This window comes from Salvelinus alpinus, chromosome 22, assembly GCF_045679555.1.
Source record: "Salvelinus alpinus chromosome 22, SLU_Salpinus.1, whole genome shotgun sequence".
Classification (NCBI taxonomy): Eukaryota; Metazoa; Chordata; class Actinopteri; order Salmoniformes; family Salmonidae; genus Salvelinus; species Salvelinus alpinus.
In genome coordinates, this window is record NC_092107.1 from 36,292,592 (window position 1) to 36,364,680 (window position 72,089).

Below are 72,089 nucleotides of genomic sequence, written 5' to 3' on the forward strand. Positions count from 1 at the left end.
GATTTGGGTGGGCATTCTATGTTCCCTTTTCTATGTTTTGTATTTCTTTGTGTTTGGCCGGGTGTGGTTCTCAATCAGAGGCAGCTGTCTATCGTTGTCTCTGATTGAGAACCATACTTAGGTAGCTTTTTCCCACATGGTTTTTGTGGGTAGTTGTTTTCTGTTTTGTGTTTCTGCACCTGTTCGTTGTCATTTTGCTCTTTTGTTATTTTGTTCAAGTGTTTGTTTGAAATAAATCATGAACACTTACCACGCTGCACTTTGGTCCACACCTTCTTCAACAGACCACCATTACATGTATTAGATTTGCTGCAAACATAACACTTTGTATTCAGGACAAAAGGTTTGCCACATTTGTTGCAGTTTCTCTTTAGTGAATGGTTGCAAACAGTATGCATGTTTTGTAATATTTGTATTCTGTACAAGCTTCCTTCTTTTCACTCTGTCAATTAGGTTAGTATTGTGGAGTAACTACAATGTTGTTGATCCATCCTCAGTTTTCTCCTGTCACAGCCATTACGTTAGCCCCATACTGGGGTGAATGTGACACGTCATGCATTTTTTATGAAGTCTATTGTTATTATGTTCTAGAAAGTTGATTTCTTGTTATTTAATCATCAAACCACTAATTTTTGAAGATTACGGTATAGGGAAGGTCTGTATTTTTTATTTTCCTCTGCCTGTAGCTCAGGCCCTGAAGCAAGGATATGCATATTCTTGGTACCATTTGATAAGAAAAACTTTGAAGTTTTTGGAAATGTGAAAGGAATGTAGGAGAATATAACACAATAGATCTGGTAAAAGATAATACAAAGAAAAAAACAACCGTTCTTTTGTATTTGTTTTGTACCATCATCTTTGAAATGCAAGAGAAAGGCCATAATGTATTATTTCAGCCCAGGTGCAATTTTGATTTTGGCCACTACATAGCAGCAGTGTATGTGCAATGTTTTAGACTGATCCTATGAACAATTGTATTTCTGTTCAAAATGTTGTATCAAGACTGCCCAAATGTGCCTAATTTGTTTATTAATAATTTTTCATGTTCAAAATTGTGCACTCTCCTCAAACAATAGAATGGTATTCTTTCACTGTAATAACTACTGTAAATTGGACAGTGCCATTAGATTAACAATAATTTAAGCTTTCTGCCAATATCAGATATGTTACAGATATCAGTTACTTACAACCTCATGCTAATCGCATTAACCTAAAATTGGATCAACCGTTCTGTGGAACTGACACCGATCCCGAAGAAGTTTTAAACTCTGTAACTGTTTTAAAGTCACCATTGGCCTCATGGTGAAATCCCAGTGAGGTTTCCTTCCTCTCCGACAACTGAGTTAGGAAGGACGCCTGTATCTTTGTAGTGACTGGGTGTATTAATACACCATCCAAAGTGTAATTAATAACTCCACCATGCTCAAAGGGATATTCAATGTCTGCATTTTGTATTTTTACCCATCTACCAATAGGTGCCCTTCTTTCAGAGGCATTGGAAAACTAATGTTAGCCAGCTAACATTAGCTAGCCTGTAGCTAGCTAACATTAGATAGCCTGTAGCTAGCTAACATTAGATAGCCTGTAGCTAGCTAACATTAGATAGCCTGTAGCTAGCTAGCCAGCTTTGCTAGCATTATCAAATGATAATGTTACATAACTAGCAGTATCTAGACAATACACAATAAACTGAGCTGAGGATGAATAAAGGAAGAGAGAGGAAGAGGATTACATATAGAACCCTGGTGGAGAGAGAGGGATGAGGTGTGGAGGAGAGGGGGCAAAAGGTTGATAAAGGAGAGAGGGAAAGGGGGAATCCAGCCGCAGGTGTCACACACAGACAGAGGGTCGGAGATACCCTATATTCCAAGCAGACAGCCAGGTGTCACACACAGACAGAGGGTCGGTGATACCCTATATTCCAAGCAGACAGTCAGGTGTCATACACAGACAGAGGGTCGGAGATACCCTATATTCCAAGCAGACAGCCAGGTGTCACACACAGACAGAGGGTCGGTGATACCCTATATTCCAAGCAGACAGCCAGGTGTCACACACAGACAGAGGGTCGGAGATACCCTATATTCCAAGCAGACAGCCAGGTGTCACACACAGACAGAGGGTCGGAGATACCCTATATTCCAAGCAGACAGCCAGGTGTCACATCTCGGTAGTGTTACATTCTGACCTGACGAGACAGGGGGATCTCCGCAACACACACACACACACACACACACACACACACACACACACACACACACACACACACACACACACACACACACACACACACACACACACACACACACACACACACACACACACACACACCACTAATAACCTTTTGATTATATTAAAACAAAAAACAAATGAGCCCTCTCTTCCTGAAGGCTTTAGCTAACAGACATATGAGAGTTCTGTTTGAGGGGAGGAGGTGTGGAGGTGGTGAGGGGAGGAGGTGTAGATGTGGTGAGGGGAGGAGGTGTGGAGGTGGTGAGGGGAGGAGGTGTAGAGGTGGTGAGGGGAGGAGGTGTGGAGGTGGTGAGGGGAGGAGGTGTGGAGGTGGGGAGGAGGTGTAGAGGTGGTGAGGGGAGGAGGTGTGGAGGTGGTGAGGGGAGGAGGTGTGGAGGTGGTGAGGGGAGGAGGTGTGGAGGTGGTGAGGGGAGGGTGTGGAGGTGGTGAGGGGAGGAGGTGTGGAGGTGGGGAGGAGGTGTAGAGGTGGTGAGGGGAGGAGGTGTGGAGGTGGTGAGGGGAGGAGGTGTGGAGGTGTGGAGGTGGTGAGGGAAGGAGGGAAGGAGGTGTAGAGGTGGTGAGGGGAGGAGGTGAGGAGGTGGTGAGGAGGAGTAGAGGTGGTGGAGGTGTGGAGGTGGTGAGGTGAAGTGAGGGAAGGAGGTGTAGAGGTGGTGAGGGGAAGAGGTGTGGAGGTGGGGAGGAGGTGTAGAGGTGGTGAGGGGAGGAGGTGTGGAGGTGGTGAGGGGAGGAGGTGTGGAGGTGGTGAGGGGAGGAGGTGTGGAGGTGGTGAGGAGGTGTGGAGGTGGTGAGGGGAGGAGGTGTAGAGGTGGTGAGGGGTGGAGGTGGTGAGGGGAGGAGGTGAGGAGGTGGTGAGGGGAGGAGGTGTGGAGGTGGTGAGGGGAGGAGGTGTAGAGGTGGTGAGGGGAGGAGGTGTGGAGGTGGTGAGGGGAAGAGGTGTGGAGGTGGTGAGGGGAGGAGGTGTGAGGGGAGGAGGGGAGGAGGTGTGAGGGGAGGAGGGGAGGGGGAGTATGTGAGGGGTGGATGTGTGTGAGGGGAGAGTGTGAGGAGAGTTCGTGTGTGGGGACAGTGTGAGGGGAGTGTCTGAGGGGAATGAGTGAGGGGAGGGTGTGTGAGGGGAGCATTATACGTTTCTACTGAAACTGATAACAGAAGTACGAATAAGGGTTCTGTTGGGACAGGAGACAACCAGCCCACTAGTCTCAGCTGGTCTCCCAACAGACAGCAGAAAAAAGAGAAGAAGAACAAGAAGAACAAGGACAAGAAGCTCCTCTGTGTTACTGACTCATTCCCATAATCCTGCTGCTGCCTCTCTGACCCACGTCCTGTTACATAACTGTCCATCAATGTATAATAGATTTTAAAGAAACTTGTAAAATTGTTAAAGTTCTTTGTTAAGCAGTAAAAGCACAATCAGAATTGTGTCGTACGCTTGTTGAGTTCTTCTTTCAGGTCAACAACGGGGTACCAATACGCTTTTGGGATTTTACTGAATGGAGAAAACCCTGGGTATGTCCAGTAGATTGAATATCATGGTTGACAAGGCAACGCTACATTTAGAAAGCAGTAGTAGCAGTGGGTATCGCCCTCTGTTGGTGAGAAGCATAGACTGGACAAAGGGTGCATCTCCTGACAATTTGACAGAACCTAACACAAGCCTACACACACACACACGCAGACACACACACACACACACACGCAGAAACACACACACACACACACACACACACACACACACACACACACACACACACACACACACACACACACACACACACACACACACACACACACACACACACACACACACACACACTAGCAGAACCGGAGGGCTAGCTCATTAGAGTTTAATTCCTTACGTAAGTCCTTGTGAAGGAGACAAAAATAGATAGAAAATCACAGACACGCAATCAAACACTTGCACACACACACACAGACATACATACACACACACACACAGACATACATACACACACCTGCTACAATGATTAATCACAAGGACGGAGCAATCAATCCCATTTTACAGATTACAGAGGCACCACTCTGCACCGCTTCAGAGTGTCTGTCACTACCGATTAAATGTTTATCAATTTCCCTCCTTTGTTCATTGGGGAGATGTCAGCAGCTCTCTGTAAACAAGGCTCTGTTTAAAAAACGTTGGGGGAAAAACCCAGGACATCGGCCTACTCAGTTCAAATTTGATCAATTTCTCTTACTTCACAATCCATCATCGTGAGATGAGTTTGACATCCGACTGAAGAGAGACTCCCAACTCTGGACAAGGACATTTGCATGTCACTGATTTGAGGGGTTTCACCTTCTCACATTCAGTACCAGTCAAAAGTCTTAGAACATCTACTCATTCAAGGGTTTTTCCTTATTTTACTATTTTCTACATTGTAGAATAATAGTGAAGACATCAAAACTATGAAATAACACATATGTAATCATGTAGTAACCAAAAAAGGGTTAATTAAACAAATCAAATATATTTGAGATATGAGATTGTTCAAAGTAGCCACCCTTTGCCTTGATGACAGCTTTGCACATTCTTGGAGGGGATGATGTAGGGATGGGGGGTGACATCTGCCCTCTATTTGTTTACCTGTCCTTGTTCCTTATATCTTATTTTTGTATTATTTATTTTGTACCTTAAACTCTAGGTCTTTTTGTTTCTGTCTGCTCTTTTTTATGTTTTTATAATAATTGCATACTTGTCCTTTCTACAAAGTACCTAAACGCAATTCTTGTGTTTGTTCAATAAAAAATATTTGAGCAAAAAATAAACTTAAACTACAGCAGCCCCCACAAACTACTACTACTACTACTCCTACTACTACTACTACTACTACTACTACTACTACTACTACTACTACTACTCCTACTACTACTACTACTACTACTACTACTACTACTACTACTACTACTACTACTACTACTACTACTACTACTACTACTCCTACTACTACTACTACTACTACTACTACTACTACTACTACTACTACTACTACTACTACTACTACTACTACTACTACTACTCCTACTACTACTACTACTACTACTACTACTACTACTACGTGCTTCTGGCACCACAGCTTTTTCAAGCACCAATTATGTATATTCTGAGTGTACAAAACATTAGGAACACCTTCCTAATATTGAGTTGCACCCCCTTTTGCCCTCAGAACAGCCTCAATTCGTCAGGACATGGACTCTACAAGGTGTCGAAAGCGTTCCACAGGGATGCTGGCCCATGTTGACTCCAATGCTTCCCACAGTTGTGTCAAGTTGGCTGGATGTCCTTTAGCTGCTGGACCATTCTTGATACACTTAAATATTTTGGTACTTAAATATTTTGTCTTGCCCATTCACCCTCTCAATGGCACACATACACAATCCATGTCTCAATTGTCTCAGAGATTAAAAATACTTCTTTAACCGGTCACCCCCCCCCCCCCTTCATCTACACTGACTGAAGTGATGGCGGGTGATGACATCAAAAAGGGATCATAGTTTTCACCTGGTCAGTCTATGCTATGGAAAGAGCAGGTGTTCCTAATGTTTGGTACAGTCAGTGTATAAAACCTGGATTGCTGATGCTGTGTATTGGCCATTGAGAGGCTTTGAAGCCACCGGTCGGCCATATTGGCTCTCCCCAGTATGATTCGTCCTCCATAGGAAGGAATGGAATTCTACAGTATTTCAATGTAATGTTTCAAGGTCAAAATTACTTGGATTTGATGCTGTATTGGGAAACAGTAACATTAGTAATCCCCCCAAAAATGTGTATGTTTAGCTCACATAATATAATTTATAAGTAGAATAAAAGTGGCAAAAATAAATGTAGACATTAACAAATGAATTTCAATAGCTTCCAAAATATATTTTACAACATTGGGGGGAGTGCCAAGATGGAGTTGCAGTGGCATCAAACCAGTCATCTAGTGTATATGTAAATCATTGATTACCACCTGTAGCCTACCTGCCTCTCGTTGGCTCATTGCCCACCACCGTAACAAGATCCCTACTTTTACAATCCACTTTCAGTAACGTAAAACAAGTAACTTCAAGTCAAAATAAAGGACAGGCAGGCAGTGTGAACAATACACCTTTACTTCCCTACGAAAACATTTACAATCAGTGTTGATGATCCATCCAGTCAGTGGGGATGTTCCAATGATCACAAGGCTACTTATGCAGATTCCTATACAGAAACATCAGACGTTAATGTGCCTATACAAATATGATATAAAGGCTAATTAAATGAAAATCCCTCTAAATGGTCTAAAAGGTGGTCTAAAATGTCACCTCTAAAAGGTGACATTTTGACAACAAATACATTTTTAATGCCCACCTTTCTGAGACATCTCAAATGATCTCTCAAATACAGTATATTTCTACCAACATAGCAAGCCAGCGCAGCAATGACTGTTTGTTTTTTTAAACTAAGGCTCAAACTAATTCATAATTTAACATTTAAAAAATCAGGACAGCATTAATAAAGTCAAATATATAGTTATCATAAGGACGGGACATATCCATCTACCATATATATATAACCACGTCAGCGTAGATATCTCTCTGTTGCAGCTCTGTGTTTGGTTGTAGTCCTATTCCCTGAGAACTCCATTGGTATACATTAGTCAAAAAACTACATAGAGTATAATGACATCACAGGAAACTAGTAACAGACTCCACAATGTGATGCTGAGTAGTCCCTAGTTAGTGCAACGTGTCCTGTATCACTGGCCCTAGTGTGCTTCCAGATGAGTGTTTGTGTCTGCCCATAGCGTGCGTTTGTGCGTCCCTCCCTAACCCTAATAATCAACATTGCCTGTCGTAGCTTGAACTTCAGTGGCCACCGTAGCTAGCGAGGCCGAGGTCCCTGTCCCAGTCCCGTCACGTGGCTTGGAACGCGGCCGCATCATATCCTCTGTGTTGAACTCGGGCTTGACCAGCAGGACGTAGCACTTGGGTAGGAAGATGCAGGCTAGCAGACCGAAGCTGGATGCCAGGATGGCAAAGATCTGCACGGCCACCATGAACTTACCACGTGTACTGAGATAGGCCGGGACGAAGGAGCTCCACACGATGAAGAACACCAGCATGCCGAAGGTCAAGCACTTTGCCTCACTGGAAATCAAGAAAACCCCAACAAGTTTATTAAAAGTGGTCTAAAGCAAGAAACAAAACCAAATTCAAATGAGCGCAACAACTCTCAGGGTGTTCTCACACTTGGTCCCTTTCAGACAATTTTTTTTTTTAATTTTGCGGTTCGCTTAATTCTTTGTGCAGTTTGAACACTCCAACGGGGAGACCCGTCAAAAGAACCCCAAAAGTGAATCGAACTGAGACGATCTCGAGAGGTGTTCTGAGTTCGGTTCGCTTGAATTTCGTTGTTCCGGTTCCCTTTTTTTAGGACAATGTGAACGCAAAGCTCCCCAGGATGACTTGTCAATATTCCAGCAACACACACTAGACTACTGCAACACCGTTTCCCCTGTCATAAACCCTCAGACTAGACTACTGCAACACCGTTTCCCCTGTCATAAACCCTCACACTAGACTACTGCCATAACCCCTCACACTAGACTACTGTCATAACCCCTCACACTAGACTACTGCCATAACCCCTCACACTAGACTACTGCCATAACCCCTCACACTAGACTACTGTTATAACCCCTCACACTAGACTACTGTTATAACCCCTCACACTAGACTACTGTTATAACCCCTCACTCTAGACTACTGTCATAACCCCTCACACTAGACTACTGCCATAACCCCTCACACTAGACTACTGTCATAACCCCTCACACTAGACTACTGTTATAACCCCTCACACTAGACTACTGTTATAACCCCTCACTCTAGACTACTGTTATAACCCCTCACACTAGACTACTGTTATAACCCCTCACACTAGACTACTGACATAACCCCTCACACTAGACTACTGTTATAACCCCTCACACTAGACTACTGTCATAACCCCTCACACTAGACTACTGTTATAACCCCTCACACTAGACTACTGTCATAACCCCTCACACTAGACTACTGTCATAACCCCTCACACTAGACTACTGCAACACCGTTTCCCCTTCCATAACCCCTCACACTAGACTACTGTTATAACCCCTCACACTAGACTACTGCAACACCGTTTCCCCGGCCATAACCCCTCACACTAGACTACTGTCATAACCCCTCACACTAGACTACTGCAACACCGTTTCCCCTTCCATAACCCCTCACACTAGACTACTGTCATAACCCCTCACACTAGACTACTGCAACACCGTTTCCCCTTCCATAACCCCTCACACTAGACTACTGTCATAACCCCTCACACTAGACTACTGTCATAACCCCTCACACTAGACTACTGCAACACCGTTTCCCCTTCCATAACCCCTCACACTAGACTACTGTCATAACCCCTCACACTAGACTACTGCAACACCGTTTCCCCTTCCATAACCCCTCACACTAGACTACTGTCATAACCCCTCACACTAGACTACTGCAACACCGTTTCCCCTTCCATAACCCCTCACACTAGACTACTGTTATAACCCCTCACACTAGACTACTGCCATAACCCCTCACACTAGACTACTGCCATAACCCCTCACACTAGACTACTGCCATAACCCCTCACACTAGACTACTGCCATAACCCCTCACACTAGACTACTGTTATAACCCCTCACACTAGACTACTGCCATAACCCCTCACACTAGACTACTGATATAACCCCACACTAGACTACTGTTATAACCCCTCACACTAGACTACTGTCATAACCCCTCACACTAGACTACTGATATAACCCCACACTAGACTACTGTTATAACCCCACACTAGACTACTGTTATAACCCCTCACACTAGACTACTGCCATAACCCCTCACACTAGACTACTGTTATAACCCCTCACACTAGACTACTGTTATAACCCCTCACACTAGACTACTGTTATAACCCCTCACACTAGACTACTGTTATAACCCCTCACACTAGACTACTGCAACACAACACCGTTTCCCCTGTCATAAACCCTCACACTAGACTACTGCAACACCGTTTCCCCGGCCATAACCCCTCACACTAGACTACTGCAACACCGTTTCCCCGGCCATAACCCCTCACACTAGACTACTGTTATAACCCCTCACACTAGACTACTGTTATAACCCCTCACACTAGACTACTGTTATAACCCCTCACACTAGACTACTGCAACACCGTTTCCCCTTCCATAACCCCTCACACTAGACTACTGCAACACCGTTTCCCCGGCCATAACCCCTCACACTAGACTACTGTAACACCGTTTCCCCTTCCATAACCCCTCACACTAGACTACTGCAACACCGTTTCCCCGGCCATAACCCCTCACACTAGACTACTGTAACACCGTTTCCCCTTCCATAACCCCTCACACTAGACTACTGCAACACCGTTTCCCCGGCCATAACCCCTCACACTAGACTACTGCCATAACCCCTCACACTAGACTACTGCCATAACCCCTCACACTAGACTACTGCCATAACCCCTCACACTAGACTACTGCCATAACCCCTCACACTAGACTACTGTTATAACCCCTCACACTAGACTACTGTCATAACCCCTCACACTAGACTACTGCCATAACCCCTCACACTAGACTACTGCCATAACCCCTCACACTAGACTACTGCCATAACCCCTCACACTAGACTACTGTTATAACCCCTCACACTAGACTACTGTCATAACCCCTCACACTAGACTACTGTTATAACCCCTCACACTAGACTACTGATATAACCCCACACTAGACTACTGTTATAACCCCTCACACTAGACTACTGTTATAACCCCTCACACTAGACTACTGTCATAACCCCTCACACTAGACTACTGTTATAACCCCTCACACTAGACTACTGCCATATCCCCTCACACTAGACTACTGACATAACCCCTCACACTAGACTACTGTTATAACCCCTCACACTAGACTACTGCAACACCGTTTCCCCGGCCATAACCCCTCACACTAGACTACTGCAACACCGTTTCCCCGGCCATAACCCCTCACACTAGACTACTGCAACACCGTTTCCCCGGCCATAACCCCTCACACTAGACTACTGTAACACCGTTTCCCCTTCCATAACCCCTCACACTAGACTACTGCAACACCGTTTCCCCGGCCATAACCCCTCACACTAGACTACTGCCATAACCCCTCACACTAGACTACTGCCATAACCCCTCACACTAGACTACTGCCATAACCCCTCACACTAGACTACTGCCATAACCCCTCACACTAGACTACTGTTATAACCCCTCACACTAGACTACTGTCATAACCCCTCACACTAGACTACTGCCATAACCCCTCACACTAGACTACTGCCATAACCCCTCACACTAGACTACTGCCATAACCCCTCACACTAGACTACTGTTATAACCCCTCACACTAGACTACTGTCATAACCCCTCACACTAGACTACTGTTATAACCCCTCACACTAGACTACTGATATAACCCCACACTAGACTACTGTTATAACCCCTCACACTAGACTACTGTTATAACCCCTCACACTAGACTACTGTCATAACCCCTCACACTAGACTACTGTTATAACCCCTCACACTAGACTACTGCCATAACCCCTCACACTAGACTACTGACATAACCCCTCACACTAGACTACTGTTATAACCCCTCACACTAGACTACTGCAACACCGTTTCCCCGGCCATAACCCCTCACACTAGACTACTGCAACACCGTTTCCCCGGCCATAACCCCTCACACTAGACTACTGCAACACCGTTTCCCCGGCCATAACCCCTCACACTAGACTACTGCAACACCGTTTCCCCGGCCATAAACCCTCACACTAGACTACTGTAACACCGTTTCCCCTTCCATAACCCCTCACACTAGACTACTGCAACACCGTTTCCCCGGCCATAACCCCTCACACTAGACTACTGCAACACCGTTTCCCCGGCCATAACCCCTCACACTAGACTACTGCAACACCGTTTCCCCGGCCATAACCCCTCACACTAGACTACTGCAACACCGTTTCCCCGGCCATAACCCCTCACACTAGACTACTGCAACACCGTTTCCCCGGCCATAACCCCTCACACTAGACTACTGCAACACCGTTTCCCCGGCCATAAACCCTCACAAAAATGTGTGCTGAATCACAACATAGGGTAGAACATCTAATCTAGCTCTTAAAGGGACAGTATACCATTGGGTATACCATTTTCAGTTACAGCATTATTTATTCTGCAGTTATTCTATTACTATTTATTCTGTTAGCAATACAACGTACATGTTAATAATATCTTCTGATTACAATGATTATGTGTCATATTTGAACTAAAAAAAAAATATTTTTTTTATTTCACCTTTATTTAACCAGGTAGGCTAGTTGAGAACAAGTTCTCATTTGCAACTGCGACCTGGCCAAGATAAAGCATAGCAGTGTGAACAGACAACACAGAGTTACACATGGAGTAAACAATAAACAAGTCAATAACATGGTAGAAAAAAAGAGAATCTATATACAATGTGTGCAAAAGGCATGAGGTAGGCAATAAATCGAATAATTACAATTTAGCAGATTAACACTGGAGTGATAAAACATCAGATGATCATGTGCAAGAAGAGATACTGGTGTGCAAAAGAGCAGAAAAGTAAATAAATAAAAGCAGTATGGGGGGTGAGGTAGGTAAATTGGGTGGGTAGTTTACAGATGGACTATGTACAGCTGCAATGCAATCTATTAGCTTCCAAAATGTACGTAGGTATATCTAGCTGTCCGACAACGTATTCTGATTGAATGGCTTGTCCTGCACTTTGTAAAAACCCAGAGTGAATGTTGGATAGAAATAACGATTCCTTCCTAAACAAAGCTCTGTGAATGTAAAGAGAAAATAGTTGAAGTGAACTGTCAGAAGAGTTGAGTCCTCATTCAAAGGCAAGGACAGTGTGAACACAAAGACATGAGTTTTTCTGCTTTTCTTTTTTTACCCCAGAGTTCACTTTAAAGAGGACTGAGATCCGTTCTATTAAAGAGGACTATATGAGAAAACACCCTTAGATATTCTATCATAAGTTACGCAATGGTAAGATATGTTATGTTAGATTCTGGGTGAAACTTGGAACCTTGTTATACTCATAAGGAGAGTGTCCAACTGAGAACGAGACTGTTTTTTACATCACAAGTTAATGGTTATCTGTAGGGAATGTGTAGGGGAGACGGGTGGAGAGCTTAGAACATAACAATGTCACTGAGGGAGAGAGGGAGAGAGGGGAATGTATAACGTTTACATTATGTCAGGATATGTTACTGTTAAGACATCAGGGAACCAATGGGAGGAGAAGAGACACAGTCTGGTATCAATAACCATGACAGCCTTGAGTTGGGGAGGAGTGAGCACTTTGGGGTAGAGGTCAGGTCAGATGAAGTGAGGAAGAACAGATAACACTAAGGTTCTGCCTAGCAACAGAGATGCATTGGCTGTTCGGCCGTGGAGGAGGAGCCTCAGCCTCGGGGGAAAGGGTCCAATATCAGTGCTTGTGTGAAATGTTGTTTGTCTGAATTACAGCTGTAACGACCCTCTGGGAAGAATTCAACTTGGGTAAGCTTCTCTAGTGTCCGTGAGTTATTTACTCTGAAAATTATAACCTGACAGTTATAATAAGTTAAGTTGCAAAGTTATGTTAGCTTAACTGCTATGTTAGCTCTTAGCCTACAGCTAGCCAAGTCTTTAAATTGCTGAGCTAAGTAACTTCCAGATCCACTAGCTACCTGAAGGAGTCCTCCAGTTTGTGTGCCATGAAGGTGACTAGCTACCTGAAGGAGTCCTCCAGTTTGTGTGCCATGAAGGTGACTAGCTACCTGAAGGGGTCCTCCAGTTTGCGTGCCATGAAGGTGACTAGCTACCTGAAGGGCTCCTCCAGTTTGTGTGCCATGAAGGTGACTAGCTACCTGAAGGAGTCCTCCAGTTTGTGTGCCATGAAGGTGACTAGCTACCTGAAGGAGTCCTCCAGTTTGTGTGCCATGAAGGTGACTAGCTACCTGAAGGAGTCCTCCAGTTTGTGTGCCATGAAGGTGACTAGCTACCTGAAGTTGTCTTCCAGTTTGCGTGCCATGAAGGAGAAGATGAAGGCGAACAGGGCCAGCAGGATGTCGTAGCCGAAGACACAGCAGATGAAGACCACAGAACCCTCGTCACACTCCAGGATGATCTTGATGTTCTGCGCCGCCGTGTTTTTGACCGGGTGCGGCGGCAGGATGATGAGCCACACCGTGCACGCCACGGCCTGGATCAGTGTTAATACGGCTGCCAGGGCCCTCTGGTGGGCGGGACGGAGAGAGTCCACATCGGGGTTGCCAGTGGTTACAGCATTGTTGTTGTTGTTGATGTTGCCATTGGTGACAATGACATCAGGGCTGGTGTCAGCGGCGGCGGCCTGAGCTGCAGCCTTAGCAGTGGCTTTGGCCTTGGACCTGGCAGCCTTCAGAACCCTGGCCCTGAGCATAAGGACTGCAGCCTTACCTAGAGCAACACATCATCATGGTTAAAGGGTAGGTTTGTGTGAGCAATGTGGTCAGAGCTGTACTCTACTGTAGCCCCTGAGTATCCATCATGTCACTTACAGCCAATGATTCCTTAAGGGCTAGACAAGCCACTAAAGGATTAGTCTGGATTTGGAGAGAGAAAGAGAGAGAGACAGAGACAGAGAGAGACAGAGACACAGAGAGAGAGACAGAGACAGAGAGACAGAGAGACAGAGAGACAGAGAGAGAGACAGAGACAGAGAGACACAGAGAGAGAGAGAGAGAGAGAGAGAGAGAGAGAGAGAGAGAGAGAGAGAGAGAGAGAGAGAGAGAGAGAGAGAGAGAGAGAGAGAGACTTCAACCCACCCATGATGGAGGAGAGGCAGAGGGAAAACCCCAAGGCCAGGCCCACCTGGCTGGTCATGCAGCTCCAGGGCTGGGGCTCTCCCAGGAAGACGATGGAGGAGAGGAACGTCACCACCAGGGAGAACAGCAGGGAGAAACTCAGTATGGGGTCGTTGGCCTTCACCAGTGGAGTACCCAGGTTGACCAGGAAGACCATCTGAAGTAGGACATTATACACACCGGGGTTGGGGTCAGTTCGAATTGAAGTCACCCAATTCAGGTAGTAAACTGAAATTCCAATTCCATTTTTTTTTTTACAAATTCCATATTCAATAATTTCTCAAAAATTGAAAAGGAGAAAATGTATTAAAAAAAAGTTCCTGAGTAACTTCAATACGAATTGACCCAAACCCTTATACACTTCAAGGTTGTCTATCATAAATGGCAGTGAATACTACCTGATTTACTGTAATTATGTCTCCTCGTAATTCCAACAGACAAATCTCCAATAACACCCTATTCCCCAATATTCCACTAGTTTTTGCTGCCGTTGGCTACACACCCCCACAGCCATTGTGATCAGCGCTCCAACGGCTGATATCACCATGAGTGTGATGCCCAGAGGTTCACTGAAGTCCAGGAACTCGATGGTCTTGGGGACGCAGGTGTCTCGGGCCGCGTTAGACCAGTAATCCTCAGTGCACTGGATACACTCCCTGGCATCTGACAGGAGGAGGCAGAGAAGATATCAGGGCAGTCTAACACACAGAAACAGAAACAGAATATCCTTCAAGCTACATATCATTAAAACCCCCAAAACAACTGTGGACTCAATTCAAACCAACTCTGCTACAGTTGTATAAAGAACAAAGCTCTGCTAGGGATTGATAACGTGTACACAGAGATACATCACCTGTGGCGTTGCTGATCTCTCCGTCGGCACAGGGGATGCAGTCGAAACAGCAGACGGGCTCCCCCTGCCTGATCCCCTTCCTGGTACCAGGCTGGCAGCTCTCGCTGCACACTGATCTCGGAGTCTGATGGGAGACATGGAGGGAGACAGTCAGATAGACGGGGAGGGAGGGAGACAGTCAGATAGACAGGGAGGGAGACAGTCAGATAGACAGGGAGGGAGGGAGACAGTCAGATAGACGGGGAGGGAGACAGTCAGATAGGGAGGGAAGGAGACAGTCAGATAGACAGGGAGGGAGGGAGACAGATAGACGGGGAGGGAGACAGTCAGATAGGGAGGGAAGGAGACAGTCAGATAGGGAGGGAAGGAGACAGTCAGATAGACAGGGAGGGAGGGAGACAGCCAGATAGACAGGGAGGGAGACAGTCAGATAGACGGGGAGGGAGTAATTCAGATAGACAGTCAGATAGACAGGGAGGGAGACAGCCAGACAGGGAGGGAGACAGTCAGATAGACAAGGAGGGAGACAGTCAGATAGGGAGGGAAGGAGACAGTCAGATAGACAGGGAGGGAGACAGTCAGATAGGGAGGGAATGAGACAGTCAGATAGACAGGGAGGGAGACAGTCAGATAGACAGGGAGGGAGACAGTCAGATAGACAGGGAGGGAGACAGTCAGATAGACAGGGAGGGAGACAGTCAGATAGACAGGGAGGGAGACAGTCAGATAGACAGGGAGGGAGGGAGACAGTCAGATAGACAGGGAGGGAGGGAGACAGTCAGATAGACAGGGAGGGAGACAGTCAGATAGACGGGGAGGGAGACAGTCAGATAGGGAGGGAAGGAGACAGTCAGATAGACAGGGAGGGAGGGAGACAGCCAGATTGACAGGGAGGGAGACAGCCAGGTAGACAGGGAGGTAGGGAGACAGCCAGATAGACAAGGAAGGAGACAGTCAGATAGACGGGGAGGGAGTAATTCAGATAGACAGGGAGGGAGACAGTCAGATAGACAGGGAGGGAGACAGCCAGACAGGGAGGGAGACAGTCAGATAGACAAGGAGGGAGACAGCCAGATAGACAGGGAGGGAGACAGACAGATAGACAGGGAGGGAGACAGCCAGACATGGAGGGAGACAGTCAGATAGACAAGGAGGGAGACAGTCAGATAGACAAGGAGGGAGACAGCCAGATAGACAGGGAGGGAGACAGACAGATAGACAGGGGGGGAGACAGACAGATAGACATGGAGGGAGACAGTCAGATAGACAAGGAGGGAGACAGTCAGATAGACAGGGAGGTAGACAGTCAGATAGACAGGGAGGTAGACAGTCAGATAGACAGGGTACACACATAACACTGTCTTTGTCCTCTCACTACAGTATCTCACTGACCTCCAGCTCATCATTGTTCCACACTATGGATGCGTTGTTGATAGTCATCATGGCATCTGGGGCTGCTGTGCTGTTGAATTGGCCAATCGTCACGTAGGAGATCTCCCCGTCACCTTTCACCTGCCAGTTAATGATGTCATAGTAGCCGTCCACATCTCCGTCCTGGAAGAATAAAGGTTCCTCGGTGTGGGGGACCTGGAACCACACGTTCTTCAGGTAGTACATCAACTAGAGGAGAAAGGAGACGATGGATCATATTAAACCTACAGCGGTTACAACCAAGATGCAACTACAAATGTACACACACACACACACATACACGTACACGTACACGTACACGTACACACACATACACACACACACACACACACACACACACACACACACACACAGACACACAGACACACAGACTGACCTGCCAGGGCTCAAATTTGGTGATGTCAGCACAGCTGTTGTTGTTGAAGGGCCCAAGGCCAGGCTCACAGATCTCCATGTTATGCAGGGCATGGGCCACAGTGTACACAGCCTTATACACACTGTAATACATCATACCATCATCATCACCGTCATCCTCGTTAGCATCGCTATCTCTGTCGTTATCATCATCAACATATCTACCTGTATGTGATGTGTAGCTGGGTCACGTCAGAGTAGTTATTATATCTACCTGTATGTGATGCGTAGCTGGGTCACGTCAGAGTAGGTATTATATCTACCTGTATGTGATGCGTAGCTGGGTCACGTCAGAGTAGGTATTATATCTACCTGTATGTGATGCGTAGCTGGGTCACGTCAGAGTAGGTATTATTAACATATCTACCTGTATGTGATGCGTAGCTGAGTCACGTCAGAGTAGGTATTATTCAGTTTCTCCAGGGACTCTTTTCCCGAACACAGCCACTCAGGCACCCCTCTGACTGCCCTGGACAGGCTCGTGTTGCCCCCCTGCTCCACTGCTGCTTTCGTCATTTCTTTCGCCAGCCTCAGAGCCCGGCCGTAGTCCAGCGTGCAGTTGAACGCCGTTTCCCAGAATTCCTCAGTGAGCGGGTTGGAGTAGGGGTCTATGTTTAGCAGGTAACGCTGGAGACCGGGGATCTCAGCACGCTTCAGACCGAATCCCAGGGTACCACCCAGCAATGAACTCACCTGGACGCAGAAAACACCCAACATATCAGGGAACACCGCTTTCCAATAAAAATGGTCACTCTGCTGACTCTAATAATTCTATCGTCCCTGTGACCCCTGGTTGAACCTAACCATTAGTTGACCCGCTCACCCCAGGCTGGTTGATCAGTGCAGATGTGACCCAGGCCTCACTGGCAATCCAGGTGCGGTTGGTGACATTGTGTTGGATCAGCTCCTGGATCAGAGGGCTCAGGTCCACATCAGAGGAGAACACCACAATGATTTTAGCTGTCGACTCCACCACCGTCTCCACAATACGCCGGATGTCCTCTGGAGAGCTCACCTGCACAGGACAGGAAACAGTAGGGAGGATGGGGTTCCAAAACTTTATTAACTTGTTTATGGCGCAAGCAAATTGATGGAGAGAAATTGAGGGAAATAGACGGAAGAAGAGAGAGAAGAAGAGAGAGAAGAAGAGAGAAGAACAGAGAGAAGAACAGAGAAGAACAGAGAGAAGAACAGAGAGAAGAAGAGAGAGAAGAACAGAGAGAAGAAGAGAGAGAAGAAGAGAGAAGAACAGAGAGAAGAACAGAGAGAAGAAGAGAGAGAAGAACAAAGAACAGAGAGAAGAACAGAGAGAAGACCAGAGAGAAGAAGAGAGAAGAACAGAGAGAAGAAGAGAGAGAAGAAGAGAGAAGAACAGAGAGAAGAAGAGAGAAGAACAGAGAGAAGAAGAGAGAGAAGAAGACAGAGAAGAAGAGAGAAGAACAGAGAGAAGAAGAGAGAGAAGAAGAGAGAGAAGGAGCGAGCGAAGAAGAGAGAAGAACAGAGAGAAGAAAAGAGAGAAGAACAGAGAGAAGAAGAGAGAGAAGAAGAGAGGCAGAAACAGAGAGAGACATTGAGGGCTGTGATGTAATGGAAACAGTAACCGGTCACCTTGGGCAGGGTCTCAGAGAAAGAGATGCAGACCCCAGCCTCCTCCACCTGTTCCTTGAAGGCCTTGATGCCATACTTCCCATAGTCATCGTCCGCGGCGATGGTTCCCACCCAGGTCCAGCCGAAGTGCAGCACCAGGCGGGCCATTGCCTCAGACTGGTAGACGTCGTTAGGGATGGTCCTCAGAAAGGTGGGAAACTGGAACTTACTGTCCAACACAGAGCAGGACGACGCGTAACTCACCTAGAGACGAGGAGAGGGATAGAGAGAGAGGGAGGAGAGTGGGAGAGAGAGAGAAGAGAGAGGGAGGGAGGAGAGAGGGAGAGGAGAGAGGGAGAGAGAGGGAGGAGAGAGATGGAGGAGAGAGGGAGAGGAAAATGTCCACTGGATTAGGCCCCACCGCATCTAGATAGATATCGGAGCTGCAGTGAAGAGGAGAGTCCATGTATTAATATGTAGATAGACAGAGATACCTGGGGGAAATAGTAGAGTCCAAGTATGCGTGCGGTGGCGATGGACAGGTCTGACCCCCCAGCCCCCACTAGAGCGGCCAGGGGCGCCCCTGTGCCACAGCGATAGTTGGGCACGGCCTCTTCCTGCCCCGTCAGGTAGGTGAGGGTGCCCTCCACAGCCTTGGAGATGGTGAAACAGGAGTCGTAGATGACATATCCCAGGTCTGTATCAGGGAGGAGGTCTGTCCGCTTGTTGATCTCATCAATGGCGAAGAGCATTGTCTGAGTCCAACGGAACGTCCGGAAGTTAAACCTGGATGAGAAGTGATGATGATGACGGTGATAATGACGGTGACGATGATGATGGGAAATAGTTAGAAATAGTAATAATAGTGGAATCCTGACATTACTGTTAAACCATCTTGAATAGTGCTGTATCTTCAATATATTATAAAATGTAGTGAAGTTGCATTACACCGCCACTAGAGGGCGACAAGATATATTTTTTAAAAGACCCAATATTGGTGGAATGACAACAAGCCCAGATCATCATAATATAGTTTATGGGCTAATATAGGAGCAACTCAGATCTAGGGGACTGAAGGGCTATGAGTAGGGATGATGGTGATTGTTGAGTCACCGATTGGATGAGGGAGCAGGACCTTGAAGGGAGGAGGAGGGGGTGACTCAGTAGAGAAGCAATTCCCAGAATGTTCTGGTTCTAAATACCATTCACATAATATTTTAAATACAACAGGGCTAATTTATTCTCATTTCTAAAATGGTCCCACATTCACACCGTCACTCTTTCCATCTCTCAATCCAATTTAACTGCCTTAAACTCCTGAGTAATATAATGTAATTGTATCCCATGACACTAAATATTCACCGGTACTCACCCCTCGCATCCCAGGGACAGCGGCACCGAGGAGCTGTTGGTATTGGCTGAGGCGATGCGGCGGTGAACGGGAAACATCCCTCCCATCACCACCTTTTTCTTCTCCACGTTCCTGTACCCGCTCAGGTTAAACTTGGCCTTCAGTTTACAGCTGGACTCCGCCGAGATGGACGCGTAAAAGTGGAGAAAAGCACATAATCCACACAGTAACCGGTATTTCCAATTGAATCCAGTATTATCCATGATGTGAACGTGTGGTATAAAAGTAGCTTGATCACAGTGTCAGGCTCTGAAGAAACAGCATCAGTACAAACAGGTGCTTCTGCCAAATCTCAAGGGATGATTATCGGCAGTGTTGCATAATACAATTTGACAAAACAGCCTCCTCATGGAGACATGAGATAAGAAAAAGGGCTGTTGAGGTTAATAGATTATGAACATTATTGACTGTAATAAATTCATGAAAATAATGACATTTAATTCGTGTAATAAAAATAATAACTAAGAATTTAGCAGATTATAGGCCTAGGAGATATATGCGCCTTGGTGTTTTAATATATTTTGTGTCGATTGCATTACTTTATAATAGCCTATAGGGTTTTGCATTCTTGGCCTTCTAATCAAAATGATAAAGTTATAAATTAAGGACACATGACTGTAGAAGTATAGGCTAAATAACCTTGTGTAAAGTGCGATGCGTAATTAAGAGTTAGCAAATTCAAAATAAAGTACCAATTAATTATCTGGCATGTGATTGTCTGTCTGTATTCATGTTAACGACATAACACAAAGCGCCACGGGCTCTGATTTAATTGGCAGTAGCATGTGGTGATCTGCACTGGAGATGCGGATGAGCGCTCACGGGACATTGGCCCCTTAATGCTCAGTAATTACTTCGGCATACTGTTTCGTTTATTCCGAAGCGTCCTCTGGGCCTCTAGCTGTAGTGAGTCTGAGCTTGTCGACACTTGTCCTTCAATCATCGGGGAGAGGAACACCTGAACCCCCGCAGTGTAGAGACACCGGTGGCACAGTATCGCTGGCGGGGTTCAGTTTGCACAAACAGGTGGCTTCTCGAATTGACACTTTAAGCCTACAGAAACCCAAATGTATAATTTATTGTAATAAAACGCACACCATTAAAATACATATTTAATGAAGTAGGCTTACATAGGCAGAGCATGTTTCTCTGTCCTGAAAATGTAATAATAAATAAATAAATAACATTCAAACCAATAGTGTCAAACCTGGGTTCTGAAGAGCAGGGACAGTGCCAGAACAGAAGCAGTTGGATACGCAGATATGGGTTCTAAATTTTAAAATAAATTACAAATATAGTTTATTTATTGCCCTATCGTGATGGAACGGTCCCCAACCCTATACCCTAGACACCCACCTGGGCGACGCATTCAGTAAGGAGAAGTCCTGATCTGTTTTTATGGGCCCACTGTAAGTAGCCGATAGGCAGCCAAAACAGGAAGATTAATGCAGTCAGAGATCTACTAGAGCAGCAGCTCCTGCCTCGAGATTCTGAGCCTGCCTCGAGATGCTGATCCTGCCTCGAGATTCTGAGCCTGCCTCGAGATGCTGATCCTGCCTCGAGATTCTGAGCCTGCCTCGAGATGCTGAGCCTGCCTCGAGATGCTGATCCTGCCTCGAGATGCTGATCCTGCCTCGAGATTCTGAGCCTGCCTCGAGATGCTGATCCTGCCTCGAGATTCTGATCCTGCCTCAAGATTCTGATCCTGCCTCGAGATGCTGAGCCTGCCTCGAGATGCTGAGCCTGCCTCAAGATTCTGAGCATGCCTCAAGATTCTGAGCATGCCTCAAGATTCTGAGCATGCCTCAAGCAGAGCCCCCTGATGGGTGAGCATAATACACAAGGAATTTCTCCAAGCTGTTAATGAGAACCTTGACGACCTTGTACCTAGCCGGTGGGGATTCTGGTGGGGTGCCCCCAACCAGGCAGTGGCAGTGCTGGCAACACTAGCTGCAGAAATCCATGGTGAGGGGGTCACACGCTGACAATCAGAGAGGGGGCAAATTATTGTGGCCCTGGTGGCACAAAATAAAAGGTCTGACTGCACAGAGATTCTTGGGGAAATGACCACAACAGCATGTGTGTGTTTCAGGGTAGGGGGGTGTATCTGAGAACCATCAGCTAGGACTTGACATTGGTTCATCAAATCTTCCTTCTTGGTCAATGTTGCATGCCTTCTCAAACAGCTACAACTGTATATGCATTCACACATCAAGTCTTCTCTTGAGTTGGGCTCGGGGATGGAACAACTGTGGAACGTCTGAGCTTGTGGTTGTTTGTGGTGGGAGAGGAGTCGAGGGTGTAACTGTCTGTGTGTGTGTGTGTGTGTGTGTGTGTGTGTGTGTGTGTGTGTGTGTGTGTGTGTGTGTGTGTGTGTGTGTGTGTGTGTGTGTGTGTGTCACACATCTGTTGTTAGGGACAATACAGGATGAATCACAATCATTGTTTGCTAAAATAATTGCTTGCCAAAACTGTAATTTTTGTAAATGGCAATCCTGGTTATAGCTAACAATCCTTCTCATGACCTGCCTACATTATTACAAATATTATTTGTTAATTGTACAAATTAAGATACACAATCTTTTTCAATAATGATATAATCGATGTGAGGATGATAGAAATGCATTTGTCTGCTGATCTGCTTCTGTTCTGTGGGTTTCACTGTGGGGTCTTTTCCAAGGATGGGTCCCGGTCTCTCAGGGGCCCTGGGATCCGGGGGGTCGGGGGTGGTCTGCCGGTCACTGGGATGACAACCCAATTTAACGGGTGGATTAGTAGAGAACAATTGTTGGAGGTTTATTTAGTAGCAATGCAAATATCATGGTACAGCTATATGGACATTCAAACACTATGGTACTTTTTAATGGTAAGTTTACAAACATATATTATGATAAACAGAGTTAAAATGTGTATCTCTTTATGGTAAATGATGAAATAGGTATAGCCAGTTATAATTGTAATGGCTTAGCAGATCATAAGAAAAGACAGTCAATATTTACCTGGCTCAAAGAGAAGGAATATAATATATTTTGTTTACAGGAAACTCATTAAACAATTTAATATGAAGTTTTGTGGAAAATGGACTGGGGGGGAACAAAATATACTTCTCCCATGGACTAAGAAACTCAAAAGGGGTGATGACATAAATTCATAATTTTGATCTGAATGTGAAAATTGTCCAAACACATCCACAAGGTAGATGGATGATTTTAAATATGTTATTGGACCATAAACAAGTTGAGGTAACTGAACTGCTTGGTGTAACCCTGGATTGTAAACTGTCATGGTCATAACATATTGATGGCTAAAATGGGGAGAAATATGTCCATAATAAAGCATTGCTCTGCCTTCTTAACACTATCAACAAGTCAGGTCCTACAGGCCCTAGTTTTAGCACACCTGAATACTGTTCAGTCGTGTGATCAGGTGCCATAAAGAGGGACTTAGGGACATTTCAATTGGCTCAGAACAAGGCAGCATGGCTGGCCCTTAACAGTACACAGGGAGCTAACAATGATATGCATGCTAATCTCTCATGGCTCAAAGTGGGAGAGAGACTGACTTCATCACTACTTGTTTTTTGTAAGAAGTGTTGACAAGCTGAATGTACCGAGCTGTCTGTTTAAACTACTGGCACACAGCTCAGACACCCATGAATACCCCACAAGACATGCCACCAGAGGTCTGTTTAAACCACTAGCACACAGCTCAGACACCCATGCATACGCCGCAAGACATGTCACCAGAGGTCTCTTCACAATCCGCAAGTCCAGAACCGACTATGGGAGGCGCACAGTACTACATAGAGTCATGACTACATGGAACTCTATTCCACATCAGGTAACTGATGCAAACAGTAGAATCAGATTATTTTTCTTACGGTAAAAATACATCTTATGGAACAGCAGGGACTGTGAAGAGAGACACACACACACACCTACATTGTCATATTGTTGTATGGTGGTATTAAACATTATGTATTGTAGATATGTAGTGGTGTAATAAGGTTATATAATGTACTGTTTTAGCTGTTGTTTTATATGTAATGTAAGTGTCTTAATGTGTTTGGACCCCAGGAAGAATAGCTGGTGCCTTGGCAGGAACTAATGGGGATCCATAATAAACCCCAGGAAGAGTAGCTGCTGCCTTGGCAGGAACTAATGGGGATCCATAATAAACCCCAGGAAGAGTAGCTGCTGCCTTGGCAACAACTAATGGGGATCCATAATAAACCCCAGGAAGAGTAGCTTGTGCCTTGGCAGGAACTAATGGGGATCCCTAATAAACCCCAGGAAGAGTAGCTGCTGCCTTGGCAACAACTAATGGGGATCCATAATAAACCCCAGGAAGAGTAGCTGCTGCCTTGGCGACAACTAATGGGGATCCATAATAAACCCCAGGAAGAGTAGCTGCTGCCTTGGCAGGAACTAATGGGGATCCATAATAAACCCCAGGAAGAGTAGCTGCTGCCTTGGCAACAACTAATGGGGATCCATAATAAACCCCAGGAAGAATAGCTGGTGCCTTGGCAACAGCTAATGGGGATCCATAATAAATACAAATACACAAAAAAAGATGCTACCAAAAATAAATTTACTGAAACTTTCTACAAATGACAAAGTCACCCTTGATTTACCCAAACGATATTTTGACAGAGGAAGTAAAGTACTTTAAGCACGTGTTTTTGTTTGTCTCCTCCATCTCCTCTTACCGAAGATAATTGTATGGAATTGTTTTCTATGAATAATGTAAAATGAACAGCTGAAAGACTCATGTGAAGGTGAAATTACAGAGGAACTTCTTGATGCAACTAAAGCCTTTAACATTTACATTTACATTTAAGTCATTTAGCAGACGCTCTTATCCAGAGCGACTTACAAATTGGTGCATTCACCTTATGACATCCAGTGGAACAACCACTTTACAATAGTGCATCTAAATCTTTTAAGTCGGGGAAACATCCAGAGCTGGATGGCATACCAGTGGAGGTATAACAAACCTCATTATTAGCACGTTTTAACCACTCCTATAAAAATGATAGATTATCAGATACTCAACAAGGTCTGATTTCATTATTACTGAAACAGGATCCAAGTGGTGTATATATAAAGTTCCAGTCCATTTCAAAAAAGGCCCCTTACACTTCAGTGTTGTGATGAGAAAATTCTAGCAAAAATGCATAGCGCATTGAATTAAAAAGGTATTGTCGGATATTATTCATTCTAATCGGACAGGTTTTTTACATGGACGATACATTGGCGATAATATAAGACAAGTATTGGAAACAATAGAACACTTCGAAAAATCTGGGAACCCTGGCCTGGTATTCATAGCGGACTTTGAAAAGGCTTTTGATGAAGTACGACTGGATTGATATATAAATGGCTGGAGTATTTATATTTTGGAGAATCTCTTATAAAATGGGTTAAAGTTATGTATAGTAACCCTAGGTGTAAAATAGTAAATAATGGCTACTTCTCAGAAATTATTAAAACTGTCAAGAGGAGTAAAACAAGGTTGTCCACTATTGGCATATCTATTTATTATTGCCATTGAAATGTTAGCTGTTAAAATTAGATCCAACAATAATATTAAGAGATTATAAATCCAGGGCTTAAAAAAAAGGTGTCATTGATGATTCATGTTCTTTTAAATCCCCAATTAGAATCCCTCCACAGCCTCATAGAGGATCTAGATACCTGTTCTAATCTCTCTGGATTACAACCAAATTATGTGACACGTTTTTAAATTATACAGTGAATTCGGAAAGTACTCAGACCCAACTCTGGAGCACTGTCACAAGTGACCATCGGGTTCTTGGTCACCTCCCTGACCAAGGCTCTTCTCCCCCGATTGCTCAGTTTGGCCCGGGCGGCCAGCTCGGTGGTTCCAAACTTCTTCCATTTAAGAATGATGGAAGCTACTGTGTTCTTGGGGACCTTCAAGTGAAGGGGTCTGAATACCTTCCCGAATGCACTGTGTGTATGTACAGCACCTGTCAAAAGTGGACACACCTACTCATTCAATGTTTTTTTTTTTTTACTATTTTCTGCAATGGAGAATAATAGTGAAGACATCAAAACTATGAAATAACACAATCATGTATTAACCAACAAAAAGTGTTAAATCAAAAAATGTATTTTATATTTGAGATTCTTCAAAGTAGCCACCTTTTGCCTCGATGACAACTTTGCACACATCTACTTCCCTAACTACCTCATAAGTCTAAGGATGTAGACAGAACAGCCAGTAGAAATTGAACTCTCATGACCTTCCCGACCCAGAGGCACGTGCAAAGGTTCCACAGTCCCTCGTGAAGGGAAGTTCAATGCCAGACATCAATTAGTCACGCTCCGGTCTCAAACCTAATAAGAGACGCCCGTTCTCGAGGACCTATATATATAGTATTCTGCCACAAACAGAATACTACAAAAGTATTGCGAAATACAAAACATTAAAACATCTGTTGGTTGTGAAAATAAATCTAGACATCTTTCAATAGTTGGCCAAGAGTGTGAGAATACAGATTCAACATGGACTTATTTATTAAAGCTTGGTTTTTCATTATACAAATGTCATGGTGAAACTGCATGCGGTGGCTTGTTGTGAGGCACGTTACTAAGGAAAAATTAGCATTGATCATTTTAAACAAAATTATCTGACACAGAATTGCATAACTTAAATCATTTCAATATTGCAGTAAAATCCAACTATAAAATTAAACCCATAAATTTTAAAGCCGTTTTTGTTTTCCAAGTAAACATGTGTATCATAAAATACACAAGTAAAAGGCAACACAAAAGGAGAGACATTTAGGCAATTAAGACAGTTAATGAACAGATTCATTTTGCATTGGGTATTTTGCTGTTATAACTAAATAATATCTAAGGTGAGGGGTACAAAGTCAAACACAGAGGCATGTAAAATCAGTATTATCGCACAGTAAAACATGACCTACAGGCTTGGACATGGGGCAGACAGGGACTCCTTAAGACGACTTGTTTCAGGCCCAGTAAAACGCTGAGTCCTGGACTAGCTGAGGACTATCTCATTAAATGAATGTTGAAAGGATTCGAGGAGCCAGGTTCCTGCCTATTTGGGGACTCCTCTGGTAGTTGAAAACGTTCAAGGCGGCCACTGCCAGTCTTCAATTTGACCTTTGACACTATAAGAAAGGGGGATGCTTCGTGATTGGGGTTTTAAAATCCGTCAAGTGGAAGTACATTCCCTTCGCGTCAGGAAAGCACCATGGCTTTATGGGTAAAAAGAGAAATGTGCAAACGTTGCTCCTACACACCTGTAGGAGGTGATAACAACAAAGATGACATTCACACATCAATTAGACAATACTAACATCTGAATTCATTGTCAGTCCTCTTGTTTCTCTGAAAAACATGAAGAAAAAAGAATGAAACAAAAAAAAAGGAGGAGCAAAGAAACAGGCAAAAAAAAAGGACAACCCGTCATTTTGGGGGCTTCCCACAGTTACACATCTGTGATAATAAACTAATATGTTCTGTTGACCGCGGTCGGTAGCTTAACCATCACAATTTTGATTTAAGTGGATCGTTAACAAGAGATAATAAACCAGATATAATTTCACCACAGCTCATCTACATTTGGCAAAATGAAAAGTAAAAAAGATAAAATAATAATACTAATTGGTCACAGTTTCTCTGCTGAATGACTTTGGGCAGGCAACCCCTGTCTCTTTGTACAGTATACAGTTGAAACGTAAATGGAGGAGTAAAAATCCTCTTGGGACAAAAATAACTGTCAGAAGTGTAACAAAAAAAAAGCAACAAATAATTTAAAAAAACGATGGATGACTTTTTAAACCACTGGCTAGTTTCCTGCTCTTCCTTCTCCGTTATGTCATACAAGTATGTCGTTTTGCTTCCTTCAGTTGTTGGTCTCACGCTGTAATCTGAGGCATACCGTGTACACAATCCACTTCCTGAACTCCTTAACTCTTGACCTCAATTGGCTGTTTCCAAACAGGAAGCGGCACTTACACCAAAGAGGGGAAAATGTATCGTCACGCACGAAGAACCGGATCCAAAAAGATGGATGAATAGTCATCACATCTATTCAACCACCCCTCCCCAAAAAATAAACGGGGAGGAGGGGGGGGGCAGAGTGGCAGCTTCAAGTGTGCGCTGATCACAGTACTGCCTGCTTTCCATGGGAATGTTCTAGGGGGGGGGGGGGGGGGGTGAAGTTGTTAGGAGAGGAGGGGTGAGACTGGGAGAGGGGGGGGGGGCAGGCCAGGGGAGTGTGGAGGTGTTAGGAGAGGGAAAGAAAGTAGGAGAGGAGGAGACTGGGAGAGGGGGGGGGGGCAGGCCAGGGGAGTGTGGAGGTGTTAGGAGAGATGGGGTGAGACTGGGAGAGGGGGGGGGGCAGGCCAGGGGAGTGTGGAGGTGTTAGGAGAGGAGGGGTGAGACTGGGAGAGGGGGGGGGGCAGGCCAGGGGAGTGTGGAGGTGTTAGGAGAGGAGGGGTGAGACTGGGAGAGGGGGGGGCAGGCCAGGGGAGTGTGGAGGTGTTAGGAGAGATGGGGTGAGACTGGGAGAGGGGGGGGGCAGGCCAGGGGAGTGTGGAGGTGTTAGGAGAGGGAACGAAAGGAGGAGGAGCTCACCACACCTCCCTTCTCTCTCTCTCTCCATGAGCTCTACTCCCACTCTGTGGTGCCGGGAGGTTTGGAGGTCAGGTCAAACATCACCCGGGAGATGCCAGGGATCTTCTTGATCTCATTCACCATTTTCAGCACCACCTGGGGAGACATGACAGATAATACAAGAGAAGAAGAGAAACGGGTTAAAACTGGAGACTGGTTTAAACATCTGCACTGAGAGCAATAGAACAATGTCTGTCTGTCTAATCCCCATCTGGTGGCTCGCCGCCGTACCTCCTCCGGGATGTGCTTTCCGGGCGTGGCAGGTATCCCGGTCATGAAGTCGCTGGTGATGAACGTTCTGACGACCACAGAGCGCCGACAGGACGGCTGCCTCTGTGAGGAATCGCGGTCAAAGTGCAGCGGGGTCAGGATGACCGGCATCTGACTAATCTTCCCAGAGTAACCTGGGAGAAAGAGGGCATCGAGTTACCACAGCAGACAGGGTTAGCAACGAACAGGTCATAAAAGAACTGTGTTCTATAGGGATGGGAGTTTGAAATCATTTCACTATTGAAATAGTATCATGAATTTTTGTTGGATATCTGATACACACGTCTTTTGTTTTAAACTTTAGCACTGCTGTGCAAAGGGAGAGACTCTGGCCATGCAACTGCAGATGTGGTGGTGTGATGGGATCAAGCAGACGGAGGGAGAGAGACGCCAACGCAACACTAGCTAACTTGTAGCAGCCACAATGTTATTTATCACCCCGTGTAACAGTGTCTGTCTTGACTGGAGTAGACTAGAGAAGATAGCTAGGCTAATTGACGCCACATACTGTGCTTTCTCCCCAAGCCCATTCAGTAAAACCACAGCCTACCTATCGGTTACTCATTGTAGCTTACTCCTCATTATTAACTTTTAAATTGTGTATCCCCCCCCCCCCCCATTGCACTAGTGAACGCTCACTCTACTTGCTACACAGTGAACCTCTTTGATTGGCCAACATAATTGACAAGCTACACGTTGAAGGCTACCGGTCGACTGCCACGCACGTCACAAAAACAAATACACTGAAAAGTGAGTTGTTTTATTACATAATTACATTAATAATGTCATGGTATATCATTAAATGTAACAATGGCACATAGATATTTAAAATTTAGAAAAAGCCTGTGTTAAAAAAAGGCCTATAATTTTTTTATCATCTCACATAAGTATTTGAATACTAACGTTCGCTTGGATATTGGAATAACCGAAAACACCACTTGAGATCTATACATTCTATTTCTATACTATATTCCCCGCTACCTGGCATTCGGACCCCCCCCCCCCCCCTCTCCTGAAGCAGGAAACCACTTACCAGACTCTCTGAGGATGGAGTGGGCCACGAAGTCGGCCTGTCTGAGTGTGCTGAGAACGCCTGTGGTCAGGAAGGTGGGGGTGATGTCTGTGGGGGGCTCCTTCACGTGGGACCCAAACACATACACAACTCTGGAGAGAGGCGGGAGAGAGGAAAGACGGTCCATATGGCTTCCTGCTAGCAGTAACCGGTTCTACTTCCATCTACTAACATGTACTGTGTGTGTGTGTTACCTGTTGATGGTGTGGCACATGCGAGGGATGAGTCTGGCCAGGAACATGAGGGATTCCCAGTGTGGAGCCTCTTTACTGGTGACCCCACACACATAGCTATAGGACCGACAGTCACCCTACACACAGACACACAGAGAGAGAACAGGTTAGGAGCCTCTTTACTGGTGACCCCACACACATAGCTATAGGACCGACAGTCACCCTACACACAGAGAGAGAACAGGTTAGGAGCCTCTTTACTGGTGACCCCACACACACAGCTATAGGACCGACAGTCACCCCACACACAAACGGCTATCGTACCGACAGTCACCCTACACACACACGGCTATAGTACCGACAGTCACCCTACACACAAACGGCTATAGTACCGACAGTCACCCTACACACACACGGCTATCGTACCGACAGTCACCCCACACACACACACGCCTATCGTACCGACAGTCACCCCCCACACAAACGGCTATAGTACCGACAGTCACCCACCGCACACATGGCTATAGTACCGACAGTCACCCCCCCACACAGCTATAGTACCGACAGTCACCCCCCCACACAGCTATAGTACCGACAGTCACCCCCCCACACAGCTATAGTACCGACAGTCACCCCCCCACACAGCTATAGTACCGACAGTCACCCCCCCACACAGCTATAGTACCGACAGTCACCCCCCCACACAGCTATAGTACCGACAGTCACCCCCCCCACACAGCTATAGTACCGACAGTCACCCCCCCCACACAGCTATAGTACCGACAGTCTGGGACCAGTTCTGTATGCTACAGAGGTTCTCTATTGACCAACACACCATTACTGGGATGATTCAGCAGAAGTGATCTATTGGGGTCCATCTTTCACATTTAGACTTCGTTAAACAGACTCTGGGGGATTTGAGGCCTTTGTTATTTCCCTCTTCTCTCAGCCTAACTCCAGAGAATAATACGCCCTTCTGTTTATACTGCTGTGTCTCTCCTGCCCACCGTTACCAACACACACAGTCACACACACTCACTCACTCCTTCTGGAGTAAATTTAGTCCTCTGTGGCTTTTAGCAGGAAGTGAGGGGGAGACACACGCACTACTGAATGGGCGGAGCATGCACTTGTCAAATAAACAAAACATTGTGTAGCCACGACAACCTGGGGCCGAAGGAAATTAAGTAAATGTCCAAAATACCATTTGACACCGCTGAGAGGACAAACAGACATTGCCCCTAACCACAGATCTAGGATCAGATTAACCTGCCCCAATCCTAACTAGGATTTTTTTTTAAATGTTCTCTGACACGGTATCAGTGAGTAGAGGAGAGTTTCACCTACTCAGCCCTGACAGTAGCAGTGTCCTCATGTTATAGTGAGAGGGAGATGGCTGCTCAGTGAAGGAATAACAGGAAGTGTCGAACTAGTCTTGGCATGGCTGCTCAGTGAAGGAATAACAGGGAGTGTCAAACTAGTCTTGACAAGGCTGCTCAGTGAAGGAATAACAGTCCTGGCGTCAGAACCCAAACCACAGGCTAACATTAGACCTAGCTACACCACACTGTCAAAGAGGGACACAAAGAAGAATGAGACTTGAGGTTTGTACTGTTCTACAATGTAGGCCCTATGGATTTCTCCTTTAATACAAACAGCTTGTCTGAATTCCCCCCAAAAAACAGATGGAAGAACAGACACATATAGTCCACTGTGTCATAACGGGTGCTGTTGACCACAGAGCCTAGGTGAAGTAATGGGGCAGACACATACAGCCCATTGGGTCAAAGAGGGTGCTGTTGACCACAGAGCCTAGGTAATGTAATGGGGCAGACACGTACAGCCCATTGGGTCAAAGAGGGTGCTGTTGACCACAGAGCCTAGGTAATGTAATGGGGCAGACACGTACAGCCCATTGGGTCAAAGAGGGTGCTGTTGACCACTTGCGTGACGACAAACTTCCGCGGCTCTATGATCTAGGGTGTAATCATCAGTCCAACAGATGCAAACGAGAGATTCTTTTGGACAAATTCAAGTATGTTTATCCCCGTTTTGTTCCGTTTGCTTCCATTTAAAATGTTTGTTTCCCCCCCCCCCCAACAGAATCGGCAGAATGAATACACCCCTGATCACACGCAAACACAGTTCACTTCCATAGAAGCCACATACAAACAGCATGATCATTTTGCTGGTTGTAGAATTCCTTCTTGCATCTAGGTGCTCTCCTCCTCTCACCTTTTCCCTTTGCTTGTGGACTTCAGTGAACAACACATCAGCTGTCTGTGACCAGGAGGGAAAAAAAACCTTGCCAGGCCTTCATATCATAACCGCTACACACAGCCTACATCGTTGTCACCATATTAGCTGTCATAGCTAGTCAACATAGCTACTAGAACTAATGCGTTAGTAAACCCGCTACAATTATGCAGTACAGTGTACAGTCAGCAAGCAGTTTAGCAGTTACACCCGCGGGCCTCAGTGGCAATACATTAATAAAACCAAAAGCTTACCTTGACTTGGAACAGTTCCAGTGTTAAACAGCCATAGCCAGCTAGCTAACATACCATCCCTCTCTGTTTGAGCAGGGGTTTGAGTAGGCTAAACTAGCTAAGTGAAAGAGGATGAAATAAAATACAACGAAATATAGCTAGCTAGCTCTCGCTTCTTTCATTTTTAAAGAAATGAATTTGCTCAAAACTGTTAAACTATTTTCTTTATCTTTGAGTCAACTACTCACCACATTTTATCCACTGCAGTGTTAATTAGCAGTAGCGTATGCTTAAGTACTAGAACAATTATCTGATCCTGTGATTGGGTGGACAACATGTCAGTTCATGCTAAAAGAGCTCTGACAGGTTGGAGGACATCCTCCAGAAGTTGTCATAATTGCTGTGTAAGTCTATGGAAGGGGGTGAGAAGCATGAGCCTCCTAGGTTTTGTATTGAAGTCAATGTACCAAGAGGAGGACGGATGCTAGCTGTCCTCCGGCTACACCATGGTGCTACCCTACAGAGTGCTGCTGAGGGTACTGTAGACCTTCATTGCAAAACAGTGTGTTTTAATCAATTATTTGTTGACATGTTACATTCCCCAGCAAGAAAACCCCAAATGTTGCTCAAACAGAAGAGGGAACTAACAAAGTCACTGACCAACAACCAAAACGAAACAGGTGGGGTTTAAGAGGGTTTCTGAAAGACACTCATGAGTGGTTCCCTTGAAAGTTGACTAGCAACAACAAATAGAACTTAAAAGACACGCACCGTGAGGCAAACAAAAGAAAAACCCTAACCAAACTTAAAGACAGGAAGCAAACCAAACTTAAAGACAGGAAGCAAACCAAACTTAAAGACAGGAAGCAAACCAAAAAGGTGGAGGAAAACAAAAATCAGATAAAGGCTTTTTTGTCTAGAAATCAAAATAGGAAGAGACAACTAAAGGTGTTAACCCTCTATCAAGACAACTGGAGCACTGGGCCAGACACTCTTAAATAGCAACTGGGCCAGCACAGGTCCCAACACCTTCCCACTAATGAGATGGAAACCAGCACAGGTGTAACACATACGGACTAACGAGGTGACACCAATCAGTGAGCCGTACATGCTAACAAGCTTTACGTGCTAAAGTCCAAACTCAAAACGTAAAATGGAAAAACCAAAGCTTGTAACGTAAATATATTTATACTGAACAAAAAAATATAAAAACGCGACAATTTCAAAAATGTTACTGAGTTACAGTTGATAGAAAGAAATCAGTCAACTGAAATAAATGTAACCAGTGTGAAATGGCTAGCTAGTTAGCAGTGCCTGCTAGTAGCGTTTCAAATCGGTGACGTCACTCGCTCTGAGACCTTGAAGCAGTTTCCCGTGCTCTGCAAGCGCAGCGGCTTTTGTGGAGCGATAGGTAACAAATGCTTGGTGGGAGGCAGGTGTTGATGTGTTCAGAGGGTCCTGGATTCTAACCAGGGACTGTAGTGACGTCTCTTGCACTGCGATGCAGTGCCGTAGACCGCTGCGCCACTCAGGACAGCTTTATAGTGATAAGCTACAAAAGGCAGTCACTAGCCAACCATCACTGGGGTTTTTATGAAATAATAAAGTCATCATCATACTAATAACAAATATGTAATATACAGAATCAAAAATATTTTATTTAAGTAAAGTAATGTGAATAAATGATGGTTAGTGGCAGTAAAGGCCACTACCATCAATTGTTTTATTAGGTGGTCTTACAACATTCCACCCACAATGCCTTTAACCTATTGTTAAAAAAAATCTAAACCGAAATTGAAAACTGTGTTTTTTTTTTACAAATCCGAACCAACCTCAAATCACTCAGCACTAAGAATCAGGATAAAGCCATCTATTCCTGCTCTACTATAGACGAGCAGTCAGACCATTAAGCGAGGCCTCAGTCAGGTGACCAGTAGATAACTGTAGATCAGTGGTTCCTCTGTCACTCACTTGATAAAGCGTGGCTCTTGCAACGCCAGGATAGTGGGATCAATTTTCCGGGACCACCCGTCCATTTATAGAAGTCAGAGGTCACATTCAGACAGACAGAGCAGCCTCGTGGTCGAGCAGTGCCGAGTGTGAGAACACTGTATAAAGTGTGTTACCTGGACTCCCACAGTCTTGATTGGCAGCAGGAAGGCATTGAGTGAATGGACACTGGTGATCTGCAGGAGTTTCTCCTCCTCCTCGTCTGATATACACGACTTCACTCTCTGCAGCAGCGTGTGGGGCTGGAGGGACAGAGGAAGTCATGATTATTATTATTAGCTAGTCTGACATACTAGAGTTAGTTATCAGCATGTTGGTGCATAAAGACGGACAGTTGGGGTCAATTCCATCTACTGTCCATTCTAGAATTTGATGTCACAATTAAGTTGGTTCAAATTTAAATGGAATTGAGACAAACTGTTATTACCACCATGTTCCTGTCGTAGACAAGTGATGCTCTCTGACCTTTTTGACCATGGCAGAGAAGTCTGTGATGATCTTGAGGATGTTGTTGGTCTCAGCAAAGTCCTTACAGATGTAGGGTTCGTCTGCACAGATCACTCTGATGGCCAGGCCAGGACCTACAGGAGAGGGTTAACAATACAGATCACTCTGATGGCCAGGCCAGGACCTACAGGAGAGGGTTAACAATACAGATCACTCTGATGGCCAGGCCAGGACCTACAGGAGAGGGTTAACAATACAGATCACTCTGATGGCCAGGCCAGGACCTACAGGAGAGGGTTAACAATACAGATCACTCTGATGGCCAGGCCAGGACCTACAGGAGAGGGTTAACAATACAGATCACTCTGATGGCCAGGCCAGGACCTACAGGAGAGGGTTAACAATACAGATCACTCTGATGGCCAGGCCAGGACCTACAGGAGAGGGTTAACAATACAGATCACTCTGATGGCCAGGCCAGGACCTACAGGAGAGGGTTAACAATACAGATCACTCTGATGGCCAGGCCAGGACCTACAGGAGAGGGTTAACAATACAGATCACTCTGATGGCCAGGCCAGGACCTACAGGAGAGGGTTAACAATACAGATCACTCTGATGGCCAGGCCAGGACCTACAGATCACTCTGATGGCCAGGCCAGGACCTACAGGAGAGGGTTAACAATACAGATCACTCTGATGGCCAGGCCAGGACCTACAGGAGAGGGTTAACAATACAGATCACTCTGATGGCCAGGCCAGGACCTACAGGAGAGGGTTAACAATACAGATCACTCTGATGGCCAGGCCAGGACCTACAGGAGAGGGTTAACAATACAGATCACTCTGATGGCCAGGCCAGGACCTACAGGAGAGGGTTAACAATACAGATCACTCTGATGGCCAGGCCAGGACCTACAGGAGAGGGTTAACAATACAGATCACTCTGATGGCCAGGCCAGGACCTACAGGAGAGGGTTAACAATACAGATCACTCTGATGGCCAGGCCAGGACCTACAGGAGAGGGTTAACAATACAGATCACTCTGATGGCCAGGCCAGGACCTACAGGAGAGGGTTAACAATACAGATCACTCTGATGGCCAGGCCAGGACCTACAGGAGAGGGTTAACAATACAGATCACTCTGATGGCCAGGCCAGGACCTACAGGAGAGGGTTAACAATACAGATCACTCTGATGGCCAGGCCAGGACCTACAGGAGAGGGTTAACAATACAGATCACTCTGATGGCCAGGCCAGGACCTACAGGAGAGGATGAGGTTAACATCACAGATCACTCTGATGGCCAGGCCAGGACCTACAGGAGAGGATGAGGTTAACATCACAGATCACTCTGATGGCCAGGCCAGGACCTACAGGAGAGGATGAGGTTAACATCACAGATCACTCTGATGGCCAGGCCAGGACCTACAGGAGAGGATGTGGTTAACATCACATATCACTCTGATGGCCAGGACCTACAGGAGAGGATGAGGTTAACATCACTCTGATGGCCAGGCCAGGACCTACAGGAGAGGATGAGGTTAACATCACTCTGATGGCCAGGCCAGGACCTACAGGAGAGGATGAGGTTAACATCACTCTGATGGCCAGGCCAGGACCTACAGGAGAGGATGAGGTTAACATCACAGATCACTCTGATGGCCAGGACCTACAGGAGAGGATGAGGTTAACATCACAGCCATACTTCTGCTATTCTCCATGTTGGTTCTAAATGTTCCATGACTATATATAACATTCTGTCCTGTGTTGGTTCTAAATGTTCCATGACTATATATAACATTCTGTCCTGTGTTGGTTTTAAATGTTCCATGACTATATATAACATTCTGTCCTGTGTTGGTTCTAAATGTTCCATGACTATATATAACATTCTATTCTGTGTTGGTTCTAAATGTTCCATGACTATATATAACATTCTGTCCTGTGTTGGTTCTAAATGTTCCATGACTATATATAACATTCTGTCCTGTGTTGGTTCTAAATGTTCCATGACTATATATAACATTCTGTCCTGTGTTGGTTCTAAATGTTCCATGACTATATATAACATTCTGTCCTGTGTTGGTTCTAAATGTTCCATGACTATATATAACATTCTGTCCTGTGTTGGTTCTAAATGTTCCATGACTATATATAACATTCTGTCCTGTGTTGGTTCTAAATGTTCCATGACTATATATAACATTCTGTCCTGTGTTGGTTCTAAATGTTCCATGACTATATATAACATTCTGTCCTGTGTTGGTTCTAAATGTTCCATGACTATATATAACATTCTGTCCTGTGTTGGTTCTAAATGTTCCATGACTATATATAACATTCTGTCCTGTGTTGGTTCTAAATGTTCCATGACTATATATAACATTCTGTCCTGTGTTGGTTCTAAATGTTCCATGACTATATATAACATTCTGTCCTGTGTTGGTTCTAAATGTTCCATGACTATATATAACATTCTGTCCTGTGTTGGTTCTAAATGTTCCATGACTATATATAACATTCTGTCCTGTGTTGGTTCTAAATGTTCCATGACTATATATAACATTCTGTCCTGTGTTGGTTCTAAATGTTCCATGACTATATATAACGTTCTGTCCCGTGTGTACGGTGGGGTACTGACCAGGGAAAGGGTGTCGACAGACGATGTCCTCTGGCAGTCCCAGTTCTCTGCCCAGTGCCCGAACCTCATCCTTATGGAAGTCCTTCAGCGGCTCAATGACTTTTCCCTGGAGGGAGTGAGAGAGGAGAGCTCAGACCTGAGGTGTGGACTCGAGTCACACATTTCATGACTTGAAACTAGACTTAAAATAAGAAATAAAATAATGCCAGACTCGACTTTGACTTGAGACTCGTGACTTAATTATCTGGCCAGGTTTTGGAACGTAATGTCACTCATTTTGTGTCACGAGCATCCGTGGATTACTCTCCACGCAGCCAGAGACAGAATCTCACTTGTAAAAAACAACAACAGATCGCCTAGTGAAACGCACACTGTCGATCAACACAGGTCAGGTGAGCAAGCACAGTGAGGTCTTGGGGGAAGTGTGAAACTGGATATTTTAATAGGCTAGTTATTTATACCATTTGTATTTATACCTTTGCTTATTCGATCTGGTGAATAACATAAGCACCAAATTCTTGTTTCAAAAACATATAATCTGTGTTTCAGAACCAAAAAGTGGCACAACTTGACCAATGACCAGTCATCAGCATTTATCTCACAAAGGCGGATTAATTAATATATTTTCTCCGGTTTTACCTGGCAAAAACAAAATAGCATATATATATATATATATATATATATATAATCCATATAAAGTCATGTTTAGCAATCTGCTACAGACACATCACCACAACAACAGGCTAGCAGGTGATCTCATTGATTCTTTTCATGTTTCAGTCAGGTCTATGTTTCAGTCAGGTCTATGTTTCAGTCAGGTCTATGTTTCAGTCGGGTCTATGTTTCAGTCGGGTCTATGTTTCAGTCGGGTCTATGTTTCAGTCGGGTCTATGTTTCAGTCGGGTCTATGTTTCAGTCGGGTCTATGTTTCAGTCGGGTCTATGTTTCAGTCGGGTCTATGTTTCAGTTGGGTCTATGTTTCAGTCAGGTCTATGTTTCAGTCAGGTCTATGTTTCAGTCAGGTCTATGTTTCAGTCAGGTCTATGTTTCAGTCGGGTCTATGTTTCAGTCGGGTCTATGTTTCAGTCGGGTCTATGTTTCAGTTGGGTCTATGTTTCAGTTACGTCTATGTTTCAGTCAGGTCTATGTTTCAGTCGGGTCTATGTTTCAGTTGGGTCTATGTTTCAGTTGGGTCTATGTTTCAGTCAGGTCTAGTTTCAGTTACGTCTATGTTTCAGTTACGTCTATGTTTCAGTCGGGTCTATGTTTCAGTTGGGTCTATGTTTCAGTTGGGTCTATGTTTCAGTCAGGTCTATGTTTCAGTCAGGTCTATGTTTCAGTCGGGTCTATGTTTCAGTCAGGTCTATGTTTCAGTCAGGTCTATGTTTCAGTTGGGTCTATGTTTCAGTTGGGTCTATGTTTCAGTCAGGTCTATGTTTCAGTCAGGTCTATGTTTCAGTCAGGTCTATGTTTCAGTTGGGTCTATGTTTCAGTCAGGTCTATGTTTCAGTCGGGTCTATGTTTCAGTTGGGTCTATGTTTCAGTTGGGTCTATGTTTCAGTCAGGTCTAGTTTCAGTTACGTCTATGTTTCAGTTACGTCTATGTTTCAGTCGGGTCTATGTTTCAGTTGGGTCTATGTTTCAGTTGGGTCTATGTTTCAGTCAGGTCTATGTTTCAGTCAGGTCTATGTTTCAGTCGGGTCTATGTTTCAGTCAGGTCTATGTTTCAGTCAGGTCTATGTTTCAGTTGGGTCTATGTTTCAGTTGGGTCTATGTTTCAGTCAGGTCTATGTTTCAGTCAGGTCTATGTTTCAGTCAGGTCTATGTTTCAGTTGGGTCTATGTTTCAGTCAGGTCTATGTTTCAGTCGGGTCTATGTTTCAGTTGGGTCTATGTTTCAGTTACGTCTATGTTTCAGTCAGGTCTATGTTTCAGTCAGGTCTATGTTTCAGTTGGGTCTATGTTTCAGTCAGGTCTATGTTTCAGTCAGGTCTATGTTTCAGTTGGGTCTATGTTTCAGTCAGGTCTATGTTTCAGTCAGGTCTATGTTTCAGTCAGGTCTATGTTTCAGTCAGGTCTATGTTTCAGTCAGGTCTATGTTTCAGTCAGGTCTATGTTTCAGTTGGGTCTATGTTTCAGTCAGGTCTATGTTTCAGTTGGGTCTATGTTTCAGTTGGGTCTATGTTTCAGTCAGGTCTATGTTTCAGTCAGGTCTATGTTTCAGTCAGGTCTATGTTTCAGTCGGGTCTATGTTTCAGTCAGGTCTATGTTTCAGTCAGGTCTATGTTTCAGTTACGTCTATGTTTCAGTTGCGTCTATGTTTAGGGGTTGTGGGACTAAAGTCTGAAAACCACAAGGCAAGAGTATAGATTGCTGTACAGATATAGGATCGGGTGCAGCACGAAAGTCACATTTTTAGAGAGAGAGGATTGCCATAATAAATAAACACGCAGCTCCAAAATAAATAAAAATTGGTCATCACGAATATGAACTATTTACTTTGCAAGCTCACCAGCAATGAGGCATCAAGAAACAATTACTAGCATAGGCCTACTGGTCTTTTGGTATGTCAACATTGTTTGTGAAGCATTTGGAATTTGTTGTAGACAAAATATTGAAAATGGCTGTCTGGTAGCCTCAATAAATAGACAAAGATTTGAGGTTGGAAAAAGTCATTGCCTGTTTAAATGTTTGTTTTTTTAATACTTGAGACTTGACTTGCTTATAGAATGCAGGACTTGAACTTGAAACAACCAGTTCTCAACTTGGGACACGACTTGAGACACCTCTGGCTCAAACAGAAGAGCCAGAGGTGGTTCAACAAGGTTGTGTTGGAAGTTTGTTTCAGTGTGTGTGTGTGTGTACCTCGTCTCTGAGCTTGCGGATGAGCTCTGTGTCGTTGTGGTGTGTTTTGATGACCTCTGCCTTGCCGCTGGCGAGATGAGAAGCACTCTCTATGAGATCTGGCCTCAGGGTACCCTGGGCTAGGAACACCTCCTCCGGCTTCAGGTTCATCTCACCTATCACCTCATTGGCCACCTACAGACGCCAATCACACACAAAGGAAGTCCATTCAATAGTCTTGATTTTTTTCAAAAAGGAGGGACAGACAGACAGACTCACAGACATAGACAGATAACAGACTAGGTTGAAGATAAAGGTTAGGACAAGTTATGATTCCATGTGGAAATTATTTGAAAATAAACAGATTCGTGGGACCAGCGCCATTTCTAATTACCAGCACCGTTGCTATAACTACCATAGCTGATCCATTGTTGTGGCATATTAGAATCCTCTAACCGTTGTCATCATCAACCGATAACAGACAGGCAGTACCTTGACGAAGGTGTCTCCGATGATTTTCCTCTTCTCCTCAGGGTTGGTGGTCATGTTGAGGGTCTTGCTGATGCGTTTCCGTGGCGTCCGGTCTTCGTCGGAGATGGGCAGGGTCGTTGTGCCGTTATAGAAAGTGTGTGCTGCGTTCACCACTAGAGAGGAAGAGAGAAATCACACAGACACACAAAGAATTTGAAAACAAATCAAACAATGTTAAACTCTCATATCTGTTAGGTGAAATACAGCAGTGTGACATCACAGCAGTAAGATGTGTGGCCCGTTGCCATGAGAAAAGGGCAACCAGTGGAACACAAACAACATTGTAAATCCAACTTATATTTACTCTGTTAATTTATTTTCCCTTTCATGCTTCAACTACTTGCACATTGTTACAACACATAGCCACTAATACAACATTTGACATCTCTATATTATTTTAAAACTTTTATGAGTGCGATTTTTAAATGTTTTATATATACACATGTATGGTCTGGTTGAAGGCTGACAGCTACATTCCACAATGCTACATTTGAGTCCATTATGGACATGTGTAGAACACCAGCTTGGCTGGACCTCTCACCTTTGAGGTTGATGCCCAGTTTGGATTGACCTCTCACCTTTGAGGTTGATGCCCAGTTTGGATTGACCTCTCACCTTTGAGGTTGATGCCCAGTTTGGATTGACCTCTCACCTTTGAGGTTGATGCCCAGTTTGGTGAGGGCCTCCTCAACGCTCTGGCTCTCTCTTTTCCTCATGAAGCCATTGTCGATGTGCACCGCGATCACCTGCTCCTTGTTCAGAGCTTTGTTCAGCAGGGCCGTACACACCGTGGAGTCCACCCCGCCACTCAGCAGAACCTGGGGACAACATTTGGACCAGACATGTCAATCAACAGAACTAGAATGACTTCAACACACAGAGTCTCTGTTTCTCTCATCTCTGTTTCTCTCCCCCTCCCATTTTCTTCTCTCTGGGGGTACAACCCACTTTCTGGGAGCAGAGAGTTGATCACATCGTTTCCGCAGAGAACACAGTTCAATATCACTGTCTAATTTAGTGTTTAATAGCTCAGATGAATGTACTACGCCCTCCCCTCCCAGGTTCTCTATGTTCTATACTATGGGGCATATACTGTACCCACATACTGCATCTAACCATACTGTAGATTCCTCACCAGTACTTTGGACTTGCCAACTTTCTCCTGGATCTCTGTGATGCAGGACTGCTGGCGGTTCTGGACGGTGAAGTTGGAAGTGCAGCCGGCGATTTCAAACAGGAAGTTACGTAATATCTCTGTGCCCCGCTCTGTCAGGTCCACTTCCGGGTGAAACTGGGTCCCGTACAGTTTCTTCTGCTCGTTGGCAATACCTGTCAGACAACAAACGGGGTGGGGTGGGGGGCAGTGGTGAGGTTTGGAATGGTCAAAGGGGGAAGAAGAGCATTGAGGGCCAAAAGTCTTCATGATCATATTGTGGAATTGACTGAAATTAGGGAAGTATTTTCCTCCAGGCCCAGGATCCTTTCCCAGAATGCTTACCTGCAATGATGCTCCCTGACTGGGCCACCACCTTGAAGCCATCGGCCACTTTGTCCACACTGTCCCCATGAGTCAACAGCACCGGCTCCTCTTTCTGCAGGCCCCTGACAACAATAAGGTCACAGACAGAGTCAAAGGTCAGACAGGAAGTACACTCAAACACAATGAAACAAATCCACCCATATCTGGAACCAGAGGGGAAAAAATCAGCAGCAAGCATCAAATCAAAGTGTATTAGTAACGTGCACCGACTACAACAGGTGTAGACCTTACAGTGAAATGCTGAATACAACAGGTGTAGACCTTACAGTGAAATGCTGACTACAACAGGTGTAGACCTTACAGTGAAATGCTGACTACAACAGGTGTAGACCTTACAGTGAAATGCTGACTACAACAGGTGTAGACCTTACAGTGAAATGCTGACTACAACAGGTGTAGACCTTACAGTGAAATGCTGAATACAACAGGTGTAGACATTACAGTGAAATGCTGACTACAACAGGTGTAGACCTTACAGTGAAATGCTGACTACAACAGGTGTAGACCTTACAGTGAAATGCTGAATACAACAGGTGTAGACCTTACAGTGAAATGCTGACTACAACAGGTGTAGACCTTACAGTGAAATGCTGAATACAACAGGTGTAGACCTCACAGTGAAATGCTGACTACAACAGGTGTAGACCTTACAGTGAAATGCTGACTACAACAGGTGTAGACCTTACAGTGAAATGCTTACTTAAAACCTCTTAACTTTTCTTAACTGCATTGTTGGTTAAGAAAGTAAACTAAACTGTATAAAACAAACTGAAGTAAAAAAAAATTAAAAAATTAAGAGCAACAATAAAATAACTGTAGAGGCTATATACAGGGTGTTACGGTACAGAGTCAATGTGGAGGCTATATACAGGGTGTTACGGTACAGAGTCAATGTGGAGGCTATATACAGGGTGTTACGGTACAGAGTCAATGTGGAGGCTATATACAGGGTGTTACGGTACAGAGTCAATGTGGAGGCTATATACAGGGTGTTACGGTACAGAGTCAATGTGGAAGCTATATACAGGGTGTTACGGTACAGAGTCAATGTGGCGGCTATATACAGGGTGTTACGGTACAGAGTCAATGTGGAGGCTATATACAGGGTGTTACGGTACAGAGTCAATGTTAGTCGAACTAACATGTACATGAAGGTAGAGGTAAAGTGACTATGCATGGATAATAAACAGAGAGCAGCGCGGGGGGGGGGTCAATGCTAAAGGTTCAGGTGGCCATTTGATTAGCTGTTCAGGAGTCTTATAGCTTGGGGGTAGAAGCTGTTAAGAAGCCCTTTGGAACTCAATGTGCTTTGTGTCCAACTGTGTGTAATGTCTGAGAGAGAGGGAGGAATGTGGTTTTCTTATTTTGGAGTGTTTGTGTGACGGCCAGGGAAACGATGTGACTGTTGGAATTTTTGGTCCAGTTGGCGTCAAAACACATGGCTCTGGGACAAACCAACGGAGAAAAAAAATACCACTTGTTCTTGAAATAGCCTACCCTGTCACATCTGGTCTGAGTGGTTCTGGTGAAACTCTTTTCTAGCTGCCTACTCTGAAGAATCTTTAGTTCTTCTTAACCCACCTGAAGAGAGAGCAGGTGTTGTCCAATCCGATGTTGAACACTCCATCCTCTCTCACACTCTTCCTGTGTACTGTTCCTCCAAAAACTTTATTCATCATCTGGGGAGAGGACAACTGATCATTAGCCTCTTACAATCTGCAGGGTTTTGTTTTATTGATTGAAAGATGTCATTTAAATTTGTATGTGATCATAAGAAAGTGATTCTTAGTGAGTTTTTATTTTTATTTTTATCAATTGATCTGTCTAGACACACCGTTTTTGACTGTAGGTGGTGAAATCATGAACCCCGAGTTTTATGCAATCTACACACAATACCCCATAATGACAAAGATCAATCTACACCCAATACCCCACGATGACAAAGATCAATCTACACACAATACCCCATAATGACAAAGATCAATCTACACCCAATACCCCACGATGACAAAGATCAATCTACACACAATACCCCATAATGATAAAGCGAAAACAGGTTATAGATATGTCGCTCATTTATTAACAATTATAAACAGAAATACCTTATTTACATAAGTATTCAGATCCTTTGCTATGCGACTCGACATTTAGCACAGGGGCATTCTGTTTCCATTGATCATCCTTGAGATTTGTCTACAACTTGATTGGAGTCCACCTGTGGTAAATTCAATTGATTGGACATGATTTGGAAAGGCACACACCTGTCTATATAAGGTCCCACAGTTGACAGTGTATGTCAGAGCACAAACCACGCCATGAGGTCGAAGGAATTGTCCGTAAAGCTCCGAGAAAGGATTGCGTCGAGGCACAGATCTGGGGAAGGGTACCAAAACATGTCTGCAGGATTGAAGATCCCCAAGAACACAGTGGCCTCCATCATTCCATTAAATGGAAGAAGTTTGGAACCAACAAGGCTCTTCCTAGAGCTGGCCGGCCGGGCAAATCGAGGGAGAAGGGCCTTGATCAGGGAGGTGACCAAGAACCCGATGGTCACTCTGACAGAGCTCTAGAGTTCCTCTGTAGAGATTGGAGAACCTTCCAGAAGGACAACCATCTCTTTAGCGTTCCACCAATCAGGTCTTTATGGTAGAGTGGCCAGACGGAAGCCACTCCTCAGTAAAAGGCACATGACAGCCCGCTTGGAGTTTTCTAAAAGGCCCCTAAAAACTCTCAGACCATCAGAAACAAGATTCCCTGGTCTGATGAAACCAAAATTAAACTCTTTGGCCTGAATGCCAGCGTCACGTCTGGAGGAAACCTGGCACCATCCCCACGGTGACGCATGGTGGTGGCAGCATCATGCTGTAGGGATTCTTTTCAGAGGCAGGGACTAGGAGACTAGTCAGGATCAGGGGGAAAGATGAACAGAGTAAAGTTGAGCGAGATCCTTGATGAAATCCTGCTCCAGAGCACTCAGGACCTCAGACTGGGGTGAAGGTTCACCTGCCAACAGGACAAGGATCCTAAGCACACAGCCAAGGCAACGCATGAGTGGCTTCGGGAGAAGTCTCAGTGGCCCAGCCAAAGCCCGGACTTGAACCCGATCGAACATCTCTGTAGAGACCTGAAAAAAGCTGTGCAGCAACTCTCCCTATCCAACCTGACAGAGCTTGAGAGGATCTGCAGAGAAGAATGGGAGAAACTCCCCAAATACAGGTGTGCCAAGCTTGTAGTGTCATACCCAAGAAGACTTGATGCTGTAATCGCTGCCAAAAGTTTTTCAACAAAGTACTGAGTAAAGGGTCTGAATACTTATGTACATTTAATATTTAATTTTAAATAAATTAGCAAACATTTAATAAATAAATAAATAAAATAAAAAGTTTTTGCTGTCATTGAGGTATTTTGCATAGATTGAGGGGGGAAAATATATTTAGAATAAGCCTGTAACCTATCAATGTGGAAAAAGTCAATGGGTCTCAATACTTTCCAAAGGCGCTGTATGTGTATTTCTCAAGACCCTCCTACCTGCATTCCATAACAGATACCCAGGACAGGCTTTCCAATGGTGAATATGGCAGGGTCAAACCAGGGGGCATCCTCAGCATACACAGAGTTAGGACCACCAGAGATGATGATAGCTCTGGAGAGAGAAAAAGGGGGAAGGAGTAAAGAGTGAAGAACGAGGGAGGAGAAATATTCAAAGACAAAACAATCTATTTCTGTATGGCTCAGTTGGTAGAGCATGGTGCTTGCAACGGCAGGGTTGTGGGTTCGAATTCCCGGGACCACCCGTATGCACTCATGACTACGTCACTTTGGATAAAAGCCTCTGCTAAATGGGATTTAAAATGTTACCATACTCAAGAGTAGTCATTTTCAGGACTAACATACACACAAACAAGAGACTGTTAAAGAATCTGCCCATAGATCAGATTTCTCTGTTTAAACTGAAGCCTTCTAAAAAGGTGTGGGTGCATCTATTCTGTAGGGGTGGAGTGATAATTTCTCACAAACTGTAATGGAAAAATAGTGTCTCCTAAAAAGCTCTCAGTCTCACTCCTCTGCAGAGATGGGGACCTGTCCTAAGCAGTAGAATGCTGTGTGAACACTCCATCCTCTCCCTTCAATGTCAGACAAAATATATAGAAACAGGTAACATACTTACAAAGACCTGCTTAGTCTAGTCACTGGTCTGTGTTCCTTTTATATAGAACTGTTTTACTTTTATATAGAACTGGCGACTCTCTGTCAGGCTGTCCTGACAACTGTGTTCCTCCACAGACTTCAAAGACGATGGACAGAAAGAGGAGATCTTAAAAAGTATCACACTAGTGTTATTGTTCTGACAGGTTCTCTCTCTTTCACACCATATGCATTTTTCTTATTCATTTCAAAACGTTCCGTCCAGGTTTGTTGACTTGTAAATCCCAACCCAGGTGCAAGTGTTTTTAACTTTTAAATTTTAAATTTCTAACCCCCCCCCCTCTTAAAAGAGTTAGATGCACTATTGTAAAGGGGTTGTTCCACTGGATATCATAAGGTGAATGCACCAATTTGTAAGTCGCTCTGGATAAGAGCGTCTGCTAAATGACTTAAATGTAAAATGTAAAAAGTGTGCTGTCAGTCAGTCTCACCTGAAGCCTTGTTCTCTGATGGCGAAGGCTGGCGTCTCTAGTGGGAGGATCTCTGAGCGAACAAACAGCTCTCTGATCCGCCTGTCAATCACCTTGCCGTACTGAGCCCCGGCATCCAGGATAACCACCGCCCCCTCACATGAACCATTCTGAGGCTCAACGCTGCTGATGTCCAGCTGGGGGAGAAAGAACACACATGCACACACACTGTGCTGACCACGTACGAACACTCAATCAGGATAACAACACAGGCCTACGTGTGGAATAGCCTTCAGCCATATAGACTCATCAAGGGTAGCACGGGATGTTTTGAATGAAGATACAACCGCCTAAATTCCCAACAGTGGTTTTATCAAGGGGTGTTCAAAAAAGTATTGCAAAACTTGGCACTCGTTCAAAGACAGGCAAAACATTTGCGATGGTGAATGGCCGCCACTTCACCAACCTCACAGGAACGAGATTCGTCAAGGCCATAATGCAATTTGAGACATGTGAGTCTCAGTACTGAGAAGAGAACACGCGTGACGAGACGTTACACACTCATTCAGTCCCTCATGAGGATCACGAGTCACACAGACGCTAGAGCCCTTACCAGGGGCCAGCTAGAGGCCTAACCAGGGGCCAGCTAGAGGCCTAACCAGGGGCCAGCTAGAGGCCTAACCAGGGGCCAGCTAGAGGCCTAACCAGGGGCCAGCTAGAGGCCTAACCAGGGGCCAGCTAAAGGCCCAACCAGGGGCCAGCTAGAGGACTGCCCAGGTCCAGTAGTGACCAGCTAGAGGACTGCCCAGGTCCAGTAGTGACCAGCTAGAGGACTGCCCAGGTCCAGTAGTGACCAGCTAGAGGACTGCCCAGGTCCAGTAGTGACCAGCTAGAGGACTGCCCAGGTCCAGTAGTGACCAGCTAGAGGACTGCCCAGGTCCAGTAGTGACCAGCTAGAGGACTGCCCAGGTCCAGTAGTGACCAGCTAGAGGACTGCCCAGGTCCAGTGGTGACCAGCTAGAGGACTGCCCAGGTCCAGTAGTGACCAGCTAGAGGACTGCCCAGGTCCAGTAGTGACCAGCTAGAGGACTGCCCAGGTCCAATAGTGACCAGCTAGAGGACTGCCCAGGTCCAGTGGTGACCAGCTAGAGGACTGCCCAGGTCCAGTAGTGACCAGCTAGAGGACTGCCCAGGTCCGGTAGTGACCAGCTAGAGGACTGCCCAGGTCCAGTAGTGACCAGCTAGAGGACTGCCCAGATCCAGTAGTGACCAGCTAGAGGACTGCCCAGACCCAGTAGTGACCAGCTAGAGGACTGCCCATGTCCAGTAGTGACCAGCTAGAGGACTGCCCAGGTCCAGTAGTGACCAGCTAGAGGACTGCCCAGGTCCAGTAGTGACCAGCTAGAGGACTGCCCAGGTCCAGTAGTGACCAGCTAGAGGACTGCCCATGTCCAGTAGTGACCAGCTAGAGGACTGCCCAGGTCCGGTAGTGACCAGCTAGAGGACTGCCCAGGTCCAGTAGTGACCAGCTAGAGGACTGCCCAGATCCAGTAGTGACCAGCTAGAGGACTGCCCAGACCCAGTAGTGACCAGCTAGAGGACTGCCCATGTCCAGTAGTGACCAGCTAGAGGACTGCCCAGGTCCAGTAGTGACCAGCTAGAGGACTGCCCAGACCCAGTAGTGACCAGCTAGAGGACTGCCCAGACCCAGTAGTGACCAGCTAGAGGACTGCCCAGACCCAGTAGTGACCAGCTAGAGGACTGCCCAGACCCACTAGTGACCAGCTAGAGGACTGCCCAGGTCCAGTAGTGACCAGCTAGAGGACTGCCCAGGTCCAGTAGTGACCAGCTAGAGGACTGCCCAGGTCCAGTAGTGACCAGCTAGAGGACTGCCCAGGTCCAGTAGGGGCCAGCTAGACCGAACAGTGAAGTAAAGGATGCCAAACTTGGATGCTTTAATCCACCCTTTTAGATTTCTAGTGACTCTATAGATGTTTCTAGCCAGGATTCACAAGCCAATGGACGTTACTTTAGAATAGATAGATCTACACAAGTTGTTTTGCAGTTAAATATATATATATATATATATATATATATATATATATATATATATATATATATGCCTGCCCCTTATGCATGATTGATGTAGGCAGCCATTGATAAATTGATGTGATCAGTCAATGTTACCAAGGGAGATTGTCTTAGCATCATTATGGTTTACAAGCTTAATATTCCTATCAAAACTGTACATTTCTCATGCATTACATTGGGCATTAGATATGGGCAAAACATTAAATGCACCACTCAAGTACATTGTGAAATAGAGAGCAGCGGGTCCCCACGTGGTTTCTGACACTACGTGCTTCCGTCAATGAAAAACAACAGGCATTCGCTCGTGTATCAAGCACGGCAAGTGACACCATAAAAGCACCAAAACATTGAGTATAAAACCGCTTCGATGCCGAGTTGTCATATTGGGCCTGTTTTCCTGGGAAGGTAAAATGGAGTACTTGTGGATATGAAAATAATAAGATGGTTGGCCTATGTTACAGTTGGCACAACTGTGGTGGGTGGACAAACTGGAGACCGGGCGCTAGCTAGCTAACAAGTCATAGTTAGCCATCTAGCGTTAGCTGTCAACCCGATTATTTATGTTAAATTACCCAACAAATGTAAATGGTCGTAACACGAAATCTCTAACTGTTGCTATACGGGTTAAACATGATAAAGTCCACGACAACCTGAAACTGCACTGCTAGCTATTATGCTAGTGTGGGTTAACTATATATCGGACTATACCTAACGTTGCAGTTAGCTACATATCCAGCTGTGCGGCGGCAGCTAGCTAGCTAGGCTAAATTCCACGCGGCTTCTGCTAGCTGACTAGCTAGCAATATGTACACAATGAAAGATGCAACAGTGGCATAAAAGTTACATTCACTGTATGCTGGATGTTTATAAAAACCCTCCAAAAACATACATTTAAAAGACGAGGCGACAGGCATCACAGGCGGGGGAGCACGCACGCCGTAAGTTTACTGAAAACACGACACAGGCCGTAGCTAACCGGGGACTCCCAGCGCCCATGTACCGCAGCCAAAACATTAAACAAGAAACGGGATATGTTGCTCCCATGGCGGCACATAGGCCGTTGTTTGACTGACCTTGGTTTCTCCGTTGCACAGAGCCATGGATGACTGTAGCGGAATGAACTCTCCTCCTCGGTCTTCCAGATCTCGTACGCAACAGAGAGAGACTAGTGGATGCTCGCGGAGTTTGTGCGCTAACGAGTACTTCCCTACTACAATACTCACTGGGTGGCTGTTCAACTACTTCACTCAATGCATGTGGCTGTTCCCTCCCTTCTCGGAGAGTAGGGAGTACTAATGGCTGTCTGCGTGGGAATTTGGGCTTCTACGGACGAATTACTCCTGGATAATTCAATGAAAAAGTTTATTATGGAAAAGCTTCAGCAGTTTACAAGCGGAAGAATTTGCCCTATGTCTAATTGTCTATATCACGTTAATAATTTAGATCGGCTATGTAATTACATAGCGAACTAAACTCCACTCCATGGTGAAATAACTTAACGATGAACGTTTAGTCCTCAATGTAATTGAATGATTTATGTTATCCTAGGGTACTAGGCCTAAATCATAATCGGGGCGCTCCATAACTTCTCTTACCATGATGTTGACCTGCTATGAACTTTAACAGAAATAGCACCTCTGTGTTCCTTCCGGGGCCCCAACACCTCAGCACCTTCATATAGCAGCCATAGCATCTACCTGTAACCAGTGAAGCCAGAACATACAGTCATTGGGAGACAAGGGGGCACACAATTGTGTCAATTTATCAAAGACGCAAAGGAGAAAAAGAAGAAAAAAAACACTCAAATGTGGTTTAAAACCATTTAGAAGAACAGCCACTCTCCAGGGAAATAAGTGATAAAGAAATAGCAAGAGATGTATCTATTCTCTGTGTGTGTGTTGGTTGTCTGGGTGGATTTTGCAGGCTACTACTCTCCTTTTGTTGGTGGGGTAAAGTAGTAGACAGGGAGAATCAGATCCAGCCTCCAAGAGGCCTCTTTGGTTTCAGGTGAGCACTGTGTGCTAGCTGTCCCCCTCTCTTTCTCTCCTATCGGTTAGTGGAGGGGGTCATTTTGGATCCCTCTCTGGGTGAAGTGTAACAGGAGCTATGAAGGGAAATCCAGACACCAGTAAGTTGTGATCATGGATTCAATTTCAACTCGAGGAAACAGAGTGTTTGCACACTCACTGCATGTAAACATGGTAGACTGTATGTAAACATGGTACACTGCATGTAAACATGGTAGACTATATGTAAACATGGTACACTGCATGTAAACATGGTACACTGCATTTAAACATGGTAGACTGTATGTTAACATGGTACACTGCATGTAAACATGGTACACTGCATTTACACATGGTAGACTGTATGTAAACATGGTACACTGCATGTAAACATGGTACACTGCATTTAAACATGGTAGACTGTATGTAAACATGGTACACTGCATGTAAACATGGTAGACTGTATGTAAACATGGTAGACTGCATGTAAACATGGTACACTGCATTTAAACATGGTACACTGCATTTAAACATGGTACACTGCATTTAAACATGGTACACTGCATGTAAACATGGTACACTGCATGTAAACATGGTACACTGCATGTAAACATGGTACACTGCATGTAAACATGGTACACTGCATGTAAACATGGTACACTGCATGTAAGGGACAAATATGAAGAAGGGTCTTCTGACTTTCTGAAAGGGACTATTAAATAATGTTCCCGGCTGTTGGAGTGGATGTAGGATGTATGTGTGAACCTGTGTTCAGGCTCTGTTTTGTGTACCTTCAGTTCAATTATGAAAACGCTGAGGAGGGCAGTGGAGAGGAATCTCACAGCAAAAAGACAATGCCACCATCTCCTCATTCAAACACTCAATCATGGACACTCTTACTGACAGTTGTGGCTGCTTCGCGTAATATATTGTTGTCTCTACCTTCTTGCCCTTTGTACTGTTGTCTGTGCCCAATAACGTTTGTGTTTTGTGCATGTCTTGTGCTGCTACCGTGTTGTGTTGCTACCATGTTGTTGTCATGTTGTGTTGCTACCATGCTGTGTTTTCATGTGTTGCTGCCATGCTATGTTGTTGTCTTAGGTCTCTCTTTATGTAGTCTTGTGGTGTCTCGCTTGTCGTGATGTGTGTTTTGTCCTATATTAGTATTTTTAATCCCATCCGCCCGTCCCCGCAGAAGGCCTTTTGCCTTTTGGTAGGCCGTCATTGTAAATAAGAATGTGTTCTTAACTGACTTGCCTAGTTAAATAAAATAATCATAAATAAATGATCCAACTGTTGTGCTGCAGGATCGTGTTTCACCCTTTCGGTTTCATGCGGAACATACTGGTTTGTTCATCTAGGATTCTTATCTCTATTTTAAAAGTAAATCCTGTTTGTAAAATAATAAAGAAAGCTGCTGGATATATCATTTGATATAGATCAGGGCAAGATGGGGATCACTCATATGAGATTGCCATCTAGTGGAGAAGATCATTTAAAAAAAAAACGAATTATTATGTAGTTATAATACATAATGTCATGTAAATACCCATATAGTGAACTGTAAAATAAAGTTCTAGGTCTAGTAATCCCCCCTTCCCCATTTCAAACAGTGACTTCTTGTATGGTGTTAGCTGACACGGTGTCTCATGGTTTAACTAGTTGGCCTGGTCTAGTCACATGCCATTAACCCGTTTCACATGGCCCCTCATAGCTGTGGCAGAGAGTCACTCGTTACCTTAGACACAGAATGGACACTCACCCTGGTTGACACCACGGATGCATTACATGGTATTTACTTATGTTACTATGAGAGGGGGGCTGCTCACAATATACCTCTTGTTTAGTTTGGGTGAGTCGGTAGGAGAGCAGGGTGATGTGGGCCAAAGGAGTATCAGTTACCCATCTAAAGTCTGTTTAAGAAAACGGGGGGTTTTCCGCCCAACTGAACACCTCTCCTTGACACTGTCACTCTTAAAAAGATAAGGTAAAGATCCATTCACAAACTGACAAATTATATCACATTTAGAAAATGTCCTGCATGAATTAAACTGGGCCATGTATGCAATACAACTGTTTCCAACAACCAGTGGAGGGCAGAGGTTTGTTCTGAGGAATAATGGATTAATGTACCATAGAATATAGGCTCCATATTGTGAGAGAAATCAGCACCAGGTTAAAGGAAAGGCTTTTCAACAGCCACAGACACTGTTAGTTTTTCAATATTTTTTAATTGTATTTTTTATTATGAATACAACAAATACTAAAACAGAAATATACAAACAAGAGTACATAAAAGTAACAGACAGGGGTATTACATATCAAGATAAATGTTCAATTTGTCGAAAAGTTTTATGGTGCGTATTGCTTTCTTGTTTTTACATGTACTGATAATGTCTAAATAATGTTAAAATTCTATCTTAAATCATGTGAATAGGGGTTTGTTCTCTGCCCACTTCATTTTATGGATAAAGAATCTTCCATGAAAAATAAACAAATTAACAATGAAAGTTAAATCAGGGTCCATATCATTTGGATCAATATAAAACATAACATCAGAATCTCTCAGATTAACTTAATAGTCGTTTATTTTTAAATAAAATCTTCTATCTCACTCCAAAATCTTCTGACATAAGAACAGTCACAAAATACACACAGACACTGTCTCATTCCATTCCTCTACCAACCCTGCCCTGTCTATGGGAAAGTGATGCATACTGGGAAAAGGGCTAAAAGTTCAGCTGTGGATAATATTTCACTTGGTTAATTATCACAGTATGAGAGAGACGGGGGGGGGGGGGGGGAGAGAACATACAGTATCTGGGGGTAAAATGCTCCTACAACTTCAGTAGATGTCCAGTTTATCTTGGGAAACTGTAGTTACACCAAATTACCACTAGAGGAAGCAAGACGTTCAATTTTGAAAGGCTCTGTTACCGCTCGAAAGAACATTGGTATTACAGTTTTTTTTCACAATCGCTAGGATCCATTTCTCAATACTTAGGTCACTTTTTCAAAACTCTTCACACAGTGAGCACAATAGCAGTCTATGTGGGCTAAACTGTGGATCATTTTTCATTGCTTTGGCACAAAATGCATTCATTGATTACATCTTTCAAATGTAATGAATTATTTTCTCACTCAGACACAACCACCACCAAAACTCTTTGTACCTACAGGCCAATTTGCACATGTTACCATACTCTTTTCATTAAAAAAAAAAAACTTAAGTTCAAAACATAACACAAAATTGAATAAGACAGCAATTTGCTACATTTCTACAGTAACACCATATTGAAATAAATTCCAATTCTAAAAAATGAAATACTATCAAAACAATCAGACCAACCACAGCTGATTCCCATTGTAGCTGAACACCTACCCAGGTGATAGTCTTTCAATTTCATTACCATCTATACAAAAGGGGACATTTTAGTAATAATGCTGTACTGTAATCTAAACATGGACCCAGACAGAGATAGAGAAGTGGCTGACAGAGGAAGAAGAGTGGCTGGGAGAGGGAGAGGGAGAGGGAGAGGGAGAGGAGTACATATGCTTGGTGGAAGAAGACTGAGAGGAAGATCAAGAGCTGTAGTCTCAGATGAGATTAGGGCTACTATAATTGCTTATGTAATAAATCATGGTCTATCAATGAGAGAGGCTGGTCTGAGAGTGCAGCCAAATCTGCAACGGTCAACAGTGGCATCTATTGTGAGAAATTTCGGGAAAAACAACAGGTAAGATGTGCATTCTGCAAGGACATCTGACTGAACTGCACATTACAGAAGTAAATTGAACAAAGCCTCCAAATCCACTTGTATGTAATTGTTTTTGTATTTCTGCTTAGGACCCAATGGTTACCTCCCTCAGGCGGGAGAGGTAGGATTTTCACTGCTGTGCAGGAAACCGCAATTATTGATATGATCATCAGAAACTATGGCATAAAACTCACAGAGATTTGGGACAGAGTGTTGGCAGACAACATTACATTTGGAAATATTCACCATGTAAGCATAACAACTATTTCTAGAGTCGTGAAACAACATCAAGTCAGGATGAAGCAGTTGTACACTGTCCCCTTTGAGAGGAACTCTAAACGAGTCAAGCAACTCAGGAACCAATATGTCCAGGTAAGATGACTATAAAATACAGAACTGGTTTTGAACAGAACCAAACAGGGCAGAGGCACACAATGGCATGTTTTTAGGTATAATGTAAACTACCGTAATAACTCTTATGTTGCCTTGTGGATTTATTTTAGAGAGTCATGGAGATTGAAGCCAGGCAAACACCCCACATATTCATCTTTGTGGATGAGGCTGGTTTCAACTTGGCCAAAACACAGCGGTGAGGAAGGAATGTGATTGGGGAAAGAGCCACAGTGGATGTCCTGGGCCAGAGGGGTGCAAACATCACAATGTGTGCAGCAATATCCTCTGATGGATTGCTGTTGCACAAACCGCTAATTGGGCCAGACAACACAGAGGGTCTCATTTCATTCCTGGATGACATCTATGGAAGGGTTGTGCCAGGTGAGGAAAGGGTTGCAGTGAGGCGAAATCTGCCAACGTTTGTAATTGTATGGGACAACGTGGCATTTCACCCCTCCCGTGCCGTCACAGAGTGGTTTGCAGCCCATCACAGGATGGTGTCACTTTTCCTCCCACCTTACTCTCTATTCCTCAACCCCATAGAGGAATTATTTTTCTCATGGAGGTGGAAGGTTTATGACCACCATCCACATGATCAAATGTCCCTCCTGGATGCAATGAATGCTGGATGCCTGGACATATCTGCAGAAGATTGCCAGGGATGGACCAGGCATGCCAAAAGATTATTTCCTAGGTGTATTGCCCAAGATGACATAAGATGTGATGTGGATGAGAACCTGTGGCCAAATGCAGAAGACAGGGTTGACTAGCATTGCTACTGTATCTGTATCGGTAAATGGTGTTTATATACAAATTCTTGTATTCTGGAGTCACTCAATGTCAAAAAATGACATAAAACATATTGAAGCATATTGCATCATGTCTGATTCATTCCTGTAACATAAACTGCAGTGAATTCTAAACAACAGAGAGGTGTCATTCTTGTTATGTAAAGACATTTTACAAAATAAAACATTGTGTTGTTAGTTTTGTTTAGGTCATTGTTTTATGAGTGACAAAGTGTGCTTGTTGGGTGACAACCTTTGTTAGTGTTATGGAAGAATGAGTTAATTTGAGAAATGTATGAAGTGTTTTTGTCACGCCCTGACCTTAGAGAACCTTCTATTTCTCTCTTTTGGTTAGGTCAGGGTGTGACTAGGGTGGGTAGTCTAGTTTTTCCTTTTCTATGTTGGCCTGGTGTGGTTCCCAATCAGAGGCAGCTGTCTATCGTTGTCTCTGATTGGGGATCACATTTAGGCAGCCTTTTCCCCCCTGTTGTTTGTGTGATCTTGTTTATGTGTAGTTGCCTGCAAGCACTACATTGGCGTCACGTTTCGTAACTCTTTATTGTTTTCGTGAGTTTCATTCAATCAACATGTGGAACTCTACGCACGCTGCGCCTTGGTTCATTCATTCTAACAACGAGCGTGACAGTTTTGGTAGTTTTAGTGCATTTTGGATGTGAAAGTAACTGCTGTGACAAGCTGAAAGTTGGTTAGGAGAACCGTGTGAAGAGTTTTAAAAAAGTGACTTAAGTATTGAGAAATGGTTCCTAACGATTGTAAAAAAAAAATTAAAAAAAACTAAACACAAACAGTTCCTTTAGAACAAGACTCGCCTGAAATGTCACATTTCTAAGCAACTTAGGGAAAACAGTGACTAGATCCATATTAGTGGAAACATCAAAGAGTAGGCCTATAAGTATTAGCCGCCAAACCAGCTGAGACAAACAAGTACTTTTTCCAATGCATTTTGTTATAATAATCTACTAATGTATGTGGAAGTACATAATTTTTATCCAGTCAAATGATCCGTGTGTCTACAGGTTACTTCTCTTGTGAGATCGATCCGTGTGTCTACAGGTTACTTGTGAGATCGATCCGTGTGTCTACAGGTTACTTCTCTTGTGAGATCGATGGAACATGGAGATGTGATGAAATCCTTAGCGAGATATTACCGTGTGTCTCAGAGGACATGGGCTCTAGGGTCCACGGTTGCCTTCTGCTGATATAAATAATTCCAGGTTGATTATGAGACTCATATTACACAAAGTAATAGGCATAAACACAGTATGATTTTGTTTTTTGTCAGCACATTGTTGATATGTTGTTGATGAGATGATCTAAGAATGCACAGATCACTTGACTTATTAGGCAACTTGGCTTGGTCTACTTTAGTGCTGCTCCTAATGTCGATCACTAGTAGGACTAATGTCGATCACCAGTAGGACTAATGTCGATCACTAGTAGGACTAATGTCGATCACTAGTAGGACTAATGTCGATCACTAGTAGGACTAATGTCGATCACTAGTAGGACTAATGTCGATCACTAGTAGGACTAATGTCGATCACTAGTAGGACTAATGTCGATCACTAGTAGGACTAATGTCTATCACTAGTAGGACTAATGTCTATCACCAGTAGGACTAATGTCTATAACTAGTAGGACTAATGTCTATCACCAGTAGGACTAATGTCTATCACTAGTAGCACTAATGTCTATCACCAGTAGGACTAATGTCTATAACTAGTAGGACTAATGTCTATCACTAGTAGCACTAATGTCTATCACTAGTAGGACTAATGTCTATCACCAGTAGGACTAATGTCTATAACTAGTAGGACTAATGTCGATCACTAGTAGGACTAATGTCGATCACCAGTAGGACTAATGTCGACCACTACTAGGACTAATGTCGACCACTACTAGGACTAATGTCTATAACTAGTAGGACTAATGTCTATCACTAGTAGGACTAATGTCTATAACTAGTAGGACTAATGGTTATAACTAGTAGGACTAATGTCTATCACTAGTAGGACTAATGTCGATCACTAGTAGGACTAATGTCTATAACTAGTAGGACTAATGTCGATCACTAGTAGGTCTAATGTCGATCACTAGTAGGACTAATGTCAATCACTAGTAGGACTAATGTCTATAACTAGTAGGACTAATGTCGATCACCAGTAGGACTAATGTCGACCACTACTAGGACTAATGTCGATCACTAGTAGGACTAATGTCTATAACTAGTAGGACTAATGTCGATCACCAGTAGGACTAATGTCGACCACTACTAGGACTAATGTCGATCACTAGTAGGACTAATGTCGATCACTAGTAGGACTAATGTCTATAACTAGTAGGACTAATGTCGATCACCAGTAGGACTAATGTCGACCACTACTAGGACTAATGTCTATAACTAGTAGGACTAATGGTTATAACTAGTAGGACTAATGTCTATCACTAGTAGGACTAATGTCTATCACTAGTAGGACTAATGTCTATCACTAGTAGGACTAATGTTGATCACTAGTAGGACTAATGTCGATCACTAGTAGGCCTAATGTCTATAACTAGTAGGACTAATGTCGATCACTAACAGGCCTAATGTCAATCACTAGTAGGACTAATGTCAATCACTAGTAGGTCTGTCTATCACTAGTAGGACTAATGTCTATCACTAGTAGGACTAATGTTGATCACTAGTAGGTCTGTCTATCACTAGTAGGGCTAATGTCTATCACTAGTAGGACTAATGTCGATCACTAACAGGCCTAATGTCAATCACTAGTAGGACTAATGTCGATCACTAGTAGGTCTGTCTACCACCAATAGGACTAATGTTGATCACTAGTAGGTCTGTCTATCACTAGTAGGGCTAATGTCTATCACTAGTAGGACTAATGTTGATCACTAGTAGGTATGTCTATCACTAGTAGGACAAATGTCTATCACTAGTAGGCCTAATGTCAATCACTAGTAGGACTAATGTCTATCACTAGTAGGACTAATGTCTATCACTAGTAGGACTAATGTCTATCACTAGTAGGTCTATCTATCACTAGTAGGCCTAATGTCGATCACTAGTAGGCCTAATGTCAATCACTAGTAGGACTAATGTCTATCACTAGTAGGACTAATGTCGATCACTAGTAGGTCTGTCTATCACTAGTAGGTCTGTCTATCACTAGTAGGACTAATGTCTATCACTAGTAGGACTAATGTCGATCACTAGTAGGACTAATGTCGATCACCAGTAGGACTAATGTTGATCACTAGTAGGACTAATGTCTATCACTAGTAGGTCTGTCTATCACTAGTAGGACTAATGTCTATCACTAGGTTGCAAATTTGTAATTTTTTTAAATCTGGGCATATCACATTTACACAAGTATCCAGACCCTTTACTCAGTACTTTGTTGAAGCACCTTTGGCAGCGATTACAGCCTCAAGTCTTCTTGGGTATGACGCTACAAGCTTAGCACATCTGTATTTGGGGAGTTTCTCCCATTCTTCTCTGCAGATCCTCTCAAGCTGTCAGGTTGGATGGGGAGCATCGCTGCACAGCTATTTTCAGGTCTTTCGAGAGATGTTCGATCAGGTTCAAGTCCGGGCTCTGGCTGGGTCAAGGTCATTTAAAGACTTGTCCCGAAGCCACTCCTGTGTTGTCCTGGCTGTGTGCTTAGGGTCGTTGTCCTGTTGGAAGGTGAACCTTCGCCCCAGTCTGAGGTCCTGAGAGCTCTGGAGCAGGTTTTCATCAAGTATCTCTCTGTACTTTGCACCGTTCATCTTTCCCTCGATCCTGACTAGTCTCCCAGTCCCTGCTGCTGAAACACATCCCTACAGCATGATGCTGCCACCACCATGTTTCACAGTAGGGATGGTGCCAGGTGTCTTCTAGATGTGACGCTTGGCATTCATGCCAAAGATTTCCATCTTGGTTTCATCAGACCAGGGAATCTTGTTTCTGATGGTCTGAGAGTCCTTTAGGTGCCTTTTGGCAAACTCCAAGCGGGCTGTCATGTGCCTTTTACTGAGGAGTGGCTTCTGCCTGGCAACTCTACTATAAAGGCCTTGTTGGTGAGAGGTGAGTGTTGCAGAGATGCTTGTCCTTCTGGAAGGTTCTCCCAGTCCCATCTCCACAGAGGAACTCTGAAGCTCTGTCAGAGTGACTATAGGGTTCTTGGTCACCTCCCTGATCAAGGTCCTTCTCCCTCGATTACTCAGTTTGCCCAGCCGGCCAGCTCTAGGAAGAGTCTTGGTGGTTCCAAACTTCTTCCATTTAATGGAATGATGGAGGCCACTGTGTTCTTGGGGACCTTCAATGCTGCAGAAATGTTTTGGTAGAGCTTTGCCAGGACACAATCTTGTGTCGGAGCTCTACGGACAATTCCTTGGGCCTCATGGCTTGGTTTTTGCTCTGACATAAATTATCAACTGTGGGACCTTATATAGACAGTTGTGTGCCTTTCCAAATCATGTCCAATCAATTGAATTTACCACAGGTGGACTCCAATCAAGTTGTAGAAACATCTCAAGGATGATCAATGGAAACATGATGCACCTGAGCTCAATTTCGAGTCTCATAGCAAAGAGTCTGAACACTTAAGTGTTTTTTGCAAAAATGTCAGAACCTGTTTTTGCTTTGTCATTATGGGGTATTGTGTGTAGATTGTGGTAAATTGAAAGAAAAAAAATATATTTGAATAACAAAATGTGGAATAAAGAAAGGGGTCTGAATACTTTCCGAATGCACTGTATGTACAGTACCAGTCAAAAGTTTGGACACACTTACGCATTCAAGGGTTTTTCTTTATTTTTACTATTTTCTACATTTTGGAATAATAGTGAAAAACTTTGAAATAACACCATCATGTAGTAAGCAAAAAAGTGTTAAATCAAAATATATGTTATATTTCAAGTTCTTCAAAGTAGCCACCCTCTGCCTTGATGACAGCTTTGCACACTCTTGGCATTCTCTCAACCTGCTTCATGAGGTAGTCACCTGGAATACATTTCAATTAACAGTTCTGCCTTGTTTAAAATGTATTTATGGAATTTCTTTCCTTCTTAATGTGTTTGAGCCAATCAGTTGTGTAGTGACAAAGTAGAGTTGGTATACCGAAGAAAGCCTGAAGAAAGCCTTATTTGGTAAAAGACCAAGTCCATATTGTGGCAAGAACAGCTCAAATAAGCAGAGAGAAATGACAGTCCATCATTACTTTAAGAAATGAAGGTCAGTCAAACCAGAAATTTTCAAGAACTTTGGAAGTTTCTTCAAGTGCAGTCGCAAAAACCATCAAGCACTATGATGAAACTGGCTCTCATGACAACCGCCACATGAAAGGAAGACCCAGTTACCTGTGCTGCAGAGGATAAGTTCATTAGAGTTACCAGCCTCAGAAATTGCAGCCCAAAGAAATGCTTCACAGAGTTCAAGAAATAGACCTATCTCAACATCAGGAGACTGCGTGAATCAGGCCTTCATGGTAGAATTTCTTCAAATAAACCACTACTAAGGACACCAATAGGAAGAAGAGACTTGCTTTGGCCAAGAAACACGAGCAATGGACATTAGACCAGTGGAAATCTGTCCTTTGGTCTGATGAGTCCAAATCTGAGATTTTTTGTTCCAACCGCCGTGTCTTTGTGAGACTGAGTAGGTGAATGGATGATCTCCGCATTTGTGGTTCCCACCGTGAAGCATGGAGGAGAAGGTGTGATGGTATGGGGGTGCTTTGCTGTTGACACTGTCTGTGATTTATTTAGAATTCAAGGCACACTTAAACAGCATGGCTATCATAGCATTCTGCAGCGATGCGCCATCCCATCTGGTTTCCGCTTACTGGGACTATCATTTGTTTTTCAACAGGACAATGACCCAAAATACACCTCCAGGCTGTGTAAGAGCTATTTGACCAATAAGGAGAGTGATGGAGTGCTGCATCAGATGACCTGGCATCCACAATCACCCGACCTCAACCCAATTGAGATGGTTTGGGAGGTGTTGGACTGCAGAGTGAAGGAAAAGCAGCCAACAAGTGCTCAGCATATGTGGGAACTCCTTCAAGACTGTTGGAAAAGCATTCCATGTGAAGCTGGTTGAGAGAATGCCAAGAGTGTGCAAAGCTGTCATCAAGGAAAAGGGTGGCTACTTTGAAGAATCTCAAATATAAAATACATTTTGAATTGTTTAACACTTTTTGGACACTACATGATTCCATATGTGCTAATTCATAGTGTTGATGTCTTCGCTATTATTCTACAATGTAGAAAATAGTAAAAATAAAGAACCCTTGAATGAGTAGGTGTCCAAACTTTTGACTGGTACTATATACAGTATATATATATTTATAAAATTGGTGGTTCGAGTCCTGAATGCTGATTGGCTGTATAACACGGGTATGACAAACATTTCGTTTTACTGCTCTAATTACGTTGGTAACCAGTATATAGTAGCAATAAGGTGCCTTGGGGGTCTGCGTTGTGTCGTGCATAAGAGCAGCCCTTAACCGTGGTATATTGTCCATATACCACAAATCCCCTCAGACCTTATTGCTTAAATCAAAATCAAATCAAATCTGTCACATGCGCCGAATACAACAGGTGTAGACCTTACTTATCTGTTATAATCTCCACCCGGCACAGCCAGAAGAGGACTGGCCACCCCTCATAGCCTGGTTCCTCTCTAGGTTTCTTCCTAGGTTTTGGCCTTTCTAGGGAGTTTTTCCTAGCCACCGTGCTTCTACACCTGCATTACTAGCTGTTTGGGGTTTTAGGCTGGGTGTCTGTACAGCACTTCGAGATATTAGCTGATGTACGAAGGGCTATATAAAATAAAATTGATTGATTGATTGATTGTGTAATGCTGATGAATGAGGACCCAAAAGCGACGTAATAGTAACAGAGTCTTTATTCCAGTATTAAACAAATAATGATTCTCCTGGATATAATCAATGGTAATCCAAAACAGGAAACTGAAATCCTCTCGTCAATAGAGAGGAACGCCTGGAGACGCGACCACAGACTGCAGGTCGCTTCGGGAAGGCACTGGCCGTAGCTGACATTGACACCTGCTCACACGCAGCATCTGAAGAAGGCAAAGAACACGACAGGGCGAAACAAGGACACAGGAACAGCAAACATCAAACAAGAATCCGACCAGGCAGAAGCGGAAAACAGAGGGAGAAATAGGGACTCTAATCAGAGGGCAAAATAGGGGACAGGTGTGAAAGAGTAAATAAGGTCGTTAGGAGAATGAGAACCAGCTGGGAGCAAGAACGGAACGATAGAGAGAGAGAGCGGGAGAGGGAAAAAGGGAGGAGGAGAGAGAGGAATAGAAAGAGGGAAAGAACCTAATAAGACCAGCAGAGGGAAGCACAGGGACAAGACATGAAGATCAAAGACAAAACATGACAGTACCCCCCCACTCACCAAGCGCCTCCTGGCGCACTCGAGGAGGAACCCTGGCGGCGACGAAGGAAATCATCAATCAACGAACGGTCCAGCACGTCCCGAGATGGAACCCAACTCCTCTCCTCAGGACCGAAACCCTCCCCATCCACTAAGTACTGTTGACCACGTCCCTGGGAACGCATGTCCATGATCCTCCGTTCCTTGTAAATAGGTGCGCCCTCGACAAGGACGGGAGGGGGGGAGGGAAGACGAACGGGGGCGCGAAGAAAAGGCTTGACACAAGAGACATGGAAGACAGGGTGGACGCGACGAAGATGTCGCGGAAGAAGCAGTCGCACAGCGACAGGATTGACGACCTGAGAGACACGGAACGGACCAATGAACCGCGGAGTCAACTTGCGAGAAGCTGTCGTAAGGAAAAGGTTACGAGTGGAAAGCCACACTCTCTGACCGCGACAATACCTAGGACTCTTAATCCTACGTCTATTGGCGGCTCTCACAGTCCTCCCCGCAGACGAAGGCAGACCGGTAATAAAGTCTAAGGCGATCTGAGACCATGGTCGAGAAGGAATGGGAAGCGGTCTAAGACGACCGGCAGGAAGAGAGTTACCTGACTTAGTCTGCGCGCAGTCCGAACAAGCAGCCACGAAACGACGCGTGTCCCGCTCCTGAGTAGGCCACCAAAACCGCTGGCGAATAGAAGCAAGCGTACCCCGAACGCCGGGGTGGCCAGCTAACTTGGCAGAGTGAGCCCACTGAAGAACAGCCAGACGAGTAGAGACAGGAGCGAACAGAAGGTTACTAGGACAAGCGCGCGGCGACGCAGTGTGAGTGAGTGCTTGCTTTACCTGTCTCTCAATTCCCCAGACAGTCAACCCGACAACACGCCCTTCAGGGAGAATCCCCTCGGGTTCGGTAGAAACCACAGGAGAACTAAAGAGACGGGATAAAGCATCAGGCTTGGTGTTCTTATTTCCCGGACGATAGGAAATCTCGAACTCGAAACGAGCGAAAAACAACGCCCAACGAGCTTGACGTGCATTAAGTCGTTTGGCAGAACAGATGTACTCAAGGTTCATATGGTCAGTCCAAACGACAAAAGGAACGGTCGCCCCCTCCAACCACTGTCGCCATTCGCCTAAGGCTAAGCGGATGGCGAGCAGTTCGCGGTTACCCACATCATAGTTGCGTTCCGATGGCGACAAGCGATGAGAAAAGTAAGCGCAAGGATGGACCTTATCGTCAGACTGGAAGCGCTGGGACAGAATGGCTCCCACGCCCACCTCTGAAACGTCAACCTCGACAATGAATTGTTTAGTGACGTCAGGAGTAACAAGGATAGGGGCGGATGTAAAACGCTTCTTGAGGAAATCAAAAGCTCCCTGGGCGGAACCGGACCACTTAAAGCAAGACTTGACAGAAGTCAGAACTGTGAGAGGGGCAGCCACTTGACCGAAATTACGAATGAAACGCCGAAAGAAATTAGCGAAACCGAGAAAGCGCTGTAACTCGACACGTGACTTAGGAACGGGCCAATCGCTGACATCCTGGACCTTAGCGGGATCCATCTGAATGCCTTCAGCAGACAGATAATCCTCGAGAGCCTTACGTTCGGGAGCCGACAGAGAGAATAATCTACCCCGAGGGGAAGTGGTCCCCGGAAGGAGATCAATACAACAATCATACGACCGGTGAGGAGGAAGAGAGCTGGCTCTGGACCGACTGAAGACCGTGCGTAGATCATGATATTCCTCCGGCACTCCTGTCACATCACCAGGCTCCTCCTGAGTAGAGGGGACAGAAGAAACAGGAGGAATAGCAGACATTAAACACTTCACATGACAAGAAACGTTCCAGGATAGGATAGAATTACTAGACCAATTAATAGAAGGATTATGACATACTAGCCAGGGATGACCCAAAACAACAGGTGTAACAGGTGAACAAAAAATCAAAAAAGAAATGGTCTCACTGTGGTTACCAGATACTGTGAGGGTTAAAGGTAGTGTCTCACATCTGATACTGGGGAGAGGACTACCATCTAAGGCGAACATGGGTGTGAGCCTCCCTAACTCTCTGAGAGGAATGTCATGTTTCCGAGCCCATGCTTCGTCCATAAAACAACCCTCAGCCCCAGAGTCTATCAAGGCACTGCAGGAAGCAGCCGACCCGGTCCAGCGTAGATGGACCGACAAGGTAGTACAGGATCTTGATGGAGAGACCTGAGTAGTAGCGCTCACCAGTAGCCCTCCGCTTACTGATGAGCTCTGGCCTTTAACTGGACATGACATGACAAAATGTCCAGCAGAACCGCAATAGAAGCAAAGGCGGCTGGTGATTCTCCGTTCCCTCTCCTTAGTCGAGATGTGAATACCTCCCAGCTGCATGGGCTCAGTCTCTGAGCCGATGGAAGGAGATGGTTGAGATGCGGAGAAGGGAAACCCCGTTAACGCGAGCTCTCTTCCACGAGCTCGGTGACGAAGATCTACCCGTCGTTCTATGCGGATGGCGAGTGCAATCAAAGAGTCCACGCTGGAAGGAACCTCCCGGGAGAGAATCTCATCCTTAACCTCAGCGTGGAGTCCCTCCAGAAAACGGGCGAGCAACGCCGGCTCGTTCCAGTCACTGGATGCAGCAAGAGTACGAAACTCTATAGAGTAATCCGTTATGGATCGATCACCTTGACATAGGGAAGCCAGACCCCTGGAAGCCTCCTTCCCAAAAACCGAACGATCAAAGACCCGTATCATCTCCTCCTTAAAGTTCTGATAAACGTTAGAACACTCAGCCCTTGCCTCCCAGATAGCTGTGCCCCACTCCCGAACCCGACCAGTAAGGAGTGATATGACGTAAGCGATCCGAGCTCTCTCACTAGAGTACGTGTTGGGCTGGAGAGAGAACACAATATCACACTGGGTGAGAAAAGAGCGACACTCAGTGGGCTGCCCAGAGTAACATGGTGGGTTATTAACGCTAGGTTCCGGAGACTCGGAAGACCAGGAAGTAGCTGGTGGCACAAGACGAAGACTCTGAAACTGTCCAGAGAGATCGGAGACCTGAGCGGCCAGGGTCTCAACGGCATGACGAGCAGCAAACAATTCCTGCTCGTGTCTGCCGAGCATTGCTCCCTGGAACCCGACGGCAGTGTTGAGAGAATCCATAGTCGCTGGGTCCATCTTGGTCGGATTCTTCTGTAATGCTGATGAATGAGGACCCAAAAGCGACGTAATAGTAACAGAGTCTTTATTCCAGTATTAAACAAATAATGATTCTCCTGGATATAATCAATGGTAATCCAAAACAGGAAACTGAAATCCTCTCGTCAATAGAGAGGAACGCCTGGAGACGCGACCACAGACTGCAGGTCGCTTCGGGAAGGCACTGGCCGTAGCTGACATTGACACCTGCTCACACGCAGCATCTGAAGAAGGCAAAGAACACGACAGGGCGAAACAAGGACACAGGAACAGCAAACATCAAACAAGAATCCGACCAGGCAGAAGCGGAAAACAGAGGGAGAAATAGGGACTCTAATCAGAGGGCAAAATAGGGGACAGGTGTGAAAGAGTAAATAAGGTCGTTAGGAGAATGAGAACCAGCTGGGAGCAAGAACGGAACGATAGAGAGAGAGAGCGGGAGAGGGAAAAAGGGAGGAGGAGAGAGAGGAATAGAAAGAGGGAAAGAACCTAATAAGACCAGCAGAGGGAAGCACAGGGACAAGACATGAAGATCAAAGACAAAACATGACAGATTGATTGATTTAGGGTTTTAGGCTGGGTTTCTGTACAGCCCTTTGAGATATCAGCTGATGTAAAAAGGGCTTTATAAATACATTTGATTGATTGATAGACCCTACTGTGAAATGTTTACTTACAAGCCCTTAAACAACAATGAAGTTTAAGAAATAGGGTTAAGAAAATATTTACTAAATAAACTAAAGTAATAAATAACATAAAAAGTAACACAATCAAATAACAATAATGAGGCTATATACAGGTGGTACCGGTACCGAGTCAATGTGCGGGGGTACAGCTTACTCTAGGTAACAGGTACATGTAGGTAGGGGTAAAGTGACAATGCATAGATAATAAACAGCGATTAGCAGCATTGTAAAAACAAAGTGTGTGTGTGGGGGGGGGTTGTCAATGTAAATAGTCCGGGTGACCATTTGATTAAAATTTCAGGGGGCTAGAAGCTTGGGGCTAGAAGCTGTTAAGAAGCCTTTTGGACCTAGACTTGGCGCTCCGGTTTCACTTGCCGAATGGTAGCAGGGAGAACAGTCTATGACTTGGGTGACTGGAGTCTTTGACAATTTTTTGGCCCTTCCTCTGACACCGCCTAGTATAGAGGTCCTGGATGGCAGGAAGCTTGGCCACAGTGATGTACTAGGCTGCACACACTACCCTCTGTAGGGCCTTATGGTTTGTATACCGAGCAGTTGTCATACCAGGCGGTAATGCAACCGGCCATGATGCTCTTGTTGACGCAGCGGTATAACTTTTTGAGAATCTGGGGACCCATGCCAAATCTTTTCAGTTTCCTGAGCGGTAAAAGGCGTTGTCGTGCCCTCTTCACAAATTTGCTGTGTTTGGACCATGATAGTTTGTTGGGGATGTTGACACCAAGGAACTTGAAAGTCTCGACCCTTTCCACTACAGCCCTGTTGATGTGAATGGGGGTGTGTTCGGCACTCCTTTTCCTGTAGTCAACCATCATCTCCTTTGTCTTGCTCACGTTGAGTGAGAGGATGTTGTCCTGGCACCACACGGCCAGGTCTCTGACCTCCTCCCTATAGGCTGTTTCATCGTTGTCGGTGATCAGGCCTACCACCGTTGTGTCGTCAGAAAACTTAATGAGGGTGTTGGAGACGTGCTTGGCCACGCAGTCGTGGTGAACAGTGAGTACAGGAGGGGACTAAGCACGCACCCCTGAGGGGCCCCTGTGCTGAGGATCAGTGTGGCAGATGTGTTGTTGCCTTCCCTTACCACTTGGGGGCGGCCCGTCAGGAGGTCCAGGATCCAGTTGCAGAGGGAGGTGTTTAGTCCCAGGGTCCTTAGCTTAGTGATGAGCTTTCTGGGCACTATGGTGTGGAACGCTTAGCTGTAGTCAATGAACAGCATTCTCACATAGGTGTTCCTTTTGTCCAGATGGGAAAGGGCAGTGTGGATTGTGATTGAGATTGTGTCATCTGTGGATCTGTTGGGGCAGTATGCAAATTGGAGTGGGTCTAAGTTTTCTGGGATGATGGTGTTGATGTGAGCCATGACCAGCCTTTCAAAGTACTTTCAAAGTGCTACCAACGTGAGTGCTACGGGGCGTTTATCATTTAGGCAGGTTACATTAGTCTTCTTGGGCACAAGGACTGTGGTGTTCTGCTTGAAACATGTAGGTATTACAGACTCAGTCAGGGAGAGTTTAAAAATGTCAGTGAAGACACTTGCCAGTTGGTCTGCACCTGCTCTGAGTACACGTCTTGGTAATCCGTCTGGCCCCGCGGCCTTGTGAATGTTGACACGTTTAAAGGTCTTACTCACATCGGCTACGGAGAGCAGGATCACACAGTTGTCCGGTGCTCTCATGCACGCTTCTGTTTTGCTTACCTCAAAGCGAGTATAAAAGGCATTTAGCCCTTCTGGTAGGCTCGCTTCACTGGACAACTTGCGGCTGGGTTTCCCTTCCATAATAATTTGCAAGCCCTGCCACATCCGACGAGCGTCAGTTTAATCTTAGTCCTGTATTGACGCTTTGCCTGTTTGATGGTTCGTCTGAGGGCATAGCGGGATTTCTTATAAGCGTCCGGATTAGTGTCCCGCTCCTTGAAAGTGGCAACTCTAGCTTTTAGCTCGGTGCTGATGTTGCCTGTAATCCATGGCTTCTGGTTGGGATATGTACGTACAGTCACTGTGGGGACGACATCGTCGATGCTCTTATTGATGAAGCCGGTGACTGAGGTGGTATACTCCTCAATGCCATTGGATGAATCCCGGAACATATTCCAATCTGTGCTAGCAAAACAGTCCCGTAGCGTAGCATCTGCGTCATCTGACCACTTCCGTGTTGAGCGAGTCACTGGTACTTCCTGCTTTAGTTTTTGCTTGTAAGCCGGAAATTTTAGGATAGAGTTATGGTCAGATTTGCCAAATGGAGGACGAGCTTTGTATGCGTCTCTGTGTGCGGAGTAAAGGTGGTCTAGAGTTATCCACTCACCGACTAATTCTCACAAGGCATCCCGATCTCTGCCCCCTGTACCTCAGTGTTTTCTTCACTCGAATGAGGTGGATTTGGGCCTGGTCTCAGAGAAACTGTATATCCTTCACGTCGGGCTCAATAAAGAAAACATCTTCATCCAGTTGGAGGTGAGTAATCGCTGTTCTGATGTCCAGAAAGCTCTTTTCTGTCACAAATTACAAACAACGCAACAACAAAAAAACACGCAAAATAGCACAGTTGATTAGGAGCCCATAAAACGGCAGCCATCGTCCCCATCATCATTATATATATGGCGGATTGGAAATGATGCAGACAATTACATTATAGAAGCCACAATCTATCTTCAATATTAAAGCTATGTTACCCCCCCAATTTTTTAAAAATAAATAAAGATCTGTGTGTCATTGTGATCCGTGTGTGTGTGCGCACATCATTTGAGAGATTTGTTGTACATGGCACCTCAAGAAGTGAAAGGAATGAGTGTGGTCACTTGCACAGTGCCTTATAAAGCCATAGCTGTCTAATTATTAATCACAATCTATTACTCGTATTAGCTATGTAATGTGTAACAAATAGTTAACTTAGAGATGAGCTATTATATTTAACATATATATTTTTTTAGTAATTAATGTTTTATTATTATTAACGTTTGCAACTGTACTGAGTGGCAAGAGTGCATATGGAACCACAATAACGACATAATATTGTGTATGCAGATCCTAGTGGAACAGAAATGAACTGAAGTTTGACACGTCAGCCGAAGCACTCGGACACATTTCGACGTTACACAAATACACGTCCTCGCGCTTGCCGATGTTAGCGGGTGAAGGCTAAATAGGTAGCTATTTCTGTTACCTTATTAAATGTAATTCATACATAGTGCAAGGCAATGTTTGCTGTCTAAATAACTACAATCCATTGCTTGAATGGTGATAGACAATCATTACTAGATCTTGGTATGTTGCGTTGCATGTCACAATCTAACGTTATGATAGCTAGCTAACATGCTTATCTTATCTCATTCATCATCATTTGAGCTCCAATTACCATTTTAACCAATATTTATAAAATTCACATTGCCTTTTTTCCTATCTTGTGACTTTGCTATTCCGATCCACATGGTAACGTTACTGTTAGCTAACTAACACATTCATTTGTTTGCTTTGCTTTCATGCCAGTGATGCTTTTTCGTTTATTCTAGCAACCCGAATAATCTTCTGTTATGTTTATTAGATAAGATTTCCTTAGTTTCGTTTATTATTATTTTTTTGTCTATGTGTCATGGCGCTGCGTTGTTTTGATTCCCACCCACGTCATGAGTTTGCTGGTTCCTGAGTCAACGGGTAACTGTTTGAGGGGGTGTTTGACAGTACAGCTGAACATGCGTTGTCACGATGATTATTCAACATTTTATACGTTCTCTCTCCCCTTGGTCCGGATTAAGATTTCTAGCTAGCAACCTTGTTTATGCAGAAGCTAAACTCTTTTGATGATGGACACTAGCTGGTGTTGTTAGGACCTCAACCAGGACAAAAAGAGAATATCTCAGAAATGTGTCAACAATGAACATTCTTAAAGGAAGGTGTCGCTGCCTAGAGTAACCCATCTGAAAACACATGTGTGAGGGGGTCGAACACAGCAGAGATGTTCCTACTAGACATTGACTAACTGCTTCCTTCCTCTCTCTCCAGGTTTCAGAGGGTACAGCTGGTTTGATGCCCGCGGCGCCACAATGGAGCTCTCTGACACAGTCACACATAAGAACGGGCGGCAGAGGAGGCCCGCTGTCCCGCAGGGGGACATGAGGGACGGGGACAGGGTTCTCAACACCACCCCTGACATGGACATGGAGGTGGAGGGGGAGGCGCTGCACCATGGATACGACGCGGAGGACAACGGACATCCCAGGGTGCGGCCTGGGATCAGAGGGGAGCTGGGGAACGTGTCTCTGCTGCTCTTCCTGTATGTCCTCCAGGGCATCCCTCTGGGCCTGGCCGGGAGCATCCCTCTCATCCTGCAGGGTAAAAACGTCAGCTACAAGGACCAGGCCTTCTTCAGCTTTGTCTTCTGGCCCTTCAGTCTCAAGCTGCTGTGGGCCCCTCTGGTGGACGCGCTCTACCTGACCCGGTTTGGACGCAGGTAAGACAAGAATTTATA

General features: G+C 44.8%; 3 protein-coding genes across 3 annotated transcripts in view; 1 reads left to right on the top strand and 2 right to left on the bottom strand.

Annotated features, from left to right (window-relative positions):
• Positions 1-6,347: 6,347 nt before the first annotated feature.
• On the bottom strand, positions 6,348-20,251 carry vmn2r1 (vomeronasal 2, receptor 1). Its single transcript, XM_071360021.1, has 12 exons — positions 19,917-20,251; positions 19,039-19,330; positions 18,566-18,808; positions 17,781-17,972; positions 17,325-17,650; positions 16,920-17,040; positions 16,505-16,732; positions 15,113-15,236; positions 14,762-14,922; positions 14,221-14,416; positions 13,417-13,852; positions 6,348-7,383 (listed from the first exon to the last, which is right to left on the bottom strand). Exons 1-12 carry the CDS (start codon positions 20,156-20,158, stop codon positions 7,068-7,070), a joined length of 2,877 nt encoding a protein of 958 aa, XP_071216122.1. The 5' UTR covers positions 20,159-20,251; the 3' UTR covers positions 6,348-7,067.
• An 8,031-nt stretch (positions 20,252-28,282) lies between these two features.
• On the bottom strand, positions 28,283-51,151 carry LOC139549472 (GMP synthase [glutamine-hydrolyzing]-like). Its single transcript, XM_071360022.1, has 16 exons — positions 50,432-51,151; positions 47,289-47,464; positions 46,180-46,294; positions 44,233-44,330; positions 42,610-42,713; positions 42,247-42,440; positions 41,764-41,929; positions 41,073-41,224; positions 40,602-40,775; positions 37,738-37,843; positions 35,110-35,225; positions 34,761-34,886; positions 30,167-30,282; positions 29,934-30,064; positions 28,862-29,034; positions 28,283-28,726 (listed from the first exon to the last, which is right to left on the bottom strand). The coding sequence occupies exons 1-16, from the start codon at positions 50,456-50,458 to the stop codon at positions 28,625-28,627; spliced, it is 2,076 nt and encodes a 691-aa protein (XP_071216123.1). The 5' UTR covers positions 50,459-51,151; the 3' UTR covers positions 28,283-28,624.
• Positions 51,152-70,664: 19,513 nt separating this feature from the next.
• LOC139549474 (acetyl-coenzyme A transporter 1-like) overlaps positions 70,665-72,089 on the top strand; it is a 10,443-nt gene continuing 9,018 nt past the window's right edge. The window contains exons 1-2 of the mRNA XM_071360023.1: positions 70,665-70,770; positions 71,624-72,071. Of these exons, the coding sequence (XP_071216124.1) occupies positions 71,665-72,071 (407 nt within the window). The 5' untranslated portion in view covers positions 70,665-70,770; positions 71,624-71,664. The remainder of the gene's footprint in view (positions 70,771-71,623; positions 72,072-72,089) is intronic.

Coding starts and splice junctions, on each gene's coding strand:
- vmn2r1 (XM_071360021.1), bottom strand. CDS start 20,158: ATGGATAATACTGGATTCAATTGGAAATACCGGTTACTGTGTGGATTA. Junction 17,041..17,324: donor CAGCTACGCATCACATACAG/GTAGATATGTTA, acceptor GATGTATTACAG/TGTGTATAAGGCTGTGTACA. Junction 16,733..16,919: donor CCAAATTTGAGCCCTGGCAG/GTCAGTCTGTGT, acceptor TTTCTCCTCTAG/TTGATGTACTACCTGAAGAA.
- LOC139549472 (XM_071360022.1), bottom strand. CDS start 50,458: ATGGCTCTGTGCAACGGAGAAACCAAG. Junction 41,225..41,763: donor ACTGGGCATCAACCTCAAAG/GTGAGAGGTCAA, acceptor CTTCCTCTCTAG/TGGTGAACGCAGCACACACT. Junction 29,035..29,933: donor CTCCATCCTCAGAGAGTCTG/GTAAGTGGTTTC, acceptor TCTTTCTCCCAG/GTTACTCTGGGAAGATTAGT.